General features: G+C 45.8%; 2 protein-coding genes across 3 annotated transcripts in view; both read right to left on the bottom strand.

Annotated features, from left to right (window-relative positions):
- Positions 1 to 3718, bottom strand: part of LOC119170345 (uncharacterized) — a 24710-nt gene extending 20992 nt beyond the window's left edge. For both annotated transcript variants that reach the window (XM_037421518.2, XM_075884062.1), the window contains exon 1: positions 3294 to 3718. In XM_037421518.2, coding sequence (XP_037277415.2) covers positions 3294 to 3330 — 37 coding nt within the window. In that variant the 5' untranslated portion in view covers positions 3331 to 3718. The remainder of the gene's footprint in view (positions 1 to 3293) is intronic.
- A 16115-nt stretch (positions 3719 to 19833) lies between these two features.
- On the bottom strand, positions 19834 to 53360 carry LOC119184936 (kelch-like protein 10). The gene is made up of 12 exons (XM_075884048.1): positions 53000 to 53360; positions 46187 to 46394; positions 45477 to 45626; positions 41415 to 41614; positions 40575 to 40653; positions 35723 to 35922; positions 33360 to 33528; positions 29837 to 29991; positions 26756 to 26934; positions 24739 to 24858; positions 20238 to 20363; positions 19834 to 20013 (listed from the first exon to the last, which is right to left on the bottom strand). The coding sequence occupies exons 1-12, from the start codon at positions 53260 to 53262 to the stop codon at positions 20000 to 20002; spliced, it is 1863 nt and encodes a 620-aa protein (XP_075740163.1). The 5' UTR covers positions 53263 to 53360; the 3' UTR covers positions 19834 to 19999.
- Positions 53361 to 72089: the final 18729 nt, after the last annotated feature.

The raw sequence follows: 72089 nt of genomic DNA, 5'->3' as shown, positions 1-72089 counted from the left end.
GTCATCCCGGTTTTCATCAAATCCTGGTATAAAATTATGAGGATTGACGTTGGAAGACACCCTTGATGATCGACCTATGTCTGCCCCGACAGGCTCTCTGGCGGTTTCAGTCTGAGTCAGTTGAAGGCGCAATTGGATCGTCCTTTGGGCCTGCTCCTCGACTTGTAATTGCAACTGCATTTGTTCCTTCTTCGCCTCTCTTTCTGCCGCCCTTTCCTCACGAGCTCGAGCTTCTCGCTCATCAATCCAAGTTTTCAATTCCGCACCTTCCAAACCCATGCGCATGGCCAACGCCATTAAATCTGTCGAGCTCATCTTTTCCTCACTAATCGTCAGCCTGACTCAAGCGATACAAATGGCCTCGTCCTGTCGCAGCGGACGCCAGTGTTACATTGCAGTGGGTGTTATAGCAACGTGCAGGTTCTTAGTTAATGGGTGTCCGAGCCGTCGCCCCAGACTCCCACGAAAAGACGAGGCCGTTTGTACGCCACACTTTATACACACGAAAAACGAACACACATAACATGGACAGGCTATTTAAAGAATCCTTCACTGTCTCTGTGAACTATCAAAGTCCTAAACTAACCGTCCCTCCTTTTTAGCATGGACGCAAGACATGAGGTCGGTCTCACCGAGGTTCGTTGCTACGTCTTGAGCTGGCTCGCGTTGTCCGCACGGTCAACCAGGCGACTAGTTGATGGGTAGGCTCCGCCCCCGCAGCCACGTCGCGGCTGGACACATCTGCTGGAGCTCGAGCCCGTAGCCCGACAGCTCCGCGTTGCTCGCACGGTAGACCAGGTGGACCCGTTGGCGCGGTAGACCAGGCACTACCACCGGCCGCGTCCCGGCCGGACACCTCTGCTGGAACTCGTGCCCGTAGCCCGACAGCTCCGCGTGTCCTCAAGCACAGGATGCCTTGAAGCCGCAGCACGTCAGCGACGCACGGCCGTGGCAGGTAGAACGTGGCAGGTAGGCCGGGCTCGACTGTTACTAGGCTCGGGTCCGGAACCCAACGGCCGAGTCGAGAGCCCCGTCTTCCTCGTTCCTTCTCGTACCTTCGCCGCCACGCTACTCAACGCTCGTGCTACCTTCGTCGTTGTCTGCTTCAAGCGCGCACTTTGTATGGCGCGCACTTTGAATGGCGCGCACTTTGAAGCTTCGCGCACGACACATATCACACAAGGTCACCAAAAAAGCTCGCATGGCCATTTATTATTTTCTTAGAATGACCCGAAGGCCTCACATGACGGAACCGACAGCCGCCGCCAAATGTAAAAACCTGTTCATGCAACAAGCGAACGCAGGAGAGTGGAGAGTAAAAAAAAAATGCACGGGAAAAAATAACAATACCGGCTCAGGGATGTACGGCTCATTATCTTATCTGTCATATGTTGGTGAAATGGAAATGAAAACAGTTCCAATTTTATTCAAAGAAAGATATTGTTTTGAAATATTTGTTAATGGCCCCTCGGAAATGTCACGTCCATGGTCCAAACTTTTCGCTCATTCGACGAGGAGCCCAAAAATGTAAATTGCCATACATCTTATGCTTCATTACCCTACAAAGGAGAATTGCACTACCACCTTATTGTCCCACGCTGCCCCAAGATTTCGGGAAAAAACGGTTGGCAATCCTGATAGTGTGCCCTGCGTGCAGCGTGCGTTTGGTTACGCCCCACTATAAGAAAGGCACGACTGCTTGAGTAGATGAAATAGGCCACAAGCGTTTGCTTACCCAGCAAGAAAACCCTTTAATACTTTCTGACACATGTCCAATCCTTATATTGTGTTACACACTCTAACTTTGAACAACTGCAAGTATCAGTTTTCACTGAAAATTGTGGTGTTTCTACAGCTGCTTTTATTTTTTTAGCGGGGAAGGGAGGGGGGCTACATTTGGTGTACTAAATGTAGACATTGTGGGATAATCAGGGTGAACAGTGGAAGTGTCTCAGACAGGCTGGCTGACGTTTCGATAGGAGAACCTATCTTTGTCAAATGCACCTTGTCATCGATGGCGTGTTAACCTCAAGGGGTTCAGTACTTAAAACTAACACAAGTATGACAATGTGCCTTTGTCAAAGATATGTCCTCCTGTCAAAACGTCAGCCATCCTGTCTGAAACACTTCCACTGTTCACCCCGGTGTTCCGAGTACGTGTTTCTATCTGTCGGCTTCCATCTAGATTCTGGTTTTAAATGTAGACATTAGATTTTTGGACAAAAGTGTTATTGTATGAAAACTAGGAATCCACATTGGTTGAAATCTTGGCGTTTTGCACATATGGTTTCTGATCTATACCTTAGCAAAACTGACGAACCTTTCAAGACGCCCTGTGCGGCTGTATTATTAGGATATTTTGCTATTTTGCCATTTACTCAATTTTTATAGCACAGTGAACAACTTGAATCCATGGTTACCTCAGCGAGCAAACAAACTAACGTCACGTCAAGACGGTTGAAGTTTACTGGATAATTGTATTGGGCGCGTTGTAATACAAAGTATACACATTTATTGGACGTTTAAGGGGAACCACGTATTCTTGAAATATTTTCATATGTATTCAAAAGTGCTAGTAAAGTTTTAGTTCAGGGCTTCCAAGGATGTACAGAAATGTAAATATTGTCATGCGTAAAATACTCTCTCACCAGAGCGTATCTGCTCGAGATGAGCACCAGCTTTAATGCTTAGACCACGCGTTTATTTGACGTATATGTTGTCCTCGTGGTTCCGCAGTCAACATCAACGGATGCTTAAATGGTGAATACCTCCATGGCTTACTTGATAGGCCAAAGAAAGTGGAAAGTAGAAAAGGTGTTAACGTCGGCTACGAGACTGGCACGATTTAGGCAAAATATGAGCTGTCACGCTCAAAATGAGTGGGTGCTAGAGAAAATGCGAACAGACATTGTGCAATACACGAAACACACGAATAGCAGTAGAATGCGCAGTTAAGATCACGGCGTAAATGTAGAAGCATGCGGTTAACTTCCTAATTACGTTCCCGAGATGGGCATGCCTACAACATATGTCAACGCCGCAAGTTCGGTCGCGGTCATGGTGGTCGCATTTCGATGGAGGCGAAAGGGTAGAGAACCGTGTACTACGCCATGTCAGTGAACGTTACAGAACGTCAGATGGTCAGAATTTCTGGAGAGCTCCAGTGTAGAGTTGCTCGTAATATTATCATGGTGTTGGGACATTAAATCCCAGATATTATTGTTGCACATGTCGACGTACTCTTACACTTCGCTAACTGAACTTGAATAATAAGTGTAAAGTACACCCCTTACCTTCAGAAATAGTGTCCACGAAGGCAGCGTTGTTCATGTCTCATATCGAAGGCCAGCTTGCGTACAATATTATTCCCCACTGGACAGATATGAAGGTCGAGCAACCGCGCGCTTTCAACAGCTGTTTGGCGACGAGGGAGTACCTCGTGACGCTTTCAATGCTTTCTGCTGCGAAGGAATCTGTAGTGGCTGGAGGAAAATAACACGCAGCAGCGCAACGGCGAGGAATCATGTCAATTAGGCTAGCTCAGGAAAGAAGTGAAAAACAAGTCGTAGCTTTAACTGCAATCCACCGCATTCCAAGAAGCTGTAGCCATGTTAATAGCAAGCTCGGGTAAAACCTCAGTTAGGTCTAGATGGTACATAATCCTGAGGTCAAAGTTAGAGCACGATCGTATGACACAACCCACTTAGCAAAGATCAGACACACACAACCGCTGCCGAACAGCTGTTGTATTCCTTCATACGTCAGTGCGTAGAGTAAAGTCGAAGGCAGCGCTGCTGCCTACGCACAAAACAATAGATCTACTAAAACGTTTTTTTTATTAGATGCTGTTTTCGTGCGCATGTGCGGTCGTGCTGCCTTGGGCTTATGTTATGTATTGACATTTTGAGGAACAAAACAGTTGTTAGCCAGCGCTTGCGTGTTTCGCGTCTTGTCCTTTCCACGTGAGGTGTCTTATGTCTCTACGCTGTAACTTGAATCTGAGGATAAGTAGAGAACTAACTAGACTAATTATACCGAATCTGTCTCAATCCGTTTGTCCTGTTTATCGCATCAACGTCACTAACTTTGGATGATAGATCCCACTGCTCGCTTTCTGCAAAAAAATTAAAAATAAAATAAGGAGTTACGAATAAAGAACAAGTGTGGGATAGTTGATGTGCTTTCCAGAGGGCGATTTGTAGGGGAGGCGTGCGGCGAGAGAAGCATTTAGTTAGCGCCAAAAATATGTGACAGAAAACAGAAGACACGGCTCTAGGTATCCTTTTATACTTTGCTACACTGAAACATACAGTCGACGGATGCATAGAACGCACAAGATTAAAAATTACACTTAATTTGTTTCATTGCAGTGATGAATATTACTGACTTAGTCGCGTTAATCACAAATTTGTTGTTCGAAAATGATAGTATGCAATTACTGAAGGAAGCCGAACTGAACGAAGGCTTGTTTTGTCTGTTATGTAGAACGAAATGAAGCAAAGAGACATTGATGTATAAGAAAGCATACGAGCATTATTTGGAGTCTGTAACGGCAGTGTAGTAATTATGAATAAAGTGTAAAGAAGGTTAAGTGAACTAAAAGATAACTTGCAGCCATAGGCATACCAGCCGGGGGGGTGGGGGTGGCAAGGGGGGCGCGAGCTCCCCACAGGAAAAAGTTATGGGGCTTAACCCCCCCTCCCCTTTTTGACAATTGTCACTCTTTGCTGCAGGCCGGGGAAGCAACAAGTAAGGCGAAGTTTTTATCACAACAGTAATAACTCAATCATGTTCTAACAGGGGAAGGGAAATATTACAAGGGAATGTTACATAGTGTCACGGGGTCGTGACGTGGCCGAAGACAGGAGACTTCGTGTTGGGATTTAACTGTTTATTTGGGCGAACCTGTGCCCGGTAAACGGAAAGTCCAATTACAGCGGCAGTCTCGCACAGATAGCAGTCTCGGACTGATAGCGGCGAACAGAGCGTCGGCCTTCGATCAACTACTGACAAGCGGCGAAGCGCGTCGGCATTTATACTCTTGCCGTGGAATGTTCTAGCGTTATCGCTGGCGGTGGCGTAGGTTCCAGAACAATCTGTACCGTTCGCACAGTGGGCGTGATCTTATCGAAATTATCTACTACAGTCCGGAACCTTCTCGAAAACTGCAGGCGCGGTTTGCGCTGAGAATCGTGTGGTGTTTTGGGACGATAACAAAAACTTGGGAAATGGGACGTGGCAATAGTGACATTTTGCCAACATTTCCGCTGATGACTTTTCTTGTAGGTTCTTTGCGGTGCGGGTCGTTTCCGCGTCTTGCGCTGCAGTATTGCAGAGAAAACAAGCGCTGCACAGGGGCCCCATAAATATTACATCATTTGTTCGTGCTTTTATTCAGCTGTGACTTGTTGACGTAGTTACGGATTAAAACAAGCAAACTTCTCATGGACTGGAAAATAATCTTTTTCGAAAAGAGTATATAATCACTGCTGCTCTGTCAAAGCTGTTGCGAGCCGATAAGTGTGACGAATCGTTTTTGAGGTTTAGGTTCTTCCGCTCTAAAACCCCAAAAATTGTTTTTGCTTTAGCCTATAATATACCTGATCAGCCTTGCTTATACTTACTTGGAATTTGTAACTGTAGCGGCAGTAAAACGCGAAAGTAAAACGCACCTTTGCAAAGTTAATTGAATATTTACTGTACATTGATAAACGAGGGTTTGCCGAATGTATGTTTTGGTGTTTGGCAGCTATAGCCCCGCTTAACGTCAACATGTATCCTCGTTGACGCTTGGTACATCTCCACCCCGATGACTAACATCCATGATAAATTTATTGAACAATCTATTTTGTGTCTGTAGATGTTAACCGCCAAAGCATAATCAGTGAAAGAGAGAGGTGTGATAGCAAGATGAGCGTCGCATATTGGATGCGGAAAATGGGCTAAGGGCGCCATTCCTCGGCCTCGGCCATTTAAAGTGTGATTGAACTTCGTGGTATTTAATAAAGCGCGTCGTGTCACCTCTCTGCATGCGAATTCTTATCAAAGTATCAAAGTGCTAGCGTGTCAATAATGTTAATTCAATATATATATAAATATATATATATATGTATATATATATATTGATACGTGTATGGAACTGTCGCACCGACACAGCTGAATTGGCACCCAAATGAAGAAGACGACAACGTGGTTGTAGTGGGTTGGACTCTCAAGCTTCTCCCGTTGGCCTGCTTGACTGTGCGCTCTCTAAGCCGTTAGCAAGACCAGCTCTCGGTGAATAAATCTTTCCCGTAACATCTTTTGGTGGAAGGTGCTGGGTCTTCACACAACCCGGCTCTGGAACTCCGCAGTGGACGCCAGCTTTGTCCAGCCGCGATGCCTGAAACTGGCACTCAGGCCTCGCCATCCGCGCCGGCTCCATCGCCTGTGATTCCCCCCCATCTTCTCGACCCTGGCACGTTTTCCGGGACGGACAGCACGGACGTCGAAGAATGGCTCGCATTATTCGAGCGCGTCAGCAAGCACTACAGGTGGGACGAAACGCTTATGCTGGCAAATATTCTATTCTACCTACGTGGTACGGCACGCGCTTGGTATGAGACGCATGAAGAAGAATTGACCAGCGGGGACACATGCAAGCAAAAGCTTCGCGATTTGTTCGGTCGGTCAGTTGCTCGTCAGATGGCAGCCAGGCAGGAACTCGCGTCGCGTGTTCAATCATCGACGGAGTCGTACGTCACGTACATCCAAGACGTACTGGCACTGTGCCGGAAGACTGACAAAAACATGTCCGAGGCGGACAAGATCAGCAACGTGTTGAAAAGCATTGCTGATGATGCTTTCAACATACTAATGTGCAAGAACTGCACCACCGTCGACTCCATCATATCTGAATGCCGGCGATTTGAGCAAGCTAAAAGCAGGCTAATCACCCACCAAATCGCGAGACTACCAAACACTGCTGCGACTTCGTCTTGCGAGGATTCTGCAGCGCCCCGTTCACTTGCACCTCCTGCCAATATCGCAAGAATTGTTCGCCAGGAGCTGGAAGCCATGGCACCCGCTTCCTATCAGCCCCCTGCGCAAGACAACTGGGCAACAGTCTCGCTTATTCAAGCCGTCGTCCGTCAGGAGTTTGCTAACCTGGGCGTCCAGGTTCCCCAGCCCGCCAGACTTATGCCGCAGCCCATGAGCACTCCCGTCCACAACGCTGACCACCACTCTGCTCCACTTGTCGCTGCGGCAGCTTCGACTCCTCGGTTTCCACCACGCTACCGAAATCCATCTGAGTGGCGCACGCATGATGATCGACCAATCTGCTTTTCTTGCTCTCGAGTTGGGCACATCTCCCGCCATTGCCGCAACAGGTGGTATTTCCGGCCAAGCTTTCGCAATGTCGATCGCCGTCAGGACCGTGGACACTATTCGCAACCCGGTTTTCCGGATGACCATTTTCTGGACCCTTCAGCTCGCCGTTCATTTCCACGCTCCGAACCGTCCTACGCTGACGTCGTCGCTCAGAGAAACTGGTCTAGCCGTTCGCCGTCACCTCAGGGTCGGCCGTCACGCTCCCCTCAACGCCGCCGCTCTCCGTCACCGGCTTATTCTGCCCATTCCCCGTGAAACTGACGAGTGCAGCTCCTGGAGGTGGCGCTGCGTGACCAAATCCAGAATGCAGTCCATTGTGCATCTACCTCTTCTGAAGCCGGCTATGCTTTCTGGTAGTAGTTTTTTTATGTCTTGCTACCATAAAATTCGTTCATTGATCATTTTTTCCATCACTTTCAAAAAACAACTAGTCAAACTAACCAGCCTAAACGAGTCCAATTGCATAGGGCTCTTTTCTGGCTTTAGCAACGGTACTACTTTTGATATATTCCAACTTTCCGGAACTTTTTCTTCTTGCCAACTTTTATTATAGATGTCCAATAGGTGTGATTTTCCTTTTTTGCACAAATTAGCAAGAGCAGCGAATGTAACTCCATCTGTTCCTGGTGAACTTGTTCGTTTTACTGAAGACAGCACATATTGGAGCTCCTCTGGTGTGAAGCTGTCATCCAGATCTGATGAACTGATCGCAGAGAGCTTTGTTACAGCCGCCGAAGCTGATTCTGCTGAGGATTTATATTCGCTAGTTTGGGCGGTCTCTCCATTTCTCAGTATAAGATCGCAAAATTCTTCGGCAATCACACATTCGCTAACTCCTCGAGACATCGCTAGAGCCTGTAGTGGTCTCGAGTGGAGTACTGGCTGTCGGAGGGCGCGTACCATGTTCCACAGTTGAGGCGCCGAGGTAAATGGAGAAAGTGAGGCGCATAAATCTTGCCACCTTTTGGTTGAAAGCTTCTGCAGTTGGTTACGCATTGCAGTGTGTACTTTCTGTGCAACCTTGAAATCTTCTAAATTACCCGACCTGCGATATCTTCTTTCAGATCAGCGTCGTATTGCCCGAAACCTCTCATACTCAGCGTCAACACCCGAATACCCATCTGGAATGGGTACTGTACGAGTTGCTTTTGTTAGAAAATTTTTTATCTTCGATGCATACGTTTCTGCGTCAGAACAGGGTTCAAGATTTTGTCTCTGTAGTTCTCGAAAGATTGCCCAGTTTGTAATTCTTGTTGTGCGGTTGTTTCTCGTTTTCTTCAACTTTGGGTGATATATGAATACTGGCATGTGGTCACTTCATCTTGTGTCAGCGTCTGCAAACCAGTCTGCTCCAGCCGCTGATTCAGAGGAGCACACAGTAATGTCTAGTACGCTGCAGTAGTTATGCCCCCGTAGAAACGTTGGAGAACCATCATTTAGTATAGTGTAACCGTAATCTTCGCAAATTTTTACTATAGCAGATCCCCTTACACTACAACGCTCACTACCCCATAATTCATGGTGCGCGTTAAAATCACCACATATAATTATGGGATCACGGTCAGATCTACACACCGCAGCCAACTCTGCGTATGAAACGTTTGCTTGAGGGTGCACGTAAACACTAACTACAGTTTCAGTTACGTTACCAAACTTCACTTTGCATCTAACAAGTTCCGGCGCATCTGTTTTTGAAGTAGCCACAAGTGTCGACGGAATATCGCGTCTCTCACACAACATCACTCTGCTTTTGTGTGCGTGCAGAACATGGACGAGCAATAATCATGACATGTTGAACACGAATACAATAGTCATGGCATGGAAGTCATATATAACATAATTTACGGCCACCTCAAAACGTTGTGCTGATTTTGAAGTGACATATCAACCTTCCTCATTCGTGCTTCACATATGATCGGTTCCCTATGGTTGTAGGATGGGCCAAATTTTTCTGCGTTTTTCAACTTGCCACTGTAAACTAAATAACTTGAAGCGATCGAAACGATGCCACCGCGTCACCCATGTAGCGCTGGTGCTTGCAGGAAATATTTTTGTCAACCTGTCTGAGGTCCAAAAGTGTCCTGTCAATGTACAAAACGTATGCCATTCGCCATTTGGTTGGTAACAACTTTATTGTGGTAACAACTTTATTAATTCGCCAATATATATAAATATTTATTGAAATTCCTCACAGGCAGTGCCATGGTTAAGCGTCAATCTTGCAATTTTTTACCGGAAAGAAATGCAATCGACAGAGTTCAAGCAAAGGTTCGGCCAAAATGTATATCGTGAGTGACCCTAGCGCCGCAGTAACATGCCGTACGCCACAACTGATGGAAGACCAAGTGTGTTTTGTTTTGCGGGTAAAATTTTTGAAGGCATATTTTATTAATACAGTGCGTGGGTAGGAATGCTGTAACTTATATTTATGAATACGTAGAATTAGCTTAAGGTGATAAACTTTTCGAACAGGAGGAAATTCGCGTTAAAGGAAACGCGGTTGACTGTCTAGGTCCTTGGGACGACGTTTATAATTTATTATGCGAAGCACATGCTTTTGTATTCGTAATTTACCCTAGCTAGTGTACGCCATAACAACTTTCCATTTAAAAGTTTGGAGTAGACGACGTTATAGTACAGTGATTTAAATAACAATGAGGGTAGGAGGAAAGTGATTTTACTCTAGCACAGTACCGAACGAGCTAGATCTGTTAAAAGCCTCCTTACATGAGAATTCCATGAGATGCGTTCGTTAAACCAGATTCCGAGGAGTATCAGTTTACTGACTTGTTCTAGTTGCTGGTCGCTGAATGAAATCACCATACTGTCATTAGTCAGCTTGGTAATAGGTCTTAACATAATAAATGTAGTTTCTTGTGTGTTGAATTTTAGTCAGTTTTTGTCAGCCAACCTGAGAGTTTCGAGAAGTACAGATTGGTTGGAGCTTTTGCTTCGCCAATGGTGGAGCCTGTATATGAAGAAATATACCTGTGTCGCCAGCGAACATTTTCATTTCGGGTGTGTACTGAACCTCTGTAGTATGATTTATATTCAAAAGAAAAAAAAAAGCACGGGGCCTCATATGTAGCCCTGTGGAACTCCTTTCTTTATGTTTAATATTTGGTCTTTTCACTGTCTATGCTAACGAATTGATGTATCGGTTACAAGTAGCTTTTAAATAGGTTGGTGACTACTCCGCGAATTTCACAGCGGCTTCATTTCAGCAGTAATATTTCATTGTGAACCGAATAGAAAGCTTTACGCAAACCAAAAAGTCACCTAACGTGCACATTTTACCTCCAATAATTTCGATTATGCGATATTTTACGATAATTAGTGCCTTTTCTGTGGCCTTATTTTTGCAAAAGCCGTATTGATGTGGCGATAAGATAATATATTTCTCAAGATATTTTGTAAGGTGTGCATTTATAAATTTTCCTAATATTTTCAGAAGACACGTAACTTGGATATTGGACGCTAGTTAGTTAATTCACTAGTGTTGCCACCTTAATGATTGGGTGTAAATTTGGCCATGCTAAGTGTTGTGTTCATATCGCGATAGGCTACACCTGTCGTAGTTGTCAAGTTGCGGTGATAAGTGAATGATCGCCACTGCGCATGTGTAACCTGGAGCCACTTGTATATAGGGGCGTGTGCCCTATGTTACGGTGTTCGTTGTGCTGTTGTGAGGCTGCCCTTTGGCATGCCTGAATAAAAGGATTCGAAAAGCATGCCCTGGCTCTGAAGTTACAACATGATTGGCGACGAGGATGGGATCCAGACAGCAGGAAAAACAGCAGCTGTTCGGGGTGGTGCCATGCTCGGAAAGCTTCCAGAGTTCGATCCGGACGGTGCCAACTGCGATGTTTTCTTCGAGCGATTTGAGTGTTTTGCAGCTGCTAACGACATCGCAGAGGATAAGAAGTTGCAAGTGCTATTGACGTCCATCGGGGAGAAGGCATACGTCACGCTGAGGAGCCTTCTTCTGCCGAAAACGCCTACCCAGGAGACGTATGACGTGGTCATCGCAACGCTGAAAAAGCACTATACCCCAAAGTGCTCCGTGGTTACGGAAAGATACCGTTTTAACCAACGCAATCAAGAACCGCACGAAAGCATCAGCGACTTCATAGTAGGACTCAAGAAACTGGCTGCAACATGTGAGTTCGGCACATTTCTTGAGCAAGCCCTGCGAGATCGTCTCATCGCGGGATTGTGTTCCGACAGCATACGGTGCAGGCTTCTGGCGACACCTGATGCAGAATTAACCTGGGAGCGCACCTGCAGCATTGTAGCAGCCATGGAATCTGCTACTAGAGGCACTCGGGAAATGGTGGCGACCCTCGCAACAGGGACCCCCGTCGACAGCGACGTTCACTGGAACAAGGAAACGGCAGCTGGACAACGGCCAGCACCCGCTGGGGACTACGCACGGAGTTTCATGCCGAAAACCACTCCAGCTGCAGGTACACAAGAGACTAAGGGGTGTCATCGTTGCGGTGGGCGGCACTCTCCTGTAAGTTGTCCGTTCATGAACAGCCGTTGTTTTAAATGTAACAAGAAAGGCCATGTAGCCAAAATGTGTAAAACTAGGGCGCCTATTCATTGCCTGGCTAATGATGCAACGCGTGATGAGTTGTTGACACTGTGTCACACAGACCGTAGGTCGGGCACGCCTGCCATTGTGGTGCCGTTGCTGATAAACGGAAAAAAGATTTCGATGGAGCTAGATACAGGCGCAGCCGTATCGGTAATGTGTGAAACAGAATGTTTAAAACATTTTCCCGATGCAAGTTTCAGGGAAACAGATGTTAGGCTAGTCACCTACAATGGCACGCCTGTCACGGTCAAAGGTATTATGGATGTTGATGTAGAGTACCAGAGCCAACACGTTCGCTTGCCACTAGTGATTGCTAAGGATAGCACAGGGGCTAGAATGCCAACATTATTAGGGCGGGAGTGGCTAACGAAAATAAAACTCGACTGGCTGAATGTGGTACGGGTGCAGAACGTACGGGAAGAAGCACAGATAACTGATAAGTACCGCGAGGTATTTCAACCAGGATACGGGGCCATTAAAGGGTTTCACGCTAGTATTGTGCTTAAGAAAGGCGCTACTCCTGTTTTTTGTAAAGCGAGACCAGTGCCATACGCGTTACGCGAGCAGGTAGAACAAGAGCTGCTTAATATGGAGAAGGCAGGCATTGTGTACCGCGTGAGGCACAGTGCTTGGGCCACCCCACTGGTGGTTGTGCCGAAAAAGAATAATGGCATTCGACTGTGCGGGGATTACCGGGTCACCGTCAATCCTTTCGTGGTAGTTGACCATTACCCTCTACCGCTGCCTGAAGATATATTCACCACGTTGCAAGGTGGAGCTGTGTTTTCAGTTCTCGACCTGAGTAAGGCGTATCTGCAACTGGAATTAGATGAGCACGCTCAGGAACTGCTCACCATTAACACGCATATGGGCCTTTTCCGGTACAGGCGCCTACCCTATGGTGTAGCCTGTGCACCAGCCGCATTTCAGGCGGTAATGGACCAAGTCCTGAGGGGCTTGCAAGGCACGGCTTGCTATCTTGACGATGTCATCATAGCGGGAGTTAGCTACGAGCAGTGTCGTGAAAGAGTGGAACAAGTACTCATGCGCCTAAGCGAATACGGTATCAAGGTCAACGCGGAAAAGTGCAGCTTGTTTAAAAAAAGAGTAACCTACTTGGGGCACGAAGTTGATGGCAATGGGTTGCACCCTACCAGTGACAAAGTAAGGGCGATAAAGAATGCACCCAAGCCAGACAATGTCACGCAACTAAAGGCATTTTTGGGACTGGTAAATTTTTACGCAAAATTTTTACCAAATGTAGCTACAGTCCTGGAGCCTCTTCATGGCTTGCTGCGCAAGGAAACCAAGTGGCACTGGTCCCGACTATGTGACGACGCGTTCAACAAGTGTAAAACGTTGTTGACGGATGAAAGTGTGTTGGAAATATATGATGTGGCAAAAGAAATTCAGCTTACGTGTGACGCTTCAGAGTATGGCCTAGGAGCCGTACTATCGCATGTCGTGAACGGCCAAGAGAAGCCTATCGCTTTCGCCTCAAGATCGCTGTCAGTGTCCGAGCGGAACTACGGACAAATAGAGAAAGAGGCACTGAGCATAGTATTTGGAGTAAGAAAATTCCACAAGTATCTATATGGCAGGGCATTCAACGTTTTAACGGATCACCAACCACTGACGGCTCTTTTCGACCCAAACCGACATTGCGGTGCCGTGGCAATTGCCAGGGTACACAGATGGCTGACATTTCTAGCAGACTATCGGTACAAAATTACGCATAAGCCGGGCTCCGCCATATCGCATGCTGATGCTTTGTCACGGCTACCGTTGTCGGAGGGGGGGCATGACGAGGACACAATTTGCTACTTTTCCACGTTGTCAGATTTGCCGCTGACCGCGAAAGACATTGAGCGTGCAACAGGGTGTGACAGTTTGCTGCGAGTTGTGCGAAATAGGATATGGCAAGGTTGGCCAAAGACTGTCAGTGCGGAACTGCAACCGTTTTGGGTTCGCCGATTTGAGCTCACGGTGGACGAGGGCTGTATTGTTTGGAATAACAGGGTTGTTGTTCCTGAAAGCTTGAAGACTGTAGTACTAGCACTCTTGCACGAACAGCATCTCGGGATCTCAAAAATGAAGGCTGTTGCACGGTCAATGGTCTGGTGGCCGGGTATCGACGATGCCCTTGAACAGGCGGTGCGCAAATGTAGTATCTGTCAGGCAGTACTTCCTGCAGCGCAGCCAGTTCCTTTGTTTCCATGGAAAGTTTGTGAACACCCGTGGCAACGAGTCCACTTGGATTTTGCGGAAAAAGAATCGCAAATCTTTCTTATTGCAGTAGATGCTTTTTCCAAATGGATAGAGGTTAAGTGTATGCAGTCGACCACGGCTGCGAAAACAGTCGAGGCTGTGCGTTCCTGGTTTGCGTCTCACGGGTTACCTGTGGAAGTGGTTACTGATAACGGGCCTCAGTTCCGCGCAGCGGAATTTCTAACTTTCCTGAAAGCGAATGGCGTGAAACATACGCTCACCCCACCGTATCATCCGCAATCTAATGGAGCGGCCGAGCGAGCGGTGCAAACAACTAAGAAGGCTCTCCTGAAGCAGTTAATGGATGACGAAAGGACAGGTACAAACAGGTCACTACAACATCGCCTAGATAATTTCTTGTTCTCGTACCGCGCAACCCCGCACACTTTCACTGGGAAATCACCAGCAGAATTGTTTCTGCGACGGAAACTGAGGACCCGCTTATCATTGCTACGACCAGATGTGAACGGTGTGTTGACTGACCAAGCAGAGGAAGTGAAAACATCCGCTGACAAGCGGCGCGCAGTGTTTCGTTCTTTTGCGATGAATGAGTGCGTACTGGTACGATCAGTGCGTGGAGAGACTGTGAAGTGGTTACCGGGTAGAGTGTTGCAGGTAAAATCAATATGCACATACTTAGTGTTGGTGGGAAATCGTGTGCGATATGTGCATGCCGATCATTTGCGCCACTCCTGTCTGGAACGGGAGAAAGAGCCAGCTGTGGACGACGAGTTCAAGTAGTTCTATGAGAGGCTCTGAAGTTACAACACTAAGTTCTTTTGGGAAGCTTCCAGTCATAATGAAATAGCCAATGAGATGTGATAATACAGGGCTAAAGTGCAGGAACGACAGCATTAACAGAGTTGTACACGTTCCTCTCCATCAGGAACAGAAGCTCGTTCCTTCTAAATTTCAGAACGAATTACCGTTACAAGTTTCTGTAATGCCAAAAGAACGCATTACAGTTACATTTATAAAATTTAAACGTGTCGTTACACATGACTTATTGATATAAAATGTAGTTTTGTTTAATCCTCAATAAAGTGAAGTCATATCAAGCCACATATATTATACGAAATTGAGATCGCTGACAGCAGCTTATACGAAAAGAATCCAAATAAATGCACCGAGTCGAATTTTTAGAAACCACCGGTCATTGTACACGTTGCCAATATTTGCTTTGTTTTTCAATAAACAACTTTTGATGTCAATTCAGTTTATATTCTTACCCGCTTCGTGCATGCTTTTCATTTATTTTATTTTTGCCTGAATGTTACTGTTCCTTTTCTGGCACTCGATTGCATTGCAGTATCTCAGTGAACCTTTCAGAATACATAGCTTATTGCCCCGCCACGATGGTCTAGTCGCTAAGGTACTCGGCTGCTGACCAACAGGTCACGGGATCGAATCCTAGCTACGGCGGCTGCATTTTCGATGGAGGCGAAAATACTGTAGGTCCGTGTGCTCAGATTTGGGCGCACGTTAAAGAACCACAGGTGGTCGAAATTTCCGCAGACCCCCACTACGGTATCTCTCATAATAATAAGTGGTTTTGGGACGTTAAACTCCACTCATCAATCAATGAATGCATAGCTTAGATTTCATATATTTAGTATTTAACTCATGCCATAGCTAACCATGTATCACCCCCTCCCCTACACAATGCTTCGATAAGAAGCCTGTAAGGTATTGTGAATAAATGGATAACTACTGTACAGTGAATGTCTAACTGGCAGCTGCAGCTTGCGTGCTATAGTCAACTTCAAGTGTCACACATGGGGCACCTTCCATGTCGTTCTTCAAAGGTGCAGTCATGATACTGCTCTTCAGTTATTCAAATAGAAATCTCTACCCATGCACCTATATCATTCAATTTCTTTCACAGGAACCCGCATCGAAAAAGACAACAGCGAGGAATTTAATGAGCGCTGATTCAATATTTTAGTGTTTGTAAAAAATAATGTCCTGAAATCACATTTAAAATTAGTGAAGTTTCCTGTTCGCAGTCGGTCAACACGTTTCTGAGTAATGTTGTCTCTGTTTTCTTCTATTCTTCTATTCTTTCATCATAAAGCTTTCTCTTTCTTTCTTCCTGCTTTTCTTTCCCACTCTCTCTGTCGCTCTTTTTCCACCTTCCCCCCTCACTGCCCTCACCATACCCATTGCTATATTAAGCTGTGCTATGCTCTGCTAACGCACACATGCTGTAGAGAAACGCGTAGCCAATAAGTTCTCCTACATCCTACTTAATTAGGATGATCACTGAGCTAAGGCATATATACGAGCAAACTTAGTCAGCTAGAATAGTATTTGCATTGGTGGAGTGCTTATACATCCATGCCGCTGTTGTAATGCATGATTAAAAAATCATTGTTATTTGACATAATCGCTTAGGTGAATGCTGACTCTATAGTGCTGAGTGTTCGTCGTTGGGCCACTATATGAACATTGTAAACATATCGATTCTCTGTATGTATTGAATTTTTCAAAATGTTATGGTCATGAAAAACAACTGCCATTTAAAAAAAACTAGATAGCCAAGTGGCTAACACGCGCGCCCTCGAATCGTGGATATGCGGTGTGAAATCTCACCTCACCAAGACTTTTTCTCGTCAAGAATATGTTTCTTTTTTTATATTTGTATTCCTTCTTTTCGCTCTCATTTCAGTCGTTATCTCGGCCATTGCAGTTATTGCATCCCACGCCGGCCAAGTCAGTGCACGTGTTTTGAGGGCGAAGCAGAAGATGGATGTTCATGATATGTGAGGCTTAACTTCCCAAAACAACCACATGATTATGAGAGACGTCGTAGTGGAGAGCTTCGAAAATTGCGACCACCTGAGGTGCACCCAAATATGAGCACACGGGCCTACAGGAATTTCTCTTCCATCAAAAATGCAGCCGCCCAGCCGGGATTCAATCCCGCGACCTAAGGGTCAGCAGCAGGGTACCTTAGTCACTAGACCGCCATGGTGGGGCAAGCAGAAGATGGAGAAGATGAAGAGTGCTTGTTCATTATGATGATAATGTTCTTTATGCGACAGACGGCAAACTTAGATCTTAGCATCTTCCTTGCATCTCCGGCAGCGTCTTGCAGTGAAAATCAGGATGCAGCGCAGTTCTATGAGAGGCGAGTGGTACATTTTTGTACCTGACGTGATCGGCCATCCACCCTGTTCTGCGTGCTGTGCTGCATACGTGCGCGCAACCGTTGCATGTCGTGGAGCGTTTGCAGAAGGAACGCCGTTCCCCCTGGCATTTCGTCGGACGTAACGTGTTACAGTTCCGCGGAATTCAATAGAACGGTGGCATTTCTTTTTTCTTCCCAAAAATATCTAGTTCCTGGAACATCATTACGTACAGAAGTCGTCTTTAATTATTTTATATATCGGTAAACTTTATCGAGTAAAACTTCAAGTAGTATGAGAGAGTTCATTGATTTATTTTCCTAATTTTCATATTGCCTTGTCGTTTCGTCACTAACAGCCACATTTACAAAGTATTGGTCGAATGCGTCCGCCAATTCTGTGCCCTCTAGAATGACATCACAATATTTTACTTGTTTAGGTGTACTTGATGTGACTGTTATTCCAGTTAAAGAATTTACTTGCTTCCATATTTCTGCTGGTACAACGGCTTCGTAACAGCCAAGTTTAGCATTTCTAATGTCATCGTTCAGCTTGTTACGGAATTCACGCAGTGAATTCCGTAACAAGTTTTACGTAACAAGCTTGTTAACAACATTCTTAACAAGCTTGTTACGTAAGAACAGCTGGTGTTAACGTAACAACAGCTGTTACGTTAACAAGCTGGTGTTAACAGCTTGTTAACAACAAGCTTGTTAACAACAAGCTTGTTAACAACGTTTCTTAACAAGCTTGTTACGGAATGTTGAATTCACGCAGTTTTTGAACATACCTAGTAGCAAGAAATCTATGAAAAAGCCCGTTCTTCTGCTTGATTCTTGTAAATAAGTCACTTGATTTATGGTTTCCTCGTCTTACCCTTTCGTGTTTCGATCTGTGGCATCAGAAAAGCAATATTGTAGCACTCAAGAAAGATAGCTATAGAAGTATCATAGAGGCTATAGAGGTATTCAGAGGCTAGAAACTCCTTCCACGACTTTAGAAGTCTCGTCAACCTGCCGCGCCCGCGAAGTGAACGATAAGATAGCATCAGCTACACAGGTGTACCTGGTGGGAGAGACCTGTATGAAGAAAAATAAAAAAAAAGCAGTTGAGAATCTAAAAAACAACTCACCAGATCTTGATGATTAGCGCCCGCCGAGGGCGATAGGTCGCCATTCTAGTACATCTTCACAGGAATGCGTACAATTTCCTGCAGATAGCCAAACAAGGCCAGCTAGTCACTCGGGAAGAAATAGAAGGAAGACCACGAGGTCGTTAAAGGAAGCCCGTTATACTGATAGTAGCCTACGCTCTTCCACAAATCTGCACACGTTAGGGTTGAAGGAAATGCAGATCATACGTTTTATTTCGTTTAAGAGGAAAATTAACAAGACAGCGTCAAACTCAAAAGCGGGAGTGCCCAGATTAAGGCGAAGAAAGAAAACCGATCATTCTATGGCGACTTCAGACAAGACGAAAAACTCGAGAAAACCTCTCAGAAATAGCTCCTGCAGACCCTCGTGGAAAAGTCAGCATCATCAATTTTCATACGAACGAAAACAGCTCGTGGACCACACAGGTCCATCAAGTAGGACACGTTTAAAGATACGAGAGTGGAACGAACGTCGGAAGCACCGCTTGGAGACAAAGCACCGGTAAACAGTATGACAGACCTGCATGAAGTGACTTGGACCTGATGCAAGAACTCATGAATAAAAAAAAGTGTGTACTTAGAAACTGTGTATTAGTGTTCTCCGTCGTCACTCACCACTGTCGGGGCGTGGAGGATGTAAAATATTGTGTAGAAGACGACGAGTGGCACTATCATCTTTGGGATAAAATCAGATCAGAATATAGGAATAAAGAAGAGGTCGACGGGGGGCTTCGCCATGGGGACGGTGGCTTGTCCTTCCTTCAACATCATTTGGATTCGTTGTGAAGCCGACGTATCAAGCGTCTGTGCGACAAGATCACCATTGACGAAGCATTGCCTACGTGTTAGTGCTATATACGACGAGCCCATCTTTTATTTCGCTTCTATTCAAATCCGCTCTTTTATTGATTCCTGGTTAGCTTGCTGAGCTTCTACACAATATTCAACACCCATGTTGCTGTTGGCATCGTTGCGCAACAACAAAGATGCGAGCGCTTGACATTTGCGTACGACATTTGTACACATCTTTAGCATGATTTCGTAACGTTTCATTCAGTAAGCTACAACACAGTCACATTCCTCACACATGCTTCGCATAAGAGAGATTCCTAAAGTACATGGGATCTGCCAAATTTTTTTCTTAAGTTGTAACTGAGTTTAGTCACCCGTTCGTCATCTCACAATGTTCTCATGGATGGTTTTACAACCACGTCTTCACGTTTTGCAAATTTTCGATGGCGTTTCTGTTCACTTTAATAAACACCTATGCATCATTTCAGTGACTCCCGGAGAAAATTGTGTCTGTAATTTTATTCGTTTTTTTCTTTCTTCGGCGCCTTTCCAGCGCCATTCTTCATTCGCTTTTGGCTCGTCGACCAACAGCAGCTTGCGTTCTCTTTAAAGACGATAGTCAACCCGTGGCTGGCCGTCCGACATCAGCGTGCTCGTTCGCTCCGCACAGGCGATAACAGTGGATGCTTATATCCAGGCGTCTGCAGGGAAGAAAAAAAAGCACGATATGTAAATCCCACGGTTTAGCCAACCACCATGATGGTTGCGAACGGGGTGGTCGTACTTCATTGGAGGTGTTTGGAGCGCGTGGTGCGATTCAAAGACGCGCAGTTTCGTGCACGCGGATCTGTTCGTTACTAGATAACGCCTATAGGTCTCAACAAGAATGACGGCGACTATAGGCTGCGAAGTTGACGATACTTACCGGGGTTGGCAACATCCTCAATGACGGCCGCTGAGCATGCACTGATTCTGGTGGGCATCTCAGGCACTATGAACCATTTGCGGGATTCGATGTCATACCTCTCCACGAGTGACACAGTCGTCGTTCCTGTTAGGGTTGGGGGTGGGTAGAGAGACAAATGTGATTGTCAGAAAGTGTGCGCGATGGTCACAGTTGGGTGGAGCCGAAATGGTAGAGCGCCGTGTACTGTGCGATGTAAGTGCACGAGAAAGAACTCACGATGTTAAGCATGAGCCGAGCCCTCCACTACGCCATCTTACATAACCACTGGGACATAATAATCCTAATATATTAATATTATCAGCTGGTGTGATCCCCGAAAAACACTGTATAGCACCGGACGAATCCGAGTTATTCCAGCGAGCTTGAAAACGTCATCCCTGAAGCTCATTGTCTACCTTTTACTACTGCTTTTTCTTTGTCGTGGTACCTATAAGTGAGCTCTAGTTTATCGGCAGGATTTCTTGTCGTTTTGGCATTGTGAGTTTGACAATTGCGATTACCAAAGAAGGGCACATGTGATCAGGTACGGTAATAATACTCTACGATTCAGAGCCAAAGCTAAGGCCCGCAATGTGAATTACGCAAGGACTTGCATGTTATTAAAGGAGCCCTTACTTGACCGGGACCGGAATAAAAATACCCAATGAACTTGGGCAAGACATGATTTAAGCCCCAGCTTGGCTGCTGCCACCAGTGACCCTCGCTGTAACCATGGACCGAATTCACAGATATTTTTTATCGCACGTGCGTTTTCTCACTGGTACCGCATCGCAACTGTATGAAATATTCTCGCACGAACCTTCCTAGCTTAGTAAGTTTTTATGAATACGGGGCCTAATCTCAAGTTAAAATAGCATGTTTAAGGGCGAAATGAAAGTATTAATTGCCACTTTGCATAGGTTATATAAGCTGAGCATTATTCGGCGACCAGGTTTTAATATATTCATTTCAGACAACGAACGTAAGTAAGCCTTATTTTATTAACGGCAGCTTCACGCTCAAAACCTTGACGCTTAAACGGTTAGCACCGCACTTAAAGGAACTCTAAAGTGAATAGCACCTTACATTAGAGTGAAAGCGCAATGCATAACACCATCTAAAACGACAATATTATCAAGAGCAGTGCCCTATTTACCTTGAAATGAAGGTAAACATTAAGGTAAATGCACAAGGACACATGCGCAGCAGTATGACATTAGCAAAATGATCCTGATCACGCCAGAGACAGCCTACAATTAATTACTAGCAATCAAACCAGCTGCACTAAGTAAAGAACCTTTCGTGCATCAAGACACGTAATAAAATGCTGCTTATTTGTTTCTGTGTTTTCATGCAAAAAATAAACCCCAGACGTTAATATGGGGAATGGCGGGAGTGCTTCAAAATGTCAAGTTTCGCCTGGTTAATATATACAGGTCATGCCACCTAGTGGGGTCCAAGTGAAACAAGCACGTCTGCCATCTTGGAGTCAATGGCAGGAAATTGTTCAATGGCCGTTGTTGCTGCTGTGGCTCTCGAAGCTTTCGTTCTGTTGCTACTAGTGTCAGCGGCCTCGCAGTAAAGCAGGGTAACGTTGTGCACGGCAACAGTGACGTGAGAGGTTTTTCTCAAGACGGGTAATTTGAAGTGCGCTAACCCAATGCGAACCACTAAACCGTGATTGTAGTTCAAAGTAAGCACAATTGTAACACTACGAGGTTTCTGGACCTCTATAGTTGTCTTTAGTGCCCCTTTAACATTGTTTTATTCATTACGTGGCCCTGTCAAGGTACTTGATCGCAATCTAATCTTTCGTGCTTGGCTACGTTGCGTCGAAGGTCCACTGATCAAGTGCACTGTGAAGTGAGCCATAACGCAACATTTTGGGTAATGCAAAACTCTACGAAAAGACGCAGAGATGTGAGAAGCCAGAATGACCGTGGCTTGCCCTATCTGTGAGTCAGTCTTGATGAGGTTTTGAGCATCCGAAAATGTTGAATTGTTACCAAAATGAAACGCGCGTGTTTGTCTAGCCATCATGTACAAAGATCTAAAATGTAGAACTATGTTGCGTGATGACAACCTCGTCTATTTTAATCCCGATCTCCTACCCACCCGAAATGGTCGGCTAATGATGCTTCACAGGTGATGACTAAATGTCAAAATGGGCAACAACGATCCATTTCAGTGATGAAGGCATTAGTGGGGCCCCTGCAGTGAAATTTAAGGGACGCAATAGAGTGGCACCTTGCAGTAGCGCGCTAATTATTGCTGGCTGATAAGGAAAGCCCTCGAGCCATGGTCGTCGGCTGGGCTTTTTCATGGCGGGGGAGGGGGGTTCAAACCAGTGCTGCATCGCGACCAGCGGAAGGCACTGCTGTAGCTTCAGTTAGGACAAGTGCTGGTCTGGCTCGAGGGGGCAAATCAATGCCACCTAGAAGGGCAGGCGCCCTTTTGTACTCCCTTGCCGACGCCCATCTATTGGAATGATATCACGGTGCTAAGCTGAAATGCGCATGTCCTCAAACTGGCCCAGTGGGGGATGCGGTACTCCAATCAAGGAAAATAATGATAAGCCAAAATAATAAAGGCAACTCAACTCTCATGACGCGTAAATGCAAAGGCCCTACTCATTGCACTGAGTTATGTCACGCATCTTAGGGTAGCGATACGCTTCCCTGCGTTGTAGTGGCTTCGTGCTTTCTTCGGCAGTAAGCTGGCGCTCCCAGCCAGGCTTCAACGTCTCGCATGGGCATGTAGACGCGAGCGTTCAAATTTGACAGACGATGAAGATATCATCATGGCTTATCGCGGCTCCACTCTTATCTTGAGCAAAGTAGTGAAGCGTCCGCCAGGTACGGCATTCCGCTCTCGCAGAGACTCACGAAATATTCGTTCCTGCCTCTGCTGCAATGGTCAAGAAGTAGCCAGAATTATCAGCCACAGAGCTGTAGGCATCATGTTTTGCTGGGATAGACGTTTGAGTCCACACCGTTTAAGACTGTAGTCTTTGTGGGGATACCCCCATGCCGAAATTGTGATCTGTCTGTCTGTTGGCGTCGGCCTAGTGATTCAGCAACCCGGTGAAGTTTAACCCCATGCTGAAAGTCCACTCAAATTAATCTGGTAGCTGCGTTAATACTTCTGAACATTCAAAAAAGTAATTATTATGCATAATATAGACGCAACATCAATACGGAAGTATGTGTTTCTTTATTTAGAAAAATGAATAGATACGTAACGACCATGATGTTTATTACGCTGTGCTCATAATGCGACCCTATCAACGAAAAAGCGGATGTTTCATAAGCTTAACTAAAGCGGCACAGTGCTGTCACCGATCAGTAGCTCTCCGTTCTAAAGAAACCGTTCGTTTCTTCACCCCAGATGGTGCCCTATATCACGCAACACTTATCTTCTTGCGCAGAACGTGATATAAATGCTAATAAATAAAAAGATAGTTGCTTCTGATGGTATAACTTACAGAGACAAGTATTTCTCAAACAAAATTGGCCTTGAATGTGAGCTTTACAGATAGAAAACTAATGTCAGAAGGACGCACCATGAGTGCTATCTGACCAAAAAGGGTTGCCATGTTAAACTCGCTGAGCGGAACCTCCTTGACTTCAGCAAGGTTTAGCGAGGGTTGGGCCGCAGTATCATGAGTATAGTGAACTAGTACATATCCATAAACTAGAGGTGTTGAAAGTTGGGACGTAGACATGAAGAGCAGGCCGTAAGAAAGTGCACCAGTGTCACTTCTCATTTACTCCTTGGAATGTCCGCAGGATGGCGGTACTTTTATATGCTGAATATACGATGAAAAAATGCGAAATGACGGTACATAGAGTGTTCACTAGATGCACGGACGAACGCACGGATGGATGGACGAAGGGGCGGATGCACGAATGAATAGATGGACGGATGGATGGACGCACGGACGGACGCACCGATGGACGCCTACACGAATGGACGCACGGACGGATGCACGAACGGACGGACGCACAAATGGACGCACAGATGGACGGATGGACGCACGAGCGGTCGCACAGGTGGACGCACGGACCGACGGAAGCGAGAAGGAAATGACAAGTTGACGCTTCGCCCCGCTCAGCATCATGCTTTCCGTGGATATGATGTCATTTTTTCTTTGGTGTGATGAAGATGACGCATTTAGTATACAGCCTTTCTGACATAGGTCACTATCAAAGCAGCTTCAGTCTACACTGCGCCGTCGTCGTCGTTGTCGTCGTAGCTGTAGTAGGCGCCACGTGGGCGACCTGATCAGAGGATGAGGAATAAATGATTATATAAATCGAAATCATGATGTTGCATGAAATGATGATTTTGTTACCCCAGAGGCAGTCACCGGAACTTCCTCTTCATATGACAGGAAGATAAAGTGTCCATTAGAGCATGACGTGTACGAATGTTATCAAATATAAACAGGCCATCCTTCGAATTCGTTCAGCTGTCTTACCATTGAAGCCCCCGATGACGTAGATAGCGCCTTCCAGGATTGCTGCGGCGAAGTTGCTTTTGGGATTGGTCATGTTGGGCAGCTGGATATATTTATTTTTTTGCGGGTCGAACTGCTGCACTGCAACGCGCGAATCGGGAAGGCTAAATAAGACGCCTGAAGAAAGCTCCTGGTCTTACCTTTAAAGACAAAATAAGCGTTTCATAACACCGGAAGTGTCAGTGCACACTTCAATATAGAATGGCTCGACCGCTTGATCAAAAAGTACGCGCGCTTTGTTCCTACGGGCATGAACTGGACACGTCTTAAAATAGGTTGCTTCCGTATAGCAGCTGGTGATCAAGACAGTGGAATATCGTCGATGGGTTTTTCATGAGAACCAGAAGGTGAAACGTATCATGCAAATATCGCATTCACGAAAAGAAGACTTAAAAAACGAGGAAAAATATGCACACTTCATCAGCAAGATACCTTTATTAGGCGACATCAAAGTATGGATAATTTGCGTTGCACTTGCTTCTTTTCAACGTCTAGGAGTAAATACTTCAGAAAAGTAAAAAAAAAGAGTATTAATGGCGCCACCGTTTGCTCGCTCAGCATTAGCGACAAAGCTACCAAGTGCGTTTGAAAGCGCCGTTTGTCGTTGAGCGTCTTGGCCACGAGGTCTTCACAGCTTTTAACGGGTCATCATGGCAGCCACCATCGTGCGCAACTGGCAGCATTCTCCAGGACAAGAGTTTACTGGCAGTACCACCCAGTGATTTCTTGCACGGATCGCATCAAGACTGGCACGATTCTCCAGTTACGTTTCGCAAGAGATCGCGGTGCATCGTCTGACGCATCATAATCATCACTGGACCCAGGGGCCGTGCCTAGCAGTGACATTTCCGCCGCAAAAGCAACACTATGGATTGCTCAGCATCTCTGCAACATGCAGGTCACGGCTTGCTAGGAAGCGGCTACAGCTTAATATACCGAACAATAAATGAAGGGTTTCTACGTATATGTTGGTCGAGATCCCATTTTACAGTTGTGTTGTTCAAATATGGGCAAAACTGAGGTCCTAGTAAAGAAATGAAAATGATTCATTTCTGAGGTGCACTGAGCGGGAGTAAAAAGGGAAACTCATTATAGACCAAAAACCGTACTATGCAAGATTGCATCTTCGTGATTCTACTATATAGTGTGCCAGCCGTACCAGCGAAGCCTCATTAATATATTGCTGCAATATGCGCCGAAAAATGATCGCAAAATTATGCTAAAAGTAATAGTGTTACATTATGAACGATGTTTTGGTAGTGTATTTCAATTACATCACAAGTCATCGCTTGCTAAATAAAAGCAATGTCATTACTCATAAATGTGCATAGTAATAAATTTACGTTTAAACTACTGAACCAAAAATTTATCCCTCATCATCACAGACACCTTTTGTTCGGAAGTAAAGCTGCTATGAGAATTGGTTGGTATAATTTTATGGTGTGACTTCAGTTCTTGGAGCACGAAGCGAAGACGTCTTGTTTGATGTCTCGAGAGCAATGACCTTCCAGCAATGTTACCTAATTAAGGCTTAGATTTCACATGCCAGCCATGCAGCTTTTCTGTGAGTTTGCCTCATTCTCATGCTTGAGCTTTGGCACTCAGATTCATTTGCCTGTTATGTTCTTTTACTAGGCCTTCGATGTGTCATGCGCTCATGTCGCATCGTCTTCATTACCTCCTTCATTGCCCAGAATTAGATTTCACATATTCCCCAGAGTACTATTTCAAAAACATTGGCCCTAAGTTCATTAGAGATATAGTTAGTATAGCTACGCAAGATTTGACAATGCTTTAGTGTAGAAAAGGCCGCTGCCACGCTTTTTAAGATTTCTTTGTAATGACATGGCACTATCCTCCAGCAAGAAATTGCAGTTTGGGCTTTACCGACGTCTAGTGCGCAACCACTAGTCGTAAGGTGACCTGAAACACAGGTACGCATTCTCAGAATGCCTAATAAGTGAAAAAAGATGCTTACAGGTAGAAACGCGTGCGACGCCGTTGAAGCCGCCAATTATGTAGATTATGTCCTTGTACGCTAACAGCTTGTGGCCACTGCGTCGCCAAGGCATGGATGGCACTTGGGTCCAGATGTTGGTGGATGGATCGTAAAACTCCACGGAATCTAGGACCGAGAAGCCCGTGTAGCCGCCCATGCTGCGAGAGAGCGTATACGCTGACATCGTCACTGTCATCACCATAAGCGCCATCATCACCACGCAAACGATCATCATAGTTGTGTCATAAGTCTGTTCCATTGGGAGCCGTGCTAATACGGGGTAAATTGCACAAGCCCAAGGAAAAGACCTCAAAATGTATCATTTTCTGGTGCGGGTACGTGAGCTGTGGCATCACCGGCATATCTTGTCACGTTTTTTGCTTAGCAAGCGTCCTCTGGTGGCAGGAGCAGTGCTTTAGGTGCTGTGAAAAAGAGCTCGACCAATGCGTGCAAAGTGATTTCTTTTTTCGCTGGCGCCGCTTTGGATTCGTACACGGTAACCCGGGCACTGGCGGCCAGTTTTGTTACATTTGTGCTTTAGTAAGTGTGTGCGTAACTGATGTCTAGAAAGTCGAATCACAAATCTTTTAGAGCTAAGCCTAATAAGTGCAAGTGGCATTGATTTTGATGTTTGAATTCACTTCGGGACAAGTTTGAGCAGTTGTTTTGAAGTGAACAAACGAGAGAACGCACTGAGGTCCATAAGATCGCTTGTGTTTGAACGTGGGTGGCCCGACAGGGTGCTTTTTTTATCGGGACTTCGCGCACAGGAAGGAATAAGACAGCATATGTATGCCGCAGTTTCAGCCAGGTTGTAACCCACCAGGCGCGTTTTTCTGCCCAGACTTGTGTCAAGTATTCACCTCTTTTATCGGTTTTAACATAACGATAGCAACCGCACGTGTTACTAGCCAAGAAACTTTCGGTGACTTCATTTATTACTTTCCAACACCGAAACAGGAATCTTGTGTTTAAAGATGTGCTAGGGTAAGAAAAGACTCCTTTTCTCACTTTCAGAAAAAAGGGGAGGCGCTCAAAGTTAAGGACCAACTCTTATAATGTTGCATCTAGCTTAGAAAAGTGTATATGAAATACTTGACTAGACGCAGGAAAAAAAAAACTTTTGAAAATGAACTGGCTACTTCTTAAGGCTTCTGTTCTTCAACAAGACTAGTTATGCTACGCTGGCACAGAGAACCGCAAGCCATCCAGCACCTGTGTTTGTAAACAGCGATAGAGTCTTACCCTTACAATAACATGAAAGGTTGCTCATCAACACTTACAGCAATACTGGCTCCGTTCCTTGAAACGGCACTGCCTTAAGCCACCGGAGCCAGCCAGATAGGATCCCAACAACAGACAGTGTCAGTGGGAAAGCGAGAAGCCTTTATGGCACTCCTGTTGAATGTGCTACCAAGTTGGATGGGTGGCCGCGCATATTCTAGAACCTCATTAAATTATGCTGAAGACAACGTTGGGCACTTATTACACTGGAAAGGGTACCTAATGAAATACATCTGAGGTTTTATGTTCCAAAACCTCGGTATGATTAAGGAGCGCACCTTGGTGCAGACTCCGGCGATTTCCGACACCTGAGCTTTTTTTACCTAAATTGAAGAGCGCACCAGCCTCTGGAACTGATTCAGCCTTTATCAAAATCCTACCACCACTGCCAGGATTGAACCAGCAACTATCGGTCCACCGTAACGACGGTGAACCAAGTTACGGTTCTGGTAATGACCATTACGAGCATTGCAATGGCTGCATCATCGTGGCGGCTACTGTCAGAGACACGATACCTAGAACCGAACACAGATTGACACAAAAGATGCTTCAAAAAAGAAATAAAGGCAAATAAGCTATCATACAGCGATAACGCAAGGCTCAATCAAAATCGCCTACAATATCAATCGTATGCAAAACACCCGTTTACTAATAATCGACACATCAGCGTAACTGTAGTAAAAGGTTTGCACCGCTGAAGGGGCATTCTATGACAACAGCCATATGACGCTGAAATTCCTCACTGGGATTACAAGTACTTAGGCTACCATAACAAGGGTTAGAACCCTTTTGGGGGTTCTAACCCTCATGATATTGTGGTTTGGAACCACCAAAAGAAATGTGACATCAAGGAGCCGTTCAAAAAAAAAAATAGCTGTGCGCTTTGCAAGATATGTGACATAAATTTTTCTGCAACAAATTCACTTCCCGAGCTATAGGTCTCACTAGACTTGCGAAACGTTGCCTTGCTGAATGCCCAAAATTGCTGCACATTTTAACCAATTCTTTTCGCTTCAACACTCTCGAATCATATCTGAAATTTTTCCAGTTCTTCCTATACGAGGAGTGACCATGCCCTTAACATTGCAACTTTTTTGCCCACACTGACATATCCAAATACAGCTTTCCCCCTTCAACTATAGAAGTCTGAAATTCGCTGCCCGGAAGTGTTCGTTCTCTACCCTTTCAAGAATTTCTAGAAGCCTGTATAAATGTTGATTTGTTCTTGTTGTTTTTTCCACTCCTGCATAGCCTCATTATGGATGCAGTAGGTAAAAATAATAAATAAATAAATTAATTAATAAACAATAAACAACGTCACAGTGTTTTAAAAGGTGGTATAAAAGTTACTTCAATCATGCATCACCAACGGACGCAATCGCGCACTTTGGGCACAAAATGTAGCTGTTGCAGTTTGGTTAGGGTCATCACAAAAAAAAAGGGGGGGGGGGGAGGCGACTTGATGCTACCATGGTGACAAAAACATTGGTTCATGTGTGCAGTTTCCTCCGGGCCGTGTTGCACTGAAATGCTCCGCTGTGTCGGAGCACCGGCTGTTGGACAGCAAACAGTATGTTACAAAATGCGTTTTTGGAGGCAGGTGGTCAGAAGTATGCTAATAGTATGCGAACTACTGATTCCTTGATTTGCATTGGAACTATGAATCTTTGCGCTTTACCGTATGATGGAAGTCGCGCCGCTGGAAATAGCGAGCATAATTAGATGGCAAGAAAAAAAAGAGGGAAGCGATGGTTCTTTATAAATTCAAGCTCTCACATGTAGACGCGTCCACAAGCGGTGGCGGCGCTGGCATCGCTGCGGGTTTCATGCATGTTGGCAATCTCGGTCCAGTTATTTTTCTTGACGTCATAGCGCTCCGCCGTTTTGATACGCCAGGTGCCATCGTAGCCACCCATGGCGTAGATGTGCCCCTGCGGCAAGGCGACGCGGTCTTGTTAGGTGAAGAGTGTAAATAATCACAGAGCTCCAGCCCAATTGTACATCGCACAATACACGTCGAACGAAATAAATATTGCTGAGCAAGTTTTGGTGATTATAAAATCAACCAGTACACTCTAAATAAAAGAAACATTTCCTGTTCTTTTTGTTGGAGAGCCATCACCTACCGCATGGGTTTCAAGAAATGTGTCTAGAACTGTTGAAAATCATCTTCACTTGATATTCCTTCAAAGCTTTCACAGTTAGCAAATCTGGAGCTGCAGACATATTAAAAAAACTCAATTACATTATAAGGAACAGCGATCAAGAAAGTTGAATATTTTCTAAAATAGTGGCAATAGGCCGTTATGTCTGATGGTAACAGAAGTACTTCATGCCAAGAACCTGTAGCAGATTTCAGGTGTCAAAAAGTGGCACCTAGTCATCATTGTGAAGTAATGATACTCACCTGAATTCAGCGACAAAACTGAGACTGATACGTGGAAGAATGCAACTGCCACATTTCGCTGAAGCATCCAAACTGTGTGAGCGTTGTTACAATGGCCATCAACTGATTTCGTCGTGTCTGTGTGCGTACTGCACTTGCATTCATAGCACGCGTAATGAACAGCATGGAAGTACTCCTCCTCTGTAATCGTTGTCTTGAACAGTGCCGTAATTCTGATTGTCTGATTCCTGCACTCGTCGGTGCTTCGGCTTCGGTTTCCCCGTTGAACACGGTTGAAGTTAGTTACGGCCACTTATCACTAGAATACGCTTCTCCTATTCTTCAAAGCTGCAATGGTTTCCTTCAATTGTTCAATTGTTATACATAACCACCTAACCCTGTTAACTGAAAAGGTAATTAATTTACCCCTAGTAATCAAGGTCCCAGATGTTGCCTATAGTCGTTGCGGATTCCTGATTTTTGAGGAGTTTGGACACATTTAACGCTTGGTGTGTAGTTGCCGTTGAAAAAAGCTCTATATAGTCAAATTACGCAGCTTGTCAGCAATCACTAAACAAAGTGACAAGCAACCTCATTTTTAAAAATTATGCCGTTACCCAACTCTTTATATAGAAAGACACAGTCGGCTCCTTCGACTTTGTACTTCGGCGACAGGAGAGTGCTCTTAGGCTTTCTGTGAAACGAATTTCCCCCCTTTGTGAAGTATTACTATTGAAGGGGCCCCGAAACACTTTTTTGTGTAGTCATGCAAATAATACACCGGAAAAGCTTATTGTCTCACAAATTCAATGCCGCAAAAGTTTTAAGAATCCGACTAGTACGAGCGAAGTTACAAAGATTTGTCACACACTGCAATCGCATTCTCTCTTCTCTCGTCCCGGCGAAAGCGTTGGAAGCTAAACAAAGAGGTGTGGGAGGGGCTAACAAAAAAACATCACGCGCGCCTCGTGACCTTGAGAAATTTTTATTTTTTTCGGATACGTGGCTTTCTCAGTGCAATCATGCCCGCACGCGTCGACAAGTGACGGCCTCCCGCGCAGATCTCTGTAACGACCGAGTGCGCCATGTTCAAATCAGCCAATGGCTGATAGGTGGGCTCACTACGAGTGATCTTTAGGCTTATTGCGTGATTTGTCCAGAGAAGAGAAAACAATCTTAAGCTGACTTTGATAATTCATTGTGAATGCCAGGCCACATTCTGTGCTATAATATTTGGCTCGCGTCTTGTCGGGAGCCTCTACTGCCGATCGGCAGCATTTTGAGACTATGCTTAAAGAGTTTTGCAGGGCCCCTTTAAAGCTCAGAGGGTCCCTTATGCACTGATTTAAGGTGTGGGCTCTGAAGTCGAGAGCACCACGTTCTTAGACTGAACGGACACAGTAGATGCAGTCGAAACAAACAAAACCAAACCAACACACACTTATTTACCTACATTTAGAACGACAATGCCGTCAGCTGCATTATTATAACATCAATTGGGATCAAAGGCTAAAACAGCCTTACACAAAATTACACAGCACCCAACAACGTAGCGAGCACAAGAACATACACAAGGCGGCTTCGACAACGCTTGGCTCATCGCGAGGGCCGACGGCAGGAGACTCGCGGCGCCGTCCAACACAGACGCACTGCTAGAGACAACCCTTCGCACCAACCGCCACCCGCCAAAAACAGCCGCTAATATTTCCCGTATCGCCTCCATGGCTTAAAGCCAGGCTTCACTGCTGGCGCCACCGTTATAACCATATGATGATAATGGTGTTATTGATAAACGCTCGCGGACACAACGCCATCTGCCCCGCAATATTTGCGACTCCCTAAATGCGGCCAACGTGCGAGACAAATGCGTCCCGCGGCGCAAGCAACTTTACAGGAGTGTCAGAAACCCCACAAAGGAGGTTCGAAGATGAAAGCCATCGTCTTTTTATTGTCAGTCGTTGTACTTACTGGTCCTGCACTGCCACGGTTCGATAGCTTTCTGCACCTAACGACGTTTTGTAATGCCTACAAGATCGGATTGGGTTGACCCTGATCTTAGAGGCAGTGCAAAAGTGCGTTAGGTGAAGCGTATGACGTGACGTCATGACGTCATTTTTAGCACCCCTCGTTTCAGGCGCCAATGGTCAAATTTTATTCTTGAGGAGCCATTTAAGGCTTTTGCCCGAAAGCAACGCCAAATCACCTTTGAGGGTGGCGTACGCGACGCGTAAACGAACTCTCTCACACTGGGAGATTCCGGAGTGGCGCTATTTTGGAACAATTACCGGATTGTTTCAGCACGGTGTTTTGAAGGGTTCCATGCAGGGCCCTTTCTGCTACAACCAAAATGAGGGTCTGATTTTCGCTTTAGGTGAATTATCGAACCGATGTACTACATTTTATCTCAAGAGATGATTTCAACGCCACGGATTATTCCAAGTAGCCTTGACATAAAGTGTCTTGTATTGGCAGTGCACCGCATGTATGATCTACTATGCACCCTCTGCAAGTGTGGATGTTTCAGACTAGTGGGCTCATCTTCAGGGCGTTGCTCCCATGGTTCGAACACAGTGCTGCAATGCACTACATCGTACTCCAACGATGTTAAGAGAGTGTGGCCGGGCCCCTTTCAAAGGCCTCGCAACAAATGCGCACCTGGATTGTATTCACACGCACACCGACTCAACACAAATTCCAGAAAGCTTATCGTTTCGTAACGGCAAAAAGCGGTGCTCTAGTGCCCGCGCTTTCAGTTTGGCGTACACAACTTCACTAAACACCTAGGTATCACATATAAACAAATTACGCTTGCGTACCTGTGGATAGGCTAAAGCTGAGCAGTACACGAAATGTCTACAAAGGCACTGCTTTCATTCAATAGTAAAACGGTTTCTTTTCGTCGCGGTTGCTTGCCTCGAGAAAAGCCACGCTGACATAGCAGCGTGCATTCGTCATGTTAGCCTTAGCGCTCCATCTTCCCAGGGGTACCTCGTAGCACACGACCGAGTGGTAGCACTCACGGCCGTTGAAGCCGCCCACGACGTAGATGCACTGGTTGATCACCACCACGCCGTGGTACGACCTGCGGTGCACGTTGAGTGGATGACCCAACAATATTTATATTACCACTTCAATACCAATGTTCCTTTCCTGCAACAAGTTACATGCGAGAGCTCATCGTAACGTCCACTTCGTGTCCCCTCCTGCCTTCGACGGCTAGAGTTGTGAACTGGTCAACGGTGCTGACATTTATCGCAGAATGAGAAAAAAACAACACTGACGCTTCCTACTGCTGTCGTGAAGGGGTCTTGAAACGAGAACGAAACTTTACCGTTTCAATTTTTCCTGCTTCAAAAAGGATGAGGCATACCGATTCCGAAAGATTTCGGCACAATAATGACGCCTCTTGAAACCGCAGTTTTTTTGTTCTTTATCGACCATGTGTGACCATTGGCCACTATAGGAACTAATATGTTGCGTCAGTGAAACGTCATAGCAAGAGAAGTAGCAAATAGAGCGTTCGCTTAATTTTTCTTTGAAGTAATAGATTCATAGAAACCTAGAAAAGAAAAAAAATCAAGAGAGTGTTTTTTGCGCTTCGAGAAGTATGTTGTGCTATTACAGCGAGTGATCTGATTGGATGCGCTTTTAGCACCTGTGGGCGCTGTCAAGTGTGTATATTTGCCTTCCCACCGGTTGCCTTGGCTCAATCGGTGCAGCCTGCGCAGTGTCTCAGTTTTTCCTTAAAAGTTTTATCGGGTTCTGTTCTACTGCGTGTTGTGGGTGACTTCGTTCTTGCTTTGCAAACCACGTGCGTCGTCAAACACTGCCGCGCAACTTATCAAAGTGCACACAACGTTCATTTTCACAAGCTGCCCAGCGAGCCACAGTGCAGAACAGCGTGGCTTCGAGGTGTCAGCCGTGAGGGCTCCGATGGTATAGGCCCACGAAAGCCCAAAAGTGGGCTTTTTAACTATTTAGTGAGGCCAGGCGATCAAACAAGTCGAGGTATCGCTTTGAATGGACGGCCAGGACTCTCAATACACACGTAGTTGAAAGTTTTGGGGAAACGTTTCACGACCCCTTAAAGTAATGGTTAGTAACGTTGCGTATAGTTCTGACGTACTGCTGGCCATTGTCCAAAGTAATGTTGGCTAAAGTTGATTAAACAGTGGCAACTACCAGCTATGTGAACACTATACCGTAGGCTGATTGTGCCTATTGAAGGGCATCCGCTGTTAAGAAAGCAGCACTGTTTGTACTGAATAGAATAATGCGCTTGTATACGTTCCCATGCACAACCACAGCTGGTAGCACTCAGTTGTAATTTAGCTTAAAACACGTTACATTAAAGTTTCAATGATGTAATTAGTCCCCATGTAACATAACTCGCTTTAGTAACTCTGCATATCAGAGTCTGCCATACGAAGTCTCAGCAGGCATAAGATTGTGCGACGCAATACAGCAACTGGACAAAAGGGGAGCTGTTTAGGCTATATAATGTGCAATATAACACTATAAAACTTGCGCAGAGTTGAAGCTGTAGCGTGCCTTAATAGTGACCATCACGAAGATTTGCGCGATTTTGAACCCAATCCACCTAATCAGTGCCTGCGGTGCATCCACCGGCATTGCCTGCATGCTGTTGCATCGCCGTGACTCGCCGCGCGTGCCATCAGCGACATTGCCTCAGGTGCAACGGTGAAAAAAAAAACGGTTAGCGGCACTCGAGTGCATCTAAGTTCTTTAGACATACAGAAACTCTGTGCGCTGGCATATTTAAAGAATTTGGAAGTGCAACAGCCCTCCGCAGCACCACTCGTTCTTATCATCGTCGTTTTAAGGCTTTATACCATTGCAGAACAAAGACTGTTTCCTGTGCCTTCCACGTACCTTATCCTGCGCTGATTCACGATCAACGAAAGACGGATATATTCCAAACATAAGTTTGCTTAAGGTTTGGATGGAATTATTGTCAAATTCGTTGCTACCAACACTTAGACCAGATTCGCACGCGTTTCTCTAATATTTGAGCACGTCCACTTACCAGCTTGCTGATATTGCCAGCCAAGGAAGTTGCCGAAGCTTACTGTTGTGAGGAATTGGATTGGGTGAGACCGTCTATTGAGTACCAGTCCTTGTTCTTAGTCATATCGCACCCTCTTACGGCTATGCGGATGGGTGCACTATGAAAGCATTTTTGTTGCTTCAGGTATACCTGTACCACAATGCACAATGTCTTTGTGCTGTAAGCCCAGAAATGGGAGCCACATTACCTAGGCGAGGTGTACTGGTTGCCGATGACGCGCCACTTGGCGGCGCGATAATTGTACGTGCTCATGATGTTCGTGGCACCGTCTTTCCACCCACCGAACACGAAGATTATGTGCTTGGGAATCCGAGGCGTGAGCCACATCTTATGGGACAGGTCGATACCGGTCACTTCGCCAACCGGCAAAGAGTTTCTGGTCAGCGACTGCATGGAGAAAGCATGTGTTCCATTAGCAAGGAAATCAGGAAAGAAGGCTCGTTTTCTTTGTTTAACACAACATTATTGAGAACTAATGCACCTTGATGCCAAGAAAAGTACACAAAAAGATAACTTGTCACTGGCAGAATCGAACCCTGCAACTTCCGAACAACTCTTACGATGTTCCATTTGTACAGAATGGCGTTCCAAAGTAAGACGTCCAAGGAACTAGTTATTTTATGGAGGAACACCATCGTTACATTAGGATGGATGGAACTGCACGGTAACTTGTTAAACCTACGAAGGAATGGTAGAGGCAATGGCGTTCCTTTTGGAAGCGTTCTATAGCATTCAACGGGTGTACGCACGCATGCAATCATCCAGAATAGGTTGCACGGTCAACCGCGTTAGACGCCAAAATGTACCAGTCACCTATCGCATGACTTTGGTGCATCTTGATTTTCAAATTGAAGCGCCAGCCGCGGGCGCAGGGCAACTGAAGCGCAGGGCAGGGAAAGACGCCAAGACTTACCACGTGTGAGAAAAACGGTGCTGATTTTTGACAGCAGAAATGTTATGTTAGAGGCTTGCCACAATTTTGGAAACAAAATTATCATTATAAAACTGAACGCACTTTCCTCTTCATCTTTCCTTTTTTGCATCATACCTAGGACACGTGGCCTGGTTTGTTCGGCGCCGGATGCAATAATTCTGATGGACAATAGAATGAGCAAATACATGGGGAAAAGGAAAAGAAAATTCTCGGCGAAAAAAAAAAAATTCTGCGAGGCTGGATTCGGGACCGTCTATCCACGATCCGAAAGGAATCGTCCTAATAACTCGGTTGTCCACCCATTTCTTTTCATTCGTAGTAATTATTCAACATAGGCATGCAGTTTGCAGCAACTCATTACACATAGAGAAATAATATGTTCCTTGCCCTCATATCGCGACTCAACGACCAACACATAGCAGTAAAGTATTCGCATTCACAGAGTGAACACATAAAGCAACGATCATTACCAGTTATACACTATAAACCGACGGTAAAAGTATCTCACTAATGCAAATATCGTTTTGGCTGACTTCCTATTAGGTGAGTGACCGTACCCGCCACGGTGGTCTAGTGGCTAAGGCACTCGGCCACTGACTCGCACGTCACGGGATCAAATCCTGGCTGTGGCAGCGGCATTTTCAATGGATTTGAAAATGCCTGAGGTCCGTGTGCTCAGATTTCGGTGCACAATAAAGAATTCCAGGTTGATTGATTGATTTGTGGGGTTTAACGTCCCAAAACCACCATATGATTATGAGAGACGCCATAGTGGAGGGCTCCGCAAATTTTGACCACCTGGGGTTCTTTAACGTGCACCCAAATCTGAGTACACGAGCCTACAACATTTCCGCCTCCATCGGAAATGCAGCCGTCACAGCCGGGATTTGATCCCGCGACCTGCGGGTCAGCAGCCGAGTACCTTAACCACTAGACCACCGTGGCGGGGCACAAAAAGAATTCCAGGTTGTCGAAATTTCCGGAGCCCTTCAGTACGGCGTCTCTTATAGGTATATGGTGGCTTTAGCACTTTACACCCCACAATTATTTTAATGACCATCCAGTTATTATGTGATCATCCTTATGAAGTGGTACGTTGAGTAAATTATTGGCGGTGCGTTTCTCTGCAACACGAGCGCACGCTACAAGTGCGTAGCATAGCCTTGTATTGTAAAGTATAGCAACGGAGAACGAATAGGAAGTGAGGGTGACCAGGAGAGCAAGGAGAGGGGACAATGAGGATAAAGAAACAGATGGACAAAAAGAAACAAGCACTATATATAAAATAAAGAAAAATCATAGAAAAATAAATTAAAGGAAGAAAAAAAAAGAATGACAGAGAACGAAATATACTATGTTTGTTGACTGCGAGCAAGGTATAGGTTACCAGGCTGAAAATATATATCTTAGATATTATTTTCTACATCACTCTGAAATATTCTATCAGAACCCTTTAGACACTTGATTATTGTCTCTTTTCAGGGTGTTTCCTGTTCAACAGACTTAGTTATAGTCGTACAGTGGTGGATATTTCTCTTTAACTGTTTGAAGCGCAGTACCTTGACTGCACCTTTGAAGTCCGTAGTGGGATGTGTCACGCGAGTGACATGAAGTAGGCGAGCACAAAAGTTGCAGTAGAGGCGGTGGCCTCTATTAACTTTGCCGAGGAGCGTTTATTAGGATTCCTGGTACACGTGTATAATCTCCTGGGGTGATGTTAAATTCATAGAAATATATGTAGCTCAATGTAAGCATAAAATTACTGACTAAAATTCACCTCAGCATTACCCGAAACTATGTATGTACTGAAAAACCAGATGTACCTTCATGAAAGGACACGTTCCAATTTTTTTAATATACCTGTAACAAGTTACTTTTTCAGGAGCTCGTTTCAAAATTAGTAAAAAACTAGGAACTAGCCTTTGTTACAGTTTTAAGGGACGTGTACAACACTGCGACTGAGCTGTGGTGGTCATTCCTGCGTCCGATATATTGGGTATATATGTGCATTTAAATGTGGGCGTGTCAGTCAGCGCCGCCTGTTGCCATTGCGGCGAGTGTGGAGCACTCTTCTTGCCTGTTGACGTCACGTAGTGCGCGATATTACTAGCAGTTGGCAGCTTACTGATAATCTTTCGCATAATACCTCAAGGCATACAGTCTGCCAGAACAAAAAGTGGCTTCTGATAAAAATCTCCTGAGAAGGTGCGTTACTCCATAGGGACATTTGTGTCTGAATGAGTGGACTTCAGAGAATTTCTGTCATTTCGCGGTAGCCTTACCTACTCACGTTTGAACGTACAATGAAGGCGTCATCTTCGAATTTATATTGTGCATAAAACCTATTGCAAATTTCCTGTCATGTTCATGTTGCCTTACAGAGCAACTTAGTAGTAGATACTATATTTATTTTCAAAATAATACTAGCCTAAAAGGCTGTAAGGAGCAGTAGGGATAAAAAGGTGAAGAAATACGTACTTACTACGCGATCATGGCATGCTCGACACTAAGTAGTCTTCAACAGCAATAATATCATCTGTTATATTGACTTGGCTAAAATGTAACCGTTATATTCTAAATACAGGTAATACACACATAAAAAGAAGAGTATATGCGTTTCATAACATATAAGGCGACTGATGAATTTCGTGCCTGATGAATTCGGCGTGATGAATTTCGTGATGAATTTCGCTGAATTTCGTGCCGACCGGTTGTGCCCCCGCGATCTCCGACGACAGCGCAGCTCTGGACGACTGGCTCACCCTACTTCATCTCCTGACGACAAGAGCTCTGGCTGAGTGGTGCCCGGTCCTCGGACTTCTGCGACTGAGTCCATCTCTTTATATTCTCCTTACTTCCGTATGTGGCTGTCCCTGTGCCTCTCTCTCTTCCTGCTCCTCTCACTCTATATATGCCTTTCATTCCTCCCTATCCTTTTTAATCCCCCCTACCCCCATACCCTGCCCAGAACTGTGGAGGTGCCTTTCATTGAGAGAGAGGCAGTAACGGAACTGCGCTTATTTCTTCCTATTTTCCTTTCAAAAGTCATTTATTTTAATACCTAAATGACGTACCATAAAAAACAGAAAGGGACATACAGCTTGAAATATACAAGTAAACATAGACAAAATACTTGAGCAAACTAATGCATATACACAATAATTAAATAAGCCTCAAGTGCCACATGAAATGTGCTGGGATCTTGCATTCCACGACATAGGCTGGGAGCTGGTTCCATTTACTTTCCATTCGTGGAGAAAATGTGTTTTGAAATACATCTGCTCGACAAGTATATCGTCACGTAGTTTATTGAGTGACGAGAGCATGGGATTCGCTTACTTACAGGTTTAATGAAATTAACCTTTTATATTACTTTTTATGCTGGCAAGTTTGTTTAGCTACCTTTGCTTTACGTGTGACGCCGCAATTCCAGGCGTTTCCATTCAGCCCTTTCCATTAGCGTGCTTATCGACGTCCGCCAGCTGTACACATAAAAGACAATGTGTTCCGATTTCCTTTGAACCCTTTCCAAGTGAACAATAATCTCTTTCGTGTAAGGGCCCGTGCTATCGATGCATATTCGATGATCGGTCACCTCATCACGATGACTGGTCACTCTATTCACCTCATCGCCGCAAGATGGCACTTCAGCAGAGTTTGATATTTGAATGAGTTGCATCATCACCAATCAACGCTATATATATATGATGTGATGATCGCACACGAACAATGAATTTAGGAACTTGGGATTTGACTATACTTCTAATATTCCGAAGCGCCATGATTGTGGCTCCCGCTAATTACATTTAGTGGCATGAAGCAAGCATACCACGGCCTTTCAAATACGCATGAGCCGGAGCACCTGTTGAGCGTAATTGAAGGGTTGTAGGTCACTGCTCGGTTGCACTTCGCAAGCTTCAGACAGAAAAAAACGCAGATAAGAAAGAAAATCAAAAACTGCATTTTAGTCAAGTTTTGAAATGGTTTGTTCGACTTTCTTAAAATCGCACAAACCACAATGGACCACTAAAACGTCTAACGAAGGCGTACATGTACGTCACGATAACAAAGGAAGAGCCCGGTGTGCAGAGAAATAACGGCTGACCTGGTGGATCACACTCAACACCTTTGTGCTGTCTCTGTCACCTTGGACTTGTGGATTTGTCACGACCTTTTCGAGCTCTCTGTAACGAGACGTAAATGACGTTAGATACAGCGTCCACGTTGTCTGACACTGCACGCGTCATACGTGAAGAATAAACTGACCACAGCTTCATGCAAAACACAGTGAAAACGAGAGAATAAGTACTTTTCTGCTGTCTTCATTTCTCATCGTTCAAAGCGTTATTCGGTGCCGTTCTAATAACGTAGCTGCCAACCCAGCCCCGACCAGCTTCGCAACAAATACGAATGACTCCCCACTATTGAAATACCAGTCTGCTAGCTCAAGAACTCCGGTCGCAGACAGCTGAAGTAATCAAATAGGCTAAATGCACTTCAAAACCTAATGTCCAGGGGCTAAAGTCTGCTAGCTCAAGAACGCCGGTCGCAGACAGCTGAAGTAATCAAATTGGCTAAATTCACTTTAAAACCTAATGTCCAGCGGTCACAAGGAATCTGTGAAATAAAGGTTTCTGATTACTAGATACTACAAACACGATATATATCCTTCCTTGTGCATTGTTCCGGGTAATGCTAGAGATGACCATACCGTGCAAGACAATGTAATGCTTATCAGGTCTCACCTAGTTACTGTCTGCGTGTAAGCAAACATAACGACAGATTCTATCTAGTCCAAATAATTACCGGTATACACTGGCGCACGAATAATCGTGATCACGAGTTTCGATACGCGCTAATTCAGAAATATTATGCTCGCTGGCGCTCCGTTAAAGTACATGCATACGCCGAAGACCAGCGTTGATGGGTGTTTTGCGCCACTCACGTGGCGCTGCACCATCTGAGGCGAACTAGAGGGAGGAACCTCGCGAGGTATTCCTTCCTCGTGGCCATGTCAGCAGAGGTCCACTTAAGAAGGGCGTTAAATGCGTCCATCTCACTCGGTACGTGCATCCGGTTATCCTCCAGGATAGCGCGCATCTCCTCCGGTGTAAGGGCCTCGAACTGGGTACTGTTCTTCCACACCTGCATCAATGGTGGACATATCTGGATAGGTTACTTAGAGATATACTCATATTTTGTCCGTGACACAATCAACTGCAGCGCTAGAGGCAATTGATGATGTGTTTGACTGACAGTGTCTAACATGGAAGTGTCATACTGTTGAAACGAAAGATCACACACGTGAGCCAGCTAACGCCTCTATTGCCAACTTGATGTACCGTCACCATAAGAAGAAATGCGCAGAATCCGTGTATTTCGGCACAGTGGACTTCTGATATAACTTGACGAACTGTGCTTTCAACCGGCGCCACCGTATATACCTTTAGGATCTTGCTCTGGATGAACCTATCACACTGCGTGCGATGTAGTTTACCAGTCATGCCTGACACTTGGAAAATACATGTGGTGCAATATTGACAGCCAGAAAACGATTGTAGTGCTATTGTAGCAGCTGAGTACCTCAGCCACTAGACCACCGTGGCGGGGCTTTCTGCAATCGTCAGTTTCGCTCATATTACCATGGTTCATTCCATAAAACATTTCCTCGCCTTCAATCGGAGCGTCTCCCTGCGGCTGTCTCCATCTGCTCCCAATTTAAATTTATAAATGCACTTCCCATATGAAACCAAGAATTATCGCTTTTTCTTTCTCAGTGGTAGTCATTGTGACTGTAGTAAAGCTGGTACAGTGGCAAACTTGCGCAAACCGACGACCAATACAGAAGACCCAAGCGCCACTGCCTTAAACGCGTTCTGTTTTGAGACTGCATATTTCTGTTCGTGTTGCATCTGCAGAAAGTCGCTTGCCTGCAAGCCGAGCGGTACGATGACTCTGCTCCTTTTTACGTGATTCGCCGTAGCGGCACGCTAAGGCAACAATCAGAGCGGAGCACCGCAGAAATGTTAGGAATATTCGGCGTTTGTCTATTATTTGGGACATTAAACATGTCATGACTAAGAGTCATGGTACGAAAGTAGAAAGAAGACCGCGAGGCACATGCGTTCCAAATGGCGCGAGCGTGCGCACCGTAACGTGATGTTCGAGGCACGTGACCCAAGCTGGGATCGGTATGGAAGCAGCGACGAGTGGGAATTGTCGACGTAGACTTGCAAAAGGAGGGTTGTCCCACCAGCCAGCGCACTGGTGACGGACCCGGCAAGACTTAAAACCGGTAGTGTGTGACGCGGGCGTCCCAAGAGGTGGCCAGAGAGACCTCAACCTCATTCGATTGAGGCTGCTCCGGATGTAGCAACCGCGCACAGGAATCACAGACGTTGTGACACAAACCCTCTTCGACGCAAGCCACCGACTGACAGAATGACAGAAAAACTTTATTACCAAGTTTGTTTGGACCTACCGGGGTCCTTGAACCTCCGCGCAATCCCGCACTACGTCTACAGGGTCATGCCTCTCGTCGCAATGACATCGGCTGCCCTAGTCACCACAGCAAGCTGCAACGCCGGGTCCCCAGACGAGAGCAGGACCTCCCAGTCCCTCTAACTTGAAATGGCAGGCTGTCCCGGGGGGGGGGGGGGGAATCAGCAGGGTAGCCGAATAGGATGTGGGAAGGAGTGGCGTGAGGTTCACCGCACAGGGAAAATTCTGGGGAAGTGCCACAGTAGGGGGGCAGCAGCTAAGGGGAAGAAAGAGTGCGAGTTTGGTGACCTATTCATAGAATTTTTGGGGTGTGTGTAAGAGAGGGATTTAGAGGAATGTAGATCCCACGGTTCAAACGGAGTACTTGAACCGTTGGATCTACTCTCCTTGACAGTCCCCCATGGACCCGCCACCTCGTAGCATTGGGTGTGACCGAACGCCGCTAGGCCTAACCTTGCAGGCATCATTACATCAGCAACGACATCACGCGACGACCACGAACAATGGCTTCAGCAACAGCGAGGTTCTTCGAAATCGTCCAAAGCATTGAAAGGGAGGCAACGTGACAGATCTCTGGTATTGATGAGCAGCGAATCGGGTGGGTCAAGTAAAGTTGGCGCGAATCGTTAACCAAAGCTTGCGTAACAAAAACGGTTCAGTTGGTGCAATTTGGTTGTTTTTTTACAGTTTAGTTTTTAGTTTGTTTTATAGAATTTATTTATATATTAGAGTGAGCTGTGTGTGTTGATTTGTGTTGTGCTGTTAAGCGTGTCTTGTCTCAGTTCGTATTAGAAAATGTGTGCACATGGAGTATACTTAGCAAGTATGAATATACTGTGCTCGATAAATTAATTTCTCCTGTCTTCGTATTTGTGGCTTCTGGTGTCCATGATCGTGTAAGTTATTACACTTCATATTTTCAAGTTGAAAGGAGGCACGAGATGTATTTTTGTACAGAGATAGCCATTGCTGATTCTTTCGAGAGAATTCGTCCATAAGCGGTGTTCGTTAAATGAATATGGGAAAGCACTGCGGCGTAAAGACATGTTTCAAAATGCGGCCAGCATATCTATGGAGAAACATGGCAGAGCGCGAACCATTCAGTAGGTAAATCTACAAAAGAACACAGCAGATATTTTAAATGCGAAGCATTTCTTAGGGAGCTTAGGCGACTTTGAGCATATCTATCTATCTATCTATCTATCTATCTATCTATCTATCTATCTATCTATCTATCTATCTATCTATCTATCTATCTATCTATCTATCTATCTATCTATCTATCTATCTATCTATCTATCTATCTATCTATCTATCTATCTATCTATCTATCTATCTATCTATCTATCTATCTATCTATCTATCTATCTATCTATCTATCTATCTATCTATCTATCTATCTATCTATCTATCTATCTATCTATCTATCTATCTATCTATCTATCTATCTATCTATCTATCTATCTATCTATCTATCTATCTATCTGTGTACTCCCGTGGCTGTTTCGTTAAGTTTCTGTACATCAAATTGGTATGGCGTGACAATAGTGTATGCTGAGCATAAGTGGCTGGTCACGGTGTGAAAATTATTACGTGCATGTCACGTACAGCACTGGCACAGTATGACAGCTTCAAACATGATCATCCTGACACGTGCGTCATGTAAGAACATGAAAACATACCACGCTTATAGCGTTCTCGCGGCCATTTCGTTAGCTCCACATATACTAAATTTGGTATCACGCAACGTGAATAGATGACGAAGGCAAACGACACATCCAAACATGAAAATCATGACATCGAAGGCATACGCGGCATCATTTACCTCCCCCTCATAAAGTTGTGCTGATTTTAAAGTGACATATCAACATTTTTTATTCCTGCTTCGCATATCGACGATTCCTACTGCACGTGGGATTTGTCAATTTTTTATTTGTTTTTCGGAGAACATATCTGTTTTTCGGAGAACAGGAGCCAGTAGCTAGAGGCGGCGGCTGCCTGTAGCCGATAGCTGGCCGATCAAGCGCCTCTTACAACAATGTATTAAATCAACCTTTCTGTATTGCCATCTCTCGCCCTTGATTCATCTATGTTTCGCGAATAGCCACTAGGGTATTCGAACAGAACTTTTTGTTGGGCTGGTTGGTCCATGTTTAGTGTAAGGAATAAGTCGCCAACGAGACGAACACAAAATGTGAGACAAACAAACGCCATGGCGTTCACCCATACTACTTGTTGTGTTCGTCTCGCTGACGCGTTATTGCTTCCGTTATCCCCTGAGAATCCACGAGCAGTGTTCGGACAAAAAAAAAAAAAAAACATCGCTGGAACCAAAGTTTCAACAAGAAGTTCTTATTGCATTTGCCAACGCATTTCTGTCGTGCTTACTATCACGGTATCAAGAATTTTAGGATGCAAAACTTTGTCATTTTTCTGTCTACTTTGAAGTTTCTACTTTCAACAAATAATAAGTGGTTGCGGGTAATTCAAGTCCATGCGCACGTACCTGATCGAAGTTTCGAAGCAGGTAGCGAAACGCTACATTGGCAAGGTGGTTGTAGCCGTGACTGGACACCAGGTGGTAATTGTCTATGCAGCTCTCCGGCTTGTTGTCACGCTTGAGGAAGTTCACGCAGTGATTGAGTAGGTGGCTTAGCTGCACCGTTCAAACCACACCAGATGAATACTTTGTGGTGTAGTGCATTTTAATGAGGAGTTTTTATATTCCGAAACTCAAATAATGGTTATGAAATTACGAGGCATTTCACGCAGTGGCAGATCGAATGAACTTTGATCGTCAAGTTTCTTTCGCATGCGCATGCATTTATGTACATGGCTGTTCTTCCAACCCCTTCAATGAAGATTTTGGTACGGCCTCAAGCTTGAACTTCATGAGTGGAACACAATAGCTATATATGTCTACGTTCTTATGACCTTCCGATTCGCCTGCCATGCTTGGCTACTCGGCAAGCAATTGAACCATGCTACTGAGACAGGAGCCTTCGTGCTGACTACAGTCGACGTTTGAAACTTTCCCATGGGATATACTGCAAGTAGAAGTGCCGATTTCTCAGCACACCGTATTGCATAAAGCGAGGTAACGAAGTGCCCACTTTGCTTCTGTAATGCAATACATGCACCACGTAATTGCACAATCTTTGTTGATGCTGTTGAGGACTATGATGAAAAAGAATTACATCTCGAACCTAGACTGACCTGTAGCATTTCGGCGAGATCAAGCACCTCTCCGATGTTGTGCTGTCCTACAAGTTCAAGGAGGGGAGTGTGGTAGGCGACGTCGATCAGTAGCCGTATCATGTCACTACCAAGGTCTTTGACCACAATTTGCATGAGTGGCAGCCACTTCTCTTCGGGACTCAGGCTTTCCTTTGCCAAAGCGAAGAGCGCGTAGCAGCCCGAATACCTGTGCGTGATGTCATCATTAGTGCTGCCACTAAACGCAGTCCCCCCCCCCCCACCCCCCAGCAGAAAAAAAAATGGACTAGGATTAGCCGGATCATGTTCTTGCCCAAAGCAAATTTCCTTTACCTGATTGGTTCTTACTGAACACTCAGATGCACTCGACGTGAGCGTCTTCCTGTTGTTCATCTTCTTCGAATTTCTGCAAAGCGTGCAGTGTCCATTTCGTCGGTGACTATTTCTCGCAAAACTCGTATCGGATTCTTTTTAAGGAGAAAAACTGATATGTCACCAGAGTCAGGGGTCGTTAAGTTATTCCGCGAGACTTGGCGATACCTCGAGAGGTTGGCGGCCGATGGGTTCAACCCTAATGATAAGAAAAGTAATAAATGGCGTCGAAAAGCTACTTGCGGAGTTGCCACTTGTGCTGATAATACACGTATCCGGGTTCCTTTTTTCATCGATTCGGTTGTAAACTTTCGCAGTCGCTTGTCATGTTTTTTAGGGTGGTGGAACAATTTGCGATTTTCCAGAAACGTAGCTGTTTTAATGATCAGCACTTCGTCGTGGATCCTAAAACAGCTTGTGTCGGCGATAGGGGAAATGTTAACTATGTGACTACAAACATCACGCTTGTGGTTCAACAAGTTATTGCAGTATTATGGCAACGACTTCACCAATGAAATTTCAAAGGGACCATATGCATGCGGAAATAAACCTGGTTTCTGTAGGGAACCAAAGTTAAAATTTGCGTAGCGATGACAACTCCGCGCCGGGTGCTGGCGACAAGCTCCGCGGAAATTGAGGATAGGCGCGGCAGAGGACGCAGGCAACTTAGTGCGTTTCGCCGAAGCGGGAGGGCGGGCGACGCGCGCAGAATGCGTTCTGTAGTCGGTGCGGAAAACTTCGGCGCCGTGCCGTCAGCTTGGCGCGCTGGAATAAGAATCTCGTTGTGCGAAGTTGCCTTCCCGTGATGGAACAAGCCAATCCATGGAAGCGCCAGCGAGGTCTGAGATATCGTTGTGTCGTGGACTGCCACAGCAGTGTAGACAGTACCAAGGGATGCTCTCCACGTGTAAAGCTGTATCCGCTCCCCGGAAAGTCATGTCGGGGAACCAAACACTGAGCCGCGTTCGCGGAAGATAAATCAAACATAAAACAAGAGACGGAAAAAAGTTATGGACCATCTTTCTGAAGGCAACCCTGATGGAACGCGAAGCAGCAGCGGTGCTCATGCCATTGACCTGGTTGAAATGGGCGTGGACGCGGGTGCTGGAAGAATGGTTTGAAGTGAAACTCGGTTTAGCGTTCACTCGAGTGAATATTTGTTTGAAACGCAAAAACACGGGAGGCGGGTTGGGTTTTCTGTAAGTCATCGCAAAAAGACTGTTCGCTCAATGCGCGCTCGAACATTGCTGGCGGTGGAGAGAGAGAAGCGAGAGAGATGACACGCGGTGAGCGGCGACAGGCATGGGAGAGAGTGACATCAACGCGTGCATTGCGAGAAATGCGTCATCTACTTGGCACCGCCCCAACATCTGTGTCCAGGGGAGCGTGGTGCGGATGGAGGTACAGCGTTACACAGGTTATTCAAAGAGCTGCTTCGCATCTAAACATGAGGCGAGCACTTGAAAGTGACGCACAGTCGTTAAGGCGGAACTTGCTGCCTCTCGGCGAAGTCGGCGTGTCGTGTTCCCGCGGCATGGAGGAAATGACTCTAAAAGTCTCGGAAAGTTTTGATGCCATGACCATACAAGTTCCGTTTTTATTTGTTTTTAGCACGCCGCAAACGTTCGTACATAACAGTAAACAGTACGTGGCTGCTATAGCTAGATACCACATTCAAGCAACAATTATAAGATTTAACGAAGCAAATCGATAGAGTACGCGGCTTCTTGTCGACACAATGAGACTTGCGTCGAGTCAAACGTCGTACATGGTATTGTCAGAAAGGACCTGAGAAATGCACTATCGCAGTGACACGGGCATCCTCATCCTCGTCTTCTATCATCTACTCCACAACAAAAACATGACTAACGAGCTTTTTTTACTTTTTTTGTTAGATTAGCTTTTCGGAAGTGCTTGTCCAGCTCGAGGCGTCATCCAATGGCGGATTCGGAGTGGCTCACGAACTCTGCGTCGGAGCACTGTGTTTTGGCGGAGGGTAACAGAAGGGAATCTACCACTGCAACACACGCGCTCCCACTATTGACGGTTTCAAAATTGCAAGCGTTGAGCACCAAAAAAAAAAAAAAAACTACTTCTGGTCACCTCATTTACCAGCTCGTAACGTCAAAACCGAAAGGGATTTTTCAAGTTTTTTCAAGGGTACGAAAGGTATCTTATTAGTTTTTCAGGTAAAAAGAACGTGCGTAATGTTCAAGGCAATCTCGTAGTTTTTATGTAGCTGAAAAAAACATTTGCTTGAATATATTTGAATAAATAATGGAAAGAAAGTGTAGGCAATCAGCGGGCTATTTTCTAACGCTCTTCTTGCCCAGCTATGCTGTTCTGGCAAATTGGTGGACGAAACTGGTAGTCGTCAAGGGTCTGTGTTTGTAAACAGTGAAATGGTCTATAGCAAATGCCAGGGTCAGAATGGAAAGTGATGCGCACGTCTCACTTTTTGCTTGAGTAGGCACGCTGAGCACAGCGTCGCTGCGTTAGCAAAACGTAAGCTCTGACGCGAGGCGAAACTTACGTGACCAGCGTCCGTTGGCGCGCCCAAAGTTCGCACCGTTTCAATGCACAGGGCGGGTCGAATCTGTTGATTTTTGTGGAGCAGTAAAAGTTGCTCTGTGGAGTAGATCTCACGACATAGCTGCTCCAGATCTGCCAATGGAACATACGACTACAGCCGCTACCATGCCTATGTCGGTAAAATGATAGTGATGTACCACAGCTGCATGCACCGAGAGAGCCGACAACGCCGAGTGCAACGATTGCGCTGTCCAAGAGACTGCTTAGGTCCTCTTGTGTTTCTGCCCAACTTACGAAAACGAGACGCTTCTCTTCCGTACTGATGGAAATCACGCAAGTGCTTTTATCATCATGAACATTGCGAGCATGGGGTTGTTCTTTACCTTAATGAGAAGCGATGGAAGTGATGCTGCATTTTTCTTAGGCACACCGGGCTGATTCTCCCGGTGATCAAACGCAAAACCGTTACGCTGGAAGCAATCGTGACTTCATTTTCTCCGCTATTCGCAACTCAAATGAAGATGAGAGGGTGCTGCGGAGTTGCAACATGGCGGATTCACGGAGGTCCCCGCGTCCGCTGTCTCTAACACAAATATTGATTTTTCTGCAGTGTGATTGCAGTTCGTACTGTTGTTGTTGAAGGCGGGCGAATCGTTGACGCTGAGCATCTTATTTTAGTCGGCACAAGTGGTCCTGCAAGCTCCAGCGGCGTTCTTGAAGTGGTCGCGTTGTGTGCACATGGCTAAAGAGAGCCTACGAGGCTCAGCCTTGAATAAGCCGCTTGTTTCTTTAATCCTTATTCTCTCTCTCTTGTGACGTTCACCAATATGGCACTTTTTTGATTACCAATAGCGTGTTCTCCGATAGCTTTGAGTGTTGGGGTTAAACGTGCATTCATGCAATGGCAAACATGCATTGGAGCGAATGAGGACTACTCTGGAGAGAATATTGAAAAGTAAATGCGTACTTCACTAGTTCCGCATGTTTCCGCAGTAAAAAAATAAATTAAACAATTTTTCTGACTCTCTGTAGGAGTCCAACGGCATTTTTAATATAACGAAAACATTTAGAAGAATGGCAAACTCTATAAAATTTCTGCTTCTGTTGGGCTATTTCAAGAAGTCGAGCTGCATGTCCTGGCCTTTTTTTTTTTTGGGGGGGGGGGGTAATTATTTGCTTGTTAGCTCAGTAGCGTCAGACAACTCTGGTTGCTTGATGGTCAATCAAAGAATACGTGTTCGTCAGCGTACCAAAATAGGCAAAAACTCGGTGTGAAACGACGCCATCATTGACATTACGAGCCATCGAAATTAGTGACATCACCAGGATGTCTCCTGATGAAGAAGGCGCGACACCGTCACTTGGTTCCAGGTGTGCCGGAGGCAGTTGAGAATCACAAGACGTGGGTGGGGGCATGATTATTAGTGCAATATATGAGAAAACAAACCAGTTTGCTATCACGTTCTATCCATCTTTTTTTGAATGCATATCAGACGGGGTGACTTTTTAAGGCACAGGCTACAAGACAAAACGAATTGTACGCTCGCAGCTCACCTAGTTTGAGAGCAAACAGAAAGTAATCTGGAAAAAACAGAAGTAACACAAAGTGAATATGACACCAGAATGTACAAGGTTTTCAAAAGTTCCCAGACACTTAACCTATGTATTCTTAGGGCAGCGTGGGCTGGGAATTTTCGGACACCTCTGCACTTTTTAGGATGACACGGCGCATACACCAATCCACTATCGGAAAGATCACGCGGTGTCTTTCAATATCTGCGGCTTTCATTTTATGAAGACTAACTGTATTTCAGCCTACCCTTTTTGGCACCTGGTGCCACCTTCTGGGGAGGGAAACCTGAAGACGCTTTATAGGAACATTTTTAACCTGACGTTTCCGATAAATTAACCAATTAACCCACCCGTCCGTCTAATCTATCTATCTATCTATCTATCTATCTATCTATCTATCTATCTATCTATCTATCTATCTATCTATCTATCTATCTATCTATCTATCTATCTATCTATCTATCTATCTATCTATCTATCTATCTATCTATCTATCTATCTATCTATCTATCTATCTATCTATCTATCTATCTATCTATCTATCTATCTATCTATCTATCTATCTATCTATCTATCTATCTATCTATCTATCTATCTATCTATATTGTGATACCATAACAGCTGTAATATGCGCACACTCAGGCGCATCTCGCCTCTCTGGTTGGATATTTGATTGATTCGAACTAACATGCAGTTGCAGATACACTTTGGTGCAATACAAAGTTTCCCCCGGTGGGCTGTAACTGGAAATGATAGCAAGATGTGCGCATTACCGTAGGCGCGCACCTGACTGTCACTCTGAAATGCCATAATGCAAGTTAAGTGCAACCGCGACGAAGTTACTCAAGCTATTTTAATAACTATTTTTTTAGTTTCAGAAGCGATAAATCTGGAAAGGTTTACAATGAAAGATTCGCCTTAGTAGTGATAACCTAGCACTGATTATTACAATCACAGAGAGGGTTAAGTTGGACACTTCAGTGCTGTTCTCCCTGTCATGAGTAGCTTGTTCATGTCACCCTTCCGAGATGATGCCTTCAGTACTAAGCTTGTTTTAGAAAAGGTACTAATAAGCAGCCTAACCTGCTGTCAACTGATATGTGAAAAGCTAAATTTTACTAATACGCCTAATTTACACACAGAAATATAAAAGTACTTTGCTCATCTATTCTACAGCTGTATAAGAAACGTATAAGAAAATTTCTTTGAACGCGAACATTTCATTTCTGCCCACGCAAAGCATGCACGTATCGGAGCACATATATTGCTAAATACTATCTAAAATATTGAACTTCTAATGCCAGGGTATCTCGCAAAAGTTTGTTTTTAACCCAAACGCAGCGACTTTAATTCATGTACCTGAACGACAAGGCCAGCCTAGAACGCATGATAACGGAAATAGCCGACTGTAACCACATTAAAGGTATTTTGACAAATTGTATTTAAATGAGACCCACAGGCGTAGTTTTCTGATACTTTTCAGTAGAGTACACGCGCCCGTGAAAGTCATTAGTCGCGCAGTGCGCGAGAAGGAAGCGCGAGTGCGTCCTGTAAGTTTTTTCCTCAGCTGGGGACACACCATCCGCACTGCACGACGGTAGAAGTGACCCATATGGCGACGCACAGGGGACGGCGGAAGAGTTAAGGTGGAGGAGTAAATGACAGCTGATAAGTAGGTGTGTATTGAGAACACAGATCAAGAAAATTGCTGAGGCCAAAGCGAAATAAGGTTTTGTAAGAAAACTTTGTTTTTAGTTGCGCTAGTTTCGTTGCAGATGTATGAGACAAGTCCAAAATATTAATCGTTGATTGGTGGGGGGTGGCGGTGAGACGTGCTAAACCTAGACAAGAGAGAAAAACCAAACGACTGAACGGTATCGGTGTTATCTGGTTCACCTCTTTTGCGAACGTGTCTGCACACGTAATATGCGCACACGTAATATGCGCATTATTAGGAATTCGTACGACCAAGCTCAGTAAGCTCTCGTTATAAGCTATGCAAAGAGAATGAATTCGGCCAGCAAGAAAGGATGTGGGAGTTTTTGGCTCGGATGGAGAACCAAAAAAAAAAGCCGTGAGGCTTAGCCTTCTGTCGACCACGAAGTACCAAGAAGTAGATGGGCGCTGCTGCCTTCCCACCGCTCCCTTTCCTTCTAAATTAACGCATCTTGCTACTAAGAAAGGGATGTCTAAAGGACGTACTAAACGTTTTTGCTCAGGTTGCAACTGGCTATGCAGTGCATTTATGTAATGTTCGCACCTAATTTAAACGGTTCCCATGGCAAAGTGCTCCACGAGGACAACACCGATAGTGTGCGAGAAGGTCACCATGTTTACCTGGCAGCTACCACAAACCGATGCGCCCAGAATTCAGAGCCGTCACGAGCCAGGAAGACGAGGTCGCAAAACTCGCGGTTCTTCCGCTGTTTCCGCAATGCAGGCATGGACCTAGCAGCCGCTCCAGGCGCGAAGTCACGCCGCTCGCCAGTGTCCTTGAAGAGGTGAGCCGCCTCTGACCAGATTGTGGTGATGTCCCCGTTACCGGGATCGCCAGGTGCAGGGTTGTTGGCGGGGTTCATGGCTATGGCCGCGGTGCACATCACTTGGCTGCCAGGAAGGCTAGGTGGCCAGTGCAGGGTGATGGTCAAGGGCAAGCGCCGCCTTAGCCAGACCACACGCCTTCGCACCCTCCAATCGATTATACGTTCTAACGTAAGATGGCGCGAACACCCGCGAATGGTTGCGTAGATAATTATGATGATGATACTTGGATCATTGGCACCTACCCACTAATGAGTTTGTTTACAAGAGTCGGGAGGATCCTAGAGTATGAATTTCCAGCACGATATGGTTAAAGAGCTCGTTTCACAGAAATTTCGGTGCCGCGTGGGTGTCGTTGTTTCTGAGCGAAAAATTATCGCCTTGTCCATGACCGGAAATTGAAGAAAGATTCATAGAGAACAAATATTACAAATTTCCGGCTTCGAGCGACGATCGAACAAAGGCCGCCGGCGTGGCAACCAGGCGTTCTATCACAGGGCCACTAGATTTGCTGTTTTTTTGAAACTGCTTCGTGAACATTGGAGGGCCCTTAAGCTTCAACTTTAGCAGTATAAGGCGATAGTGATATACTGTACCTGGTGCGTACTTCAACTACGTAGTGCTCACTTTTTTTATACAATGGTAGTCTAAAGTTTCAATTGTGGATTACTACAAGGTAGCTGATAAAGTTTAAAGTGGCTTCAGTCAATACAACTTTTGCATATGGCTGCATTTTGTGTAATGAGTAGCATGCATTGAAGCACGAGCAATGAGGCGTATGAAATGTTTTCGAATTCAGTATGCACCCACTAGGTGGTGTTGCGCTTGCGAGTCTACACCGAACATGAATGCCTATGAAAAAGGCAATCTGTGTCAAGGCCAGCAATCGAGCCCGCCTGACGCGACCATCTCAACGACGTCATCAAGCGGCGGCGCCGGTCTGTCACGCAACGCACCGCGAGCTCCCTCAGCCCGGGAGCCGGTTGAAGTTATCGGCGCCTTCCAGTCTGGCGAGTCTTACGCAAAGCGTGGGAACGTCACTCGTCCTTGGCTGCAACCACTTGCAGCAATCGGCGCCTTTGAGTCTTGCGAGTCTTACGCAATGCGTGGCGACATCCCTCGTCCTTGGTGCAACCACGCACAGCGGCGGGCCCCGTTTGAGGATTCCGACATCACGGCCAGCAACGCTTCTGGTTGGACATTTAGTTACTCAAGGGATCCACGCGGTGCCTGTAAAAAAAGCCCTGCGGCACGTCACCAGCAGTAGACCTATGTGTCAGAGAAGAGAGCTCGGCTCTTCGAGTCTCTAAGCTGTTGGCCCCAGCGCCGAACTTGTAACACCTCTATTTCTTTGCTGTATATAAACTTTGCCTTAACTCACCATCATCTCGTCCGCTCGTCTATCAACTCTACGCAGTAGCAGTTGCAAGCTGTGTAACACACGCTACCAAACGGCTGGTGACTATGTCGGCGGAGTTCGGAGCAGTGGCACCTTCGGGACCGTGTTGGCTTCGCCGTCTTCATAATAGTGGTTACGCACAGTAACGAGTGTGCCTTTCGTGATAGGTGGCTGGCTTTAAACCACGAAGTCATTATCATAATCACCTGTTATGACGCCCCATGGCGATTTACGCTTGTGTCACGCAATATTGCTGCGATATTAAATGTTCTGATCTCAAGCCCGCATACCATTACCACTATCCCTCAGAGGAATTTATGTAACAGCTGCATGCATGTTACATTTGTGTATATTCTTTTATCGCTCTTTTATTTCTTCTCTACTGAAATCTCTCAGCCCTCTTCCCCACCCCCATACAGAGTAGCATACCAGCGATATATAGACGCCGGCAAAAATGTCTGTTTTTCCAACAGTATCTCCCACTGTTAATTAACAGGATTTATTCATAGTTCTGTGTTTCTGGAACATACGATAAAGGCCAAGACATTATAGATCTTGCTCATATGCTCTGGCCTTGCTCCGCGTTGCGCAGCGACAAGCAAAATACTGAAGAATGGTGGGACGGAACTTTGCGTAGTACTACATTAGAGGGACAATTATGGGGCAGTCCAATGGGTCCACAAAGCGGCTCAAAGGCTAGGTCTTTCGGTCCCAACGTGGGAGTGGCCTTTTGGACTTGGACACGACATATTGCACCTAATAGAGTTCTTTCATTCATCAATACATCCATCTTTTTCTCTCTTACCGGTGCTTATCTAGGGAGCGAAAACTGGGAGACTTGCAAAGTGGGTTCAGGTTAAATTAAGGAGGACGTCGCGAGTGAGGGACAAGAAGATGATAGGTGTAACCTAGCTTCTGAAACAGGAAGAAAGCAGAGTGGATCAGGCGACAAAGGGGTGTTAATATATCATCATAGAAATCAAAAAGAAGAAATGAACATGGGCTACAGGCAGGTAGCGCGTAGGCCTGATCACCGCTTGTCATTAAGGGAACTGACTTGATTCCAAGAGAAGGCAAACGCGTGCGAAGAGGAGAGAAAATTAGGTGGGCAGATGAGATTAAGAGGACTGCCAGCTGGGCATGTTCGTACAAGTTCATGATGAAACAAGTGCGGGTACCTACGAAGGCTTAGAAAGGACGCTTTGTCCAGTGTCCTTTCTAAGCCTTCGCACATTTTGGCGCTCATTTCATCGTGAAACTGAAAAAAAGAGCAGGTGTGACGGGGCAGCAGAAAACACAGGACCAGGTTATTTGGCGGAACATGGGAGAGGCCTTTGCCCTGCAGTGGGTGTGTTTGAGCTGTCGATGATGATTATGGTGCGAACTTAATAACTGTGCTTGCGATAGACATTAAATTATACTTTGAAGTGGCCAATCTTGCGTCGTTTCCGTACGATGCGGCTGCGGCATGAGCCGGGAACTGAAGGTGGCTAGCTGTTTAGAAGACATTGCGTACGAGGCTTGATAACCCTATTGAGATCTTTTGTTGAACGCCAAGCTCAAGCGTCCTCAGTTTTTGTTTTTTTAGTGCTCTAGTCTATTGGTGCGCAGTATACGTGGTAGGTTTCTTTTCGGTTTCCCTATTTCGGGGCTCACACCAACTACAAGTTCGTCGAAGACATCAGGCGCACGGCCATGGAGGCTAGCTTTATCGGTATGAACAGAAAATGCGACGGAAAGATAAAGAACAAAAAAAAACATTCGCGAAATTTGCACAAAGCTGCGCATGGTCCGAACAAGCAAAACTATCTGTGTCGCTTCTAGATTGTTGTTATTCCAGGTGATGCTAGGTTATTTCTACTCTGACTATCAGCGTGGGTAGGTTCGAGTCGAACCACAAAAAGTCAGAAACGTGACCCAGACGTCTGAACTCCACAGACAGAAACTCGCGGTGAAAGCAAGCATTCATGCCTCTCCTATAGGTGTGCGGGCTCATCATCGTTGGCGTACGCCTACCATCACATCGGCGTCTTCTCGCATCCACCGTCACCTCGTATTTTCTCGTAGTCCACACTTCGGGGTTTTCGGGTCACTGCCGTCACTTCGCAGGCACTTGTTGTTGGCAAGCTGTCGCCTGTCCTAGAGGACCATTATTCAGTAGTGAGATATACCCAATTTCTGAGACACAAATCCGTTTCTGAAGATGATAGTTTTTTTTTACTCGTCAGACACAGAAATGTTTTCTGAGTAGCTTTGCGTTAAGAAAATGCGAACATGCTGTATAAAGACGTAAAAGCCTTTGCCCTAAGTAGCCACTCCATCTCAGACAAACGCATGGGTCCTGGCCATCCGTTTTATCTGCTTTTTCGATGAAATTCTAGTCACTGTACTCACACAGAATACCGGCTATAAGTTGCACTGGTCTTCCAGAGATGAACCTGAAAGCTGGGCCACACAAGTAAGGGCTCCTAAGTTAGGTGGTTCGTTCATATGAAGCATAGTTTATGGGACTAAGCATAAATTACCAACTGAATATTTGTGAAGATACAACTAATGAAGTCCGGAGACACCCCACCCAGACGACCGACGTGCTGCAGTCGATAGCCTCCGTGATTGAAGAAATAGCCCCGCTAATCCACTCGGCAACGTTTAACAAAGACAAAGTCTATGACTCGTCCACCTCGTAACGCCAGTCTGTTGTGCGCGTCCATTAGTTCAGACTTATTTGCATCTGAGTCTGAGGAGAAAAGGCTGTGAAAATGTAAAGTTACATCCGACTACAGTTATTCTTGTATTGTACATTCCACCGAAAACTGAAAGTTTCTCTAAGTGTGGTAGGACATCGCCCTGAAATTGTCCAGAAGGGGCTTCAGAAGAAAGAATGTTCGAAATGGATCATTCTGTGCTACCATGCATAAAGCCTCATTTCCTCACCCTAGTTTTTGTTGGTGCCCTTATTGCAACAATATCTTGATTTCATACTAAAGAACCGCGTTAAAATGAACTAAAAATCTGCATGCATGCCGTCGTTGGAAGCTTACTAGAAGATAGCCGCCATTCGGGGAATGCTTCCCACCAGGGGCGTAGGCAGAAATCTTTCCGATGGGAGGGGGTCGGGGCACAACCTTGGTCTGAAGTGGCGGCTGGGCTGGCAGATGCGGTTAAGCGTTATGTTGTACCTTGTATGTCAGAGCTAAAGAAGAGTTTCGGAGTGGAGGGCACGGCCCCTGTGTGTCACCACCAGGCTAACGCCACTGCTTCACACTTCCACTTCCACGGCACATTGTCATATGTATACTCGAAGTGACTCCCGCACTCTTAAAAAAATGGAGTTACGTTCTCTCCATTTACGAAGGAACGGCGATGTCCTCATTGTTCGTCTATAAGTAGAGAAACGTTGCTCCCTTTGCCACGGAGAAACATGATCCTCCCTATGAAAATCAACATGGCTGCCCCGAGGTGAAGCGAGTACGCTTAGCAAATGCTACGATTCTCGACTGATAATGAGTACACGGCACAAAAAGTTACCAAAAAACGGTCCCGCTGAGCTTGATATCGAACGAAATGGTTATAAAAACAAGCAGATGAACCTGTGGCGATGAAAGCATCGCGAAAGAGAACGACAGAGCAAGCAGGTGTTGTTCGGTCAGCGAGGTGACGTTCACTCTGAAAGACTCGGATACTGCAGAGTCCTCCCCTGAAAAGTGCATGCTAGGCTTGCTGTATATATTTCTCGCAGACTCGCATAGTGTAGCGACGTTATCCATGCATTTACGGGGCCGCAGGTTACGAGAAGGTGCCTCCAAACCGTAGACTCGATCGCAGCGAAACCATTCCAACTCAGTAGTGCAGCTTTGCTAGATAGATGTTCAACGTTATGTAAGAAGCTAGAGGTGTGAGAGCGTCATAGCTGTGAAGTAGGTGGAAGCTGGCGCCATCTGGAGAAACTGAACGATCTCAAAAAAAAGTCGCCTGCGGCGACATGCGTTGTCATACCCACCATCACGGCTCCCTTGCAGATAGTTTACGCCTCAGCCCATTCAGGATTACTCACTGGCACCGGATGCCTAATATGTACTCATGCAATGCATATAGCTACACATGCACACAAGGACACATACTACACATAGTACGCATATAGGGTGAACTCATTAAACAAGATTGATTGATTGATATATGAGGTTTAACGTCCCAAAACCACCATATGTTTATGAGAGACGCCGTAGTGGAGGGCTCTGGGAATTTTGATCACCTGGGGTTCTTTAACGTGCGCCCAAATCTGAGCACACGGGCCTACAACGTTTCCATCTCCATCGGAAACGCAGCCGCCGCAGCCGGGATTTGATCCCGCGACCTGCGGGTCAGCAGCCGAGTACCTTAGCCACTAGACCACCACGGCGGGGCTCAATGAACAAGAGCACAGTCAACCATTCACAACAGCGACACAAACTTCAACGTGTTTACTTTTTTTCTTTATTACCGGTTTTGCACAAGGTACACACATCAATATAAGTCACTGTAAACAGTAACATACAAACAGAAGTGATGAGAAAACAGTCGTGGAACTATTAGTGATTACAGTGCTAAAATTCCTTCAGGTTCACCAGGGGTTTGACCCTGAAGAGCCATTCTGGAACAAAATCTTGTTGTTTGAGTATATCAATGTACTGAGCACTGCTTTCGCGGAAAAGCATACGAACCAAACGCCTGTCAGGGTCACAGTAGTAACCGGCCATTCTTGCCCGCCATAGACCATGGAGGCCAAGCAGCATTATAAGATCAAAAGGCAGTCCCTCGTCTTTTTCGACTGTTAAAAACCTGATACCCAGTGAATGTAAGGGAAGTTTGTTTTTTAGAGTTCTCTGTAAAACATCCCAGAAGTAAACCCCTTCCCAACAATGCAGAAAAACGTGATCTATTGTCTCCGGCATTCGGCAGATCAAACAGTTCGAACCCCATGGCATATAAACTCCTCTATCTTCTAAAAAAGTCTTAACCGGTAGTGTTCCGGAGTGTAATTTAAAGAAAAAGCTTTTCGCACTAGGCTGAATTTGCATTTTCTTAACACGCTTAAGAACATCATTGCGTTCTCCACCACTATTAATTAACCTATACATAGGAACTGGAAAAACCAGCCCTCAAGAGCCGCTGAAGCTGCTCCGACGGAGCCCTGCATCCTGCGTCCGTTGACTACCATGGTCGAAAGCAAAATCTTCAACGTGTTTACTCACACCCTACTACGAGAGCGCACAAGCTTATATAGCAATGAATTTTGACTGACCATAGTGGCACAAGTCACAAGTAGGTTTTCCCGCACTTTTTTTTACGTTTTGTGGCAATACCACAACATGCGCACACGTAAATTTATTGTATCTGATGCTTAGGCAAACGGTAGTTTATCAACGGTTGCAGAATAATAAACGGAATAATTACTATAGCTTATCTGTTTTTCACGAAAGCGAATACTCCCATGCCATGCTTAGAATGCCCACGGCATTCCGAACGCTGCGCCATTTCTCGACCACTGCCACAGTTATTATTTTTTTCTTGAAGCCTCCAAGAATGCAAACGCTTGCCGTGTGCTAGCCATTTTGGAGGTCACGTCTTTTTTTATTCTTCTACTTGTTACTCGGAGAGGGCGCAGCACGCAGACCAGACTTAGCCTTCGTCGTGGTAGGTGTTCTGTGGTCCCGTCGACCTCGTTTAGTTGTTTCGTGTTAACATTTGCTTATATTATTTTTACGTGTTTACCACAAGTGTGACCGTTAGCCATGGATACAGTACCCCACTGGCCTTTCAATGACAATGTTTTTGATGCAGTAATGACTGTCCTAGCAGTGTATACGTACGTTACAACGCGGGTCTTGTAAGAGAAATAAGCGATGACCTTGCATCCGACGGTATTTTTGTGTGAGCTATGGTAGTGGCTATTGGCGTCGCGGCAGCTCTATTACTTGAGTGGATGAACCATCACTGTAGTGCGCAAATTTACTATAACGTTATAGCATGTTATGCCTACATACTTTTCTGCTTCAGATGCCTCTCGCGATTCGCCTCGCATGTCAACTTGAAATGATAGTTCGTGCCACAATTTTGTTGTTAGCGCTGTGGCTGTGGTCATTATTACTCTGGATTTGGAATACCTTTTTCACAAAGGTGAGTGAGTGTTAGTACTTACCTGCTGTTTACAGCTGTTACTAAGTGCATTTTGTGTTGAGATTCTCACGACAAAGGAGAATCATGGACGAGAAAGGCACACTGCACGCGTGCATAGTTCCGTCTTACCTCTCAGTGCGGGCATGGGCAATTCAAAATGCATGCGATTGAGAATTTGGTTTAACTGACAGAAGTCACTGGTTCAATTTTCACAAACGTGCAGTTATGATGATGTTTAAAACGTTCCTGATAGTTGTACCCTAGTCTGGCGAATAAACGCTCGGTGAAACTTGGCATCCTGTTTCCCATTGTGCTTTCACCTGCCGTGGTAGCATAGCCTTATTGGGTGTCGTGTGACTATGCTGGAGGACGCAGGTTCGACTTCGGCTACGGTGGTCGTATTCGAATGGGGATAAACTGCAAAAACATCCTTATGGCATAGTGGCACGTATAACTCCATCAATTGTATATGATCGTGCTTTCACGAATGGACTGTACAGTGGTATCAGGTTTCCTAGAATGTTGAAAATTTTAGTGTAATGCTTTTTTATGCACCTCGTTGAATTCATGAGTGCTGTTGGTGCCGCGCGAAACTAAAAATGCGTGGGCTTACCAAGTATGTCGACGCCGAAAAAAATCATTATTTTTGTACACTCTAAGGTAATCGATAAAGCAAGACTGTTTGGGAAGCAGAGTTTCGTTTGTCTATATCACGTTTGTCTATATTATTTCTCCGAAGAAGCTTCGAACATTGGCGTGGCTGTGAAATTGAACACTTGCGTGCCAAGCGGAAAGGCTGGGGTCAAATCCACCTCGAAACTTCTTTTATTTTTTGCAGTGGAAGCTGTTAACAGATCACAGCAGCCGATTTTGTAAGAGTAGTTCTCCAATATCACCGGTGTCCGTAACAGCTATCGTGCGGAATGAGAAGAGTATACGCAGGCTTTGAATGGGATCAAAAGCAAGGTGTTCTTCATGGCTGTCGAGTATTTCACCACAGCGCAGGCCGGTGCTTGAAATTCTTTTGCAAAAAATAAATAGACATAACGTAAGTGTCACGCTGAGCAACGAATCGCTAAACAATGATGGCATGGTAGAATATTAAGAAAACACCAGGTCTCACTCAATGCGTACACAACGCCTTACAGAAGTGTCGCCGGTAGCTGGATTCTTCGCCAAATTTTAAACAATGCCATAGTGGGCACTTCGACACTACGGAAAATTACGGTGATTTATAATGAAGTCGGTACCTTGAGACTGCCTTTGCAGATAGTCGTCCCGTTTAAAGATATTCTACAGAAGTCAATTCAATATTGGGACTGCCTTTGCAGATAGTCGCCCCATTTCAAGATATTCTACAGAAGTCAGTTCAATATTGGTTAGATATGACTTGTAGAAACATTACGCTACAAAAAATAATGGAAAAATCTACCCGCCCTCGGCCAGTTCTCGGCAATGGGTGCGAGCAATGGTCAGAGAACAAGAACAACAATGGGCTCTGAAAGGCCGCGCCTCCAATTTCGACTGTGACCGTGTGGCGTCTTCCCCACAAGTGTGGAGTTTCACAGGGAGAGCTGTTACGAGCTCACAACAGCAGACAGGTTTGGTACCGTGTAATTGAGCATCACTGCCAGCCCCACCACTGGTATCCATAACCACCATCGTGCGACATAAGAGCAGGAAAACGACATAAATAAACGAATTCTTCAGAGTGATTGGGAACTAAATCCAAGACCCCTGCGTGTTAGCCGTGTATTCCGCTACACAGGTAGGCCAGTGCAAGGAAATATTTTGCAAACAAAACCTATCCAGGCTTCATGCAGGGGAAGTAATCGCGTTAACGTGTGTAATAAAGCGTTTTAGAACAGTAGCACAACAACAAGCCGTCACAAAATACGAATTGCGTAACCAGTGGGTCACTGAGTTCTTCCAACCCATTAGAAAACGCTCAGCCATCATTCTTCATCGTCAAGCTCGTCCTCGAGGACCTGGAAGACCAGCGACAACTCGTCGCCAGGGCCAAGCGGGCAGTCGAAGCCAGAGGGTTCCTGGACTAGGGAACCCTTCCACCTTAGGGGGATACCGGGCCTCGCTCGGAACACTGTTTTCTAAATAAGTGTTTATTTCTCTCTCTCTCTCATGAGTGACAACATCAACAAAGTGCATATAATGCCTTACAAGTGTGTAGAGCGCACCACAATTTTCCGAAGAACGAAGAATGGAGGATCATAGGCTTCCCTACTTCACAAGAAGTATGATGATATTTAACGTACTGGACGCCCCGAAAGTGTAGCTATAGTGGATACCCCAAGAGTGTTTGAAAAAACTCTGAAAAAAGCACTCTTCGTGATTTCGCTGAGACTGCTGTGCGTACCACGCAGGCCTGGCGATGTTACAAAATTCGTGCGATGACCGCGACATACAGTGGCGGAGACAAAAAACAAAGTTGCGCCGTTGTCCGACGGCGGAGAAGGTGGATGAATTCGTCAACAAAATTGAGTGTCGTGAGCTGAGCACAGGTTACATACGCTATAAGAATTTTGACGAGGAAAATCTGGATACGAGAAACCAGTGGGCGCACTGCTGATGCTGACGAGTGAGGGCACCAAAAAGAAGTCAAGCTTTGCACGCAGATAACATGGGCTATATTTTATTGGAATAAGAAGACTCTATGTTTTAGGTCTAATTTATTTATTTATATTGTAAGCAATACTCATACAGGAGTGGGCATACATACAGTACTGCCAGAGTGTTCAATACAAAAGAAAATGACAAAAGACTTGCTCTGTCGGTAAAACAAAAAAATAGAAGAAGCAAGGTCAAGAACCACATTGGGCAAGTCATGCAAAGCCACTTCTTACAAAATTAAAAAATAAACAATGCAGTGAGCCATACTCGCGCATACGTACACACTTAGTAACGTGTTATTGTGAACACGCAATAACAAGAGCATGCAGGCTAGAAGGAATAGAAAAGTTGCAGATGCAGAAAAGGAAAAGCAAAACTCGCAGCTACGACACCTGTGTAAAGTTTGACGGCGCACAAAATAACAGCGTATTCATGTATCGGGTAAAACAACTCGAGGTTCAACTCGAGTGCGGATACAAAAGTGACCACAGATTGTGAGCAAACAATATCAGATAAATGGAATTTGCATAGATCTACTGTTGCAGAAAACAAGATCATTTTAGTCTGTTGCACCGCGAGGAAAATCGGCTTAGTACATTTATCATAGTTAGTTCTACTGGAACCACCTCCGGGCGGCTCCTAGTCATACTTGGTCAACGTTTCATGGTCGTGATAAAGGATATACAAAAATTTCAAAGAAGATACCTTCCTCCAAGAGGCCAGCGTAGGTGCCTCTGCATGCCTGTACGAAACAAGGTCAAACTGTCATGCCTGGAATATTTTGTGTATATGAACCTAAGGGTCCTGTTTCTAGTACGAGTCTTTCTAGTACGAGGCTTGATTATTTTAAATGCGAGGCATTTCTTAGCGAACTTCGGCGACTTTGAGCGTATCTACTAGTCTATCTATCTATCTATCTATCTATCTATCTATCTATCTATCTATCTATCTATCTATCTATCTATCTATCTATCTATCTATCTATCTATCTATCTATCTATCTATCTATCTATCTATCTATCTATCTATCTATCTATCTATCTATCTATCTATCTATCTATCTATCTATCTATCCGCCTACGACTTTTAGCTTTCCTGGCTGTTTCGATAATGGTATCGACACCAAACTTGATATGGCATAACAAGACTGCAAGACGGGCATTAATGACTACTCATAACATGAAAATCATGTGATGTAAGTCATTAATGTCATGACTTACATTTCATGGTCTTGCTGCTCTTGAGGTGGTTTCATTCACAAGACATGTTGCAAAACTGGTATGGTATGACATGATCGTATGGCAAACACAAGAACAGACCCTGACATGAAAATTATGACATACGTGTCATGTAACAACAAGCCTACAATGCACACCCATAATATATATATATATATATATATATATATATATATATATATATATATATATATATATATATATATATATATATATATATTGTAACGAAGAGCGGCGCGGCAGCTGTGGGCCATGGGCTGGAAAGCGAGAAAGAAGAGGCAGAATAGAACAGCTTGCCCGACGAACGGGTGTTGTGTCTGTCTCGCTTATTACAATGGTGCAGCCGTTCAACGAACCTGTGTGTGACGACCTGCGTGAAGAAACCATCCTACGGAGCAGACGCACTCTCCAGCATCCCGCAGCTCCTGCTACCATGGCTATGGCATCCAACCTGGCCACCACGCGTACCGAGGTTAGCGCGCTGCCTGCAGGCGTCCTTGCCAAACCACAAGGTGACTCCACTGACTTGGCTTCGCAAACCGCCTCCTTGCCCAGGGATGATGTACACGCTTCCTTAGACTTCGCCTCAGGTACCGTCCCTGGAGCAACGTCAGTACCATCGCCAGAAGACAGGCGTAATTCCTCGCCTGTAGCCGCCAGCGAACACTGCACGGTTCTGCAGGCCCTCGCTACTTCGAGCCAGCGTCTTGCAGACGCCACCATCACCTTCTCAGCAGCATGTGCACGCACCACGTTGCCTCCTTCGTCTATGGCAGAAATTCTTGACTTTACTGGCGTTGATCAAGACCTAACCATCTGGCTGGATGAAATACATTCGTTGGCCCGTTGACATACATGGACTGACGACGTGACGCTATCGCTAGCCGTAAGCCGACTGCACGAGTCCGCCAAAGCGTGGCATCAATACGATGGCTGCAAGTACAAATCCTGAAGTGACTGGACTACAGCCTTCGTCACGGCCTTCGCATCACTTCCATCCGCATACGACGACCATTTCATGCGCATGCGATCGCGTCGGCAGGCTCTATTGGAAGACGTCCGTAAATACGTATACGATAAGCTCGGGACTCTACAAATGTGGCATTACATGGATCTCTCCGGCTGCCCGCCAGTATGTCGTTGATGGCTTGGCAGACCCTACCCATGCTGCCATCTTATCTTGCCAGTCATCTGAAGCGTCACCCCAGGTTTTCGCTCAAAAGGCAGCCGAACTTCAGCAAAACTCTCGTCGTCGGCTTAGCTTGGACACATTACCGACTGTCCGTTCGACTTACGCCTCCACACGAAACAGATGCTTCAAGTGCGGTCGCATTGGCCACAACGCCAAGGAGTGTCGTCAACCTTTCCAGACCCGAATCCACTATGAAGCTTGTCAAACTCCTCGGATGTCCATTCATGTGGAGAGAATAGGCGACCTATCTGCTCTGGTGGATGCCAGTGCGGAACGAACGACGCTACACCGACGTCATGCTCCAGACACTACCCGACTGTGGACGCAACCTCCCCTCTGCCGACTTAGAGGAAGTGTTATGCCAGTCGGAATGCTCGACATTTCAGTCCGGACGGCAGCGGGCACTAAAGTTCTTCCAGCCATTCCCGTCTTTGAAGACCTCTCTGCCGACATGATCCTTGGTGCTGACTTATTGCTATCTGATGACATTGAGCTCACCATACATCGCGGCAACGTCAAACTCCGGTCTTCGACAGCTGGGACTACTGCCACAACCCTGCCACCACCGACAGGTGAGCCGTCCACTCCGCCTACCTTATCTTCTATATTGGCTCGCCGTCAGCCAGTATTCGCTAGCATTACAGCAGAACTGCCAGGCACTAATTTGCTGCTCCATCGCATACCAATGGGAGATCATCCGCCAATATGCGTACCACTGCGACAATACGCTGAACGAGAACGGGAAGTGATCGCAGACCAAGTAGATGAAATGCTTGCCGCGGGCGTTATTAGGCCGTCATCAAGTCCGTGGGCAGCGCCAGTCGTCCTTGTTCGCAAGAAAAACGGATCACTACGCTTCTGCGTGGACTACAGGCAGCTCAATAAGTGTACGGCAGCTCAATAAGTGTACAATGCCGGGCTCCTACCCTTTACCCCGCACTGAAGACGCTGTTGATACAGTACGTCACTGCAAGTTCTTTTTGTCGCTTGATTTACGCGCATGGTACTGGCAGATTAACGTCGTGGAGGAAGATCGATGTGAAACGGCCTTTCGCACACCTTTCGGTTTGTATGAATTCAATCGCATGCCGTTTGGACTAAGAATGGCTCCTAGCACTTTTCAGCGTGCGATGAATTCACTCTTCGGACCTTTGAAAAACCAAGCCTGTGTGGTGTACTTAGACGACATCCTGGTCATTGGCAGGATGGAGGATGAACACCTTCGCAATTTGGACGAAGTACTACACAGACTCTATGCAGCAGGGTTTCGTTTGAACAAAGAGAAATGCCAGTTTGGGGTGTTTAGGATTTCGTACTTGGGACATAATATATCTCCTGTCGGCATTCAGCCACTCCTGGAGCGAATAGCTGCTGTGTCGGAGTATCCCACATCAACCTGCTTGAAGCAGGTTCAGTCATTTCTGGGTATGGCGTCGTATTTGCGAAAGTTTATTCCCCACTTCGCTTCGATCGCAGTTCCCTCGAGCGGTCTTCTTGAAAAAGACGCGCGGTTTGAATGGGGCGTCTCACAAGAAAACGTTTTTCGAGCTATAAAACAAAAGCTCCCTTGTTGCCCCATACTAAGTCACTTCAATGAAGACTGGTCCCCCGAAGTGCACACTGATGCCAGTCAAGTCGGCCTAGGACCTGTGTTAGTGCAGCGTGAGCCAGATGGCGTGGAACATGTGGTCGCTTATGCCAGCCGAAAACTTTCAGACACCGAGCGCCACTATCACTCCAACGAGCTTGAATGTCTTGCAGTGGTATGGAGCGTCGATGATAAGTTTCGACATTATCTTTCGAGCGTAAATTCACTGTTGTGACTGATAATGCTGCTATAGCATGGATGTTCTCCAAGCAGCAACTTAAGCACAAATTTGCCCGGTGGATAATCACGCTGCAAGAATACGATTTAGACGTGTGCCACCGTGCCGAGGGGCTAAACAACGTCGCCTATGCACTTTCACAGAACCCCCTTGACTGCGCGCAACAAACCAGGCAAACCCACATTTTTTTGCCCAGATGGATATATCCCGAGCCCATCAGGAGAATAAAGATTTGGCATCCATTATTGCATCTATCACTGACAAGGGAAATCACAGTACTTTTGTGATGCCTAATGCCGCATTGTACAGGCGTCACTGGCGAGTGGACCGATCCGAAGAACGTTACCTCCTGGTGATCCCGAACTCCCACAGGTCAGAAATATCACAAGCCATTCACGACTCCCCAGAAGGCGGACACACCGGCCAACAAGCCACACTCCGGAAACTACAAAAACGTTTTTGGTGGCCGAAGATGCAAAGTAGCGTCCGTTCTTATGTCGCCGGTTGCAAAATTTGCCAGCAGTTTAAGCGACTGCCTGGGTGTCAACCTGGATTATTAACACCAATCCAGATACCCGAAACAATTTTCCACACGATTGGCATTGATTACATGGAACCTCTACCCACCACCACTGCGGGAAATCGTTACGTAATTGTAGCAGTAGACTACCTGTCAAAATACGTGGAAGTGGAGGCCATGCCATCTCTTGCATCTACTTACCTAGTCGACTTCCCCAAGCATCGATTTGAATAGAGGCATGGCTTAACAAAAAATTAATATCTGATCGGGCTACAACGTTTCGTTGCGGGGAACTGAAAAAGTACCTTTGCACGGCAGGCGTGCAGCACCACTTCGCATCCGCGTTTCATCCTCAAGCAAACGGCCTTGCTGAGAGAACCAACCAGAGAATCCAGGCTCGACTCGCTCCATATACGAAGGCAGGGAAAAGAGGAGAGGCTGACTGGGACGTCCACCTTCCGTCAGCCGCTTTTGCGATTAACACGGTACGGCAGACGTCTACCGGGGAAACGCCCTACGAAATTGTTTATGGGAAACTACCACATCTGAAAGCAGTCATCAGTCTGGATGCTCCCGTTATAATTCCACGTGCCAACGATCGCTAAATGGCCTGTCAGAAGATCCGAACTGAGGAGATCAAGAAAGCCACCCACGCACAAGAAAATCAAAAGCGGCACTGTGACAGACGCCATAGACCCGCTCCTGCTTACAACATCGGTGACGAGGTCTGGGTGCAAAGGACCACCAGCGGGCCTGGCAAGAAGCTACTCCCTAAGTTCGACGGGCCATTCATAATTACTCAGCGTGTAGGAGAAAATACCTGGCGTGTAAACCCCTCAGATGCGAACTTCACTCTCGATAAACGCAAAAGAAACAACTTTGCCGTGCATGTGTCGCACTTGAAAAAAGCAGTCAGACCGCTGCAGGTGCAATGAACTGTTTTTTCTTTTTTTTTCGTTGTCAGGTCCGCAGTGTGGCCGAATGTAACGAAGAGCGGCGTGGCAGCTGTGGGCCATGGACTGGAAAACGAGGAAGAAGAGGCAGAATAGAACAGCTTGCCCGACGAACGGGTGTTGTGTCTGTCTCGCTTATTAGAATATATATATAATTATGTATCACGGGACGTGAACAGGCGACGAATGACACGTCCTTACATTACACATGATAATCATGGCATGGAAGTCATACACGGCATAATTGACCTCCACATTGTAACGCTGTGCTGATTTCAATGTGACATATCAATCATCCTCATTCGTGCTTCGTATACCATAGAATTCCACTGTACGTGGGATCTGCCAATTTTTCGGTGCAAATTTCATACAATGCTGCCTTATTCCAATATAGACCTAACGAGAGTCTTATAAGTGGTTAATTTCAGTGAGGGGGAAGCCGTCACAACTTCCCTTCATATAGGTAGGAGTTGCTTAACGCTTTGGCGCAGACATTTTTCAGGATCGGTTCCCGCTTCAGTGATATTGTTATCGTTGTCCACACGATAGTTGTCCACACGATAGTTTATTAGCCCTGGTCACGAGAGCGGGAGTGCGATGCACTGTGTGATGGCTGTTGAGAAGCAGGCTGTTCCTTATACTGAGATCTGGAGTTGTGTCCAGCCGCTAGTTGAGTCATGCTTGGCGGGCGGTGGGCGTAGCGATGCTTGCATTCAACGTTGCCGATGTAGTGCCCATCACCGCAGACAATACACTTCGGTGAGCACGTTGGACGTTGGGTCGGGACATGATGGCCACCGCAATTGTGACAGCTTCCGCTTTTTGGCGCCAGACGAACGTCTTTGCGGGGCCTGGTGTGGCGACAGTTGTAGCATGCTTCTACTTTTTATCGGTAAGGAAAATGTGAATGGATGTTCGCCCAGAAGCGGATAGATTTGGGCAGAGGTCCAGTGGCCAGGGTGATGAGGAGGGAGCGCTTTTTCCCAAATGGACGAGCGTCTATGGTTGGGACGACTGGATTGTAGGGGACAAGCCCCACCTAAATTTCTCTGTGTGGCTTATCATTATAGGCCCCGTGAGTGATGCACAGCACAGAATCATCCGGTGGGGCAAGGTAGGTGGTGACCTGAGTTCTGCCACCACTGACGAGGATTGTAATAAGCTGGGCATAAGCTCGTGCCCGAGCCTCCACAGGGGTACTGAGAGTGAACGTTTTGCTTGGGTGCAGGCACAACTGGTCTTGGGCTAGAGCTTCCTGTAGGGAAACTTCCGTAGTAGATGTGAATGCTGTCAGGAGTATACGAGGTGCTAGTTATGTCAAAACCGCTGCGGGGCCTGACAACGACCTCGTGGTTTACCCTCGGAAGTTGCGGGAGAGGCGGACATCATAAACGACGAGGAGGAGGTGCTGGAGGAGATGACCTAAAAGGGGGGGGGGGGTTGATTTTAAATGAAAAGAACAGAAAAGTGAGACCCATAACTGTCTCTCTGGGGGAGGACACCTCAACTGTAGCTCACGAGGTGTGGGCGAAAGGAGGGATTAAAAGGATAGGATTCAAAGGTAACGAGATAGAGAGAGAGGAAGGAGAGAGCGAGGCGCAGGGACAGCGAACGACGGAATTGAAGAGAAGATAAAGAAAGATGGAGACGGTCGCAGGAGTCCGAGGACGGGATAGCACTGGCGAGAGCTCTTGTCAGTGACGGGAGATGGCGTAGGGCTAATCAAATCGACAAGAGCTACGGTGTCATCGTCGTCGGGGACCGGCGTCAGGAGGTGGCGAAGGACCAACCCAGTCCGCCAGAAAATGCACTGTCGTCGATGATCGCGAGGGCAAAACCGGTCGGCACTGAATCCAGCGAGCTACCCTTCAAGGCATCGGTGTCCCATCCTGCGGTTCTCCTGCGTTTCGGCGGCCGTCGCTGCGACTGCATTCCGATTGGCCGATGAGGTCTGCTGTGCGTTGCTGAGAGTTCTCGGACATCATGGGCGGAATTTGTTTCGGAGATGTAGGACAACCTCCCATTCTCCATTTCAGAGTTCGGTTGGATCGATGTTTGTGCCTTCTTCGGAATACTCAATGACAGGGTGAGGTGTTGCTACACAGAGGCACAGGAATAGAGCATAGACCGTAAAACCGGGCTAGTGACGGTCGAGTGGGATCAAAGTGAGGGCTCACCATGCAGCGAAAAGCGGGAGGATCCGGTTGAATTATCAGGATTTGCTGAGGCAAGAGCGCATGTGCCACACGTCCGCTTGCAACGACTGCCAAAGCCGGTCTCCTGCGAGAACAGGCGTAGCTGTGTGGTAGAACGTTTGCCTGCCACGCTGAAGGGTTCAAGTGAGACTCGAACAAAAAAAATCTGCACTTACCTTAAACTTTCGCACAAGCACGGCGTCCATTTTTCGTTTATTATGAACGTCACTCACGTTGACACCGCGGTATTTCCATGAAACGAGCTCCTTAACACTATCGCGTTAAGAGTTGATGGAGAGTATCTTAGTGACCTGCGATTTGCTGATGACATTACCTTGATTAGTAATTCAGGGGACGAATTACAGCTTATGATTACTGAACTGGACACGCAAAGCAGAAGAATAGGTTTGTAAATTAATATGGACAAAACTAAAGTAATGTGCAACAGTCTCGACAGAAAATAGCACTTTGCGACAGGTGGAGAGACGCTTGAAGCTGTAAAAGAATATGTACTCAGGGCAGGTAGTAACCGCGGAGTCGAACCATGAGAATGAAGTAACTAGAAGAATAAGGATGGAGTGGATCACATTGGGCAACCATGCCGAAATAATAAATGGTAATCTGCCACTAACCCTCAAAAGATAGATATATAACAGCTGCTTCTTGCCACTACTTACCTACGCAGCAGAAACCTCGGGGCTTACAAAAGGGGTTCAGCTTAAATTCAGGGTGGCGCAGGGAGCTATGGAAAGGGAAATGATAAGAGCAACCTTAATAGA

Source organism: Rhipicephalus microplus, unplaced genomic scaffold (assembly GCF_043290135.1).
Source record: "Rhipicephalus microplus isolate Deutch F79 unplaced genomic scaffold, USDA_Rmic scaffold_23, whole genome shotgun sequence".
NCBI lineage: Eukaryota > Metazoa > Arthropoda > Arachnida > Ixodida > Ixodidae > Rhipicephalus > Rhipicephalus microplus.
Note: the sequence above shows the minus strand (reverse complement) of the source record. Positions and strands in the feature narration are given on the sequence as shown.

Bases quoted from the DNA above. Each gene is read 5' to 3' on its own strand.
- LOC119184936 (XM_075884048.1), bottom strand. From the start codon at position 53,262: ATGTGCACCGCGGCCATAGCCATGAACCCCGCCAACAACCCTGCACCT. The intron at 29,992-33,359 runs GCAAGCAACCGC...GCCTTGCCGCAG, and splicing joins TCAGCGTGGCTTTTCTCGAG to GGGCACATCTACGCCATGGG. The intron at 24,859-26,755 runs GTAAGCATCTTT...CGCGCGTTGCAG, and splicing joins CGTCGCACGCGTTTCTACCT to TGCAGCAGTTCGACCCGCAA.